Consider the following 72,089-nt stretch of genomic DNA (forward strand, 5'->3'; position numbering starts at 1 on the left):
AAGCTTCTGACGATCCAGGACACACTATTGAACCTGGAAGCTGGGTACTGGTGAAGAATTTCCAGCGAGCCAAGAACGAGCAGCCTCGCTGGACGGGACCCTACCAAGTCTTGTTAGCAACCCGCTCCACAGTCCGAGTGCACGGCAAGAAAAACTGGGTTCACGGCGCCCATTGTAAACGGGCTCCGTTGCCCTTGCCGTACGACCGGTGGGTCCAGGAGGGACTTGCTGATTCTGAGACTGAGATCGTGCCTCGTTTTTTGCCATTCGGCGATGCTCGTTTGACTGGCACGAACACTGAGAAGGAAAGTGACAATATTTTGCAAGAAGCTGTGCCGCCGTCAAATCGATTGAACACTACTGAGCCTGAACTTTTATTCAAAGATCAAGAATTGCCTGGAAGAAACCGCTATAATCTGAGACCGAGACCTATGGACAAATAAAAATTCTTTTTATTTTTGAATGTGCAGCTCTCTCATCTGAGAAACTTGCTTATTTTTGTTTTTGAACTGCCATCTGGTTCAGCTGCTAGGATCTCGGTTGCTTAAGACTTTGGAGTGCAGCTGAAAACGTTAGGTTGACAGTTCTGGTTGGTCTAAGGGAGTTGCCCTGGACTAACAGAAGCATTCCTTAGTAGAATCAACCTACCGCCGCGGGCAGCTACTTAGAGAGGATGGAGTTTTTCAAGATGGAGAGACCTGCAGAAATTGTGAACTTTAAAAGCCAGATACGAAAATTGATCATTTGGAAAAGATTTTTAATATTGTGTGTATTTATGCTACTGAGTTTAAAGATGTTTTTAATTGGTTATGTGACCTTCCCTTTTCAAGTAACGTTCATGCCTACTGTGCAACCTACACCTCCTCCTACTGTTTCTTCACATTCTTTTCACCCTCTGCCTGAACATGAGTCCATTAGGAGAATGGAATTCACTAATAATTCATTTGTTCAGCTTCTGTACCAACACCAGCTAGTAGTGAACACAACTAATTGTTGGGTGTGTGGTCTTATGCCACATACAACAGATAAGGGTATCCCATACTTGGTCTTGCCATTTAGTTACAATGGTTCTTTGTGGGCGTTTCAGACGATGTTCATATATGCCATTAAACCGTATCCCCCAAGTTCCACGAGAAGTAACTCGAGCAACAAAGCATTGGTAGTGGGGATCACAAACATGAGCAGAAACATTGATTTGTATAGAACGATTCCCAGAGGTGAGTTGCAAGCTTACGATAGATGGAACATAACAGGATATGGAGTCACTCTGAGTGAGAACCAGCGAGCAAAGAGATCCTCTCCGATTTGGATAGTACCCCATCAGGGTCACCTATGTCTGCAAGGTAATGGCAAGAATCCGAGAGCTCAGTTAGGAAAAAGTGTTTGCACTGAGACGTATGTCTTTGCATCTCGGACTTCCCCGTCGTTTCTAGCAGCTAAGGGTACATATTTCATCTGTTATGACAAGGCGTATACATGGTTGCCCCCTGACTTCTCGGGCACATGTTTTGTTTCTTTTCTGTTGCCTCCCACATTTACAGCGGCGGCAGATTACCATAAGATGAGAGTTGCTAGAGGTGTCTTCAGTAAGGAAGATACCGTAGGGCAAGAGTTTGGAGATTTCTTTAAGGTTTTTCTGCCGTTCTGGGGACCGATGGCAAACAGCAGGAACATTCGCCAATTGACAAGAGTGGTTGAGTCCACCATAGTCGAAACTGCCGGTGCCCTTAGTAACTTGACTGCTGAGCTCCAGTCGGATAGACTTATGACATTGCAGAATAGAATTGCTCTTGACGTCTTACTTGCAGACCGAGATGGGGTATGTAAAGTGATCCAATCGAGTTGTTGTATTTTCATCCCGGACAACGCTCCAACAGTTTTCCAGGCCATTTCCAAGTTACATAAGATCTCCGAGTCTGTACATATGGCTGAAGGAGATTGGTCGTTGATGGGATGGTTTTGGGAACTGTTATCCACGTGGGGATGGAAGATTCTGATGGTCATTGGGATGGTATTGGCTATCCTTTTCCAGTTCTGTCTCTGTGTACAGTGTGCTCCTGCGATATGTGGCCTTTGTGCTACTTCGTGTGCGAGGAGACCTGTCCAGAGAGAGTTACTAAGTACTAGGATGATGCTACAGCAACATCTCGATGATCTGATGAATATAGACCTGGATTCAGATTGAAGTGAGTTTAGGTTATTGCCTAATGTAAGGGCAAAAGGAGGGTCTGAAGTTCCGTGAATCCTGAACTCGTTTATAAAGGTTATCGTATCATGACGATTTTGGTATCAGCGAACCGCAAATGACGAGTACGGTATGCACGAGTGTTTTCGTCATGTTACACCAATGGATTCACTATGCATTTGACGATTTCGTTTCGAACCCTTGTGTAGGAAGGTAGATACCTGACTATGGTTACCCCCAACTTTTTTCCTGGTGTTTTGCTGGTTTTCTGACTTAGTTGACCTGGGGCCCTGCTATTCAGGACCCCAGGCCCACTGCTCTCTCTCTAAAAATGGATTCCATGTGCCTTAGGCATTATCCAATTGGAACTGGGCCACCTTATCAGACCCTGTAACTCAGGGCATAGGTGTACCCAGGGCCTACCAGGGGCTAAAGCATGTATTATGCCACCCCTGGATGGCCAGCTAAATCGGACACAACTGGCTGCACGACAGCTGGGGCAAGGTGGTGTAATCACCCTTTGCTTTAGATATAGTATACCTATAACTAACCCTAAAAATGGACACACAGATTCCTATCAGTCACTCCTATGGCAGGCCTTGACAATCCTGAAGGCAGAGTGCATGGAATCGTGTGAAATGGTGCTCTGGCATGAGCTGAGCCCGTTTGCAGCTTGCGGAACCAAGTCCTAATAGCTGTTCCATGATATCGCATACCATATACTCTTAAGTGCATTATAATCCTCGCGGTATTGCTTTATCAAAACATGTCGAGTAAGGTGTCATACGAATTGGAATACTAACCCCTCGCCAATTCTGGCGACGGGGTTAGCATTCTACCCTTCTAGAGGGACACGACATGTATGTAACTGTGAACCCCGGTTAAAGTTAACTGAAGCCTCAGCTCCACAAAATGGATGCTGCCACCACAGGCACGAGTCTGACCTCCTGGTGCTGGGAGTCCTTCCAGCGAGGAGAGCTTGGACAAAGGGTTTCCTGTCAGGGGCGGTGCTAGCACCATCCCAGACAGGGTTTTGTGTATCCTGGGTAGGCAGGGCTTTACAGGAAGGTGACTGCTGAGTGGCACCCCGGTGCTCACTACGCATCTGCCGGCTAGAACCAGTTCCAGGGGCACACCAGCCCGTGGCCTGGGGAAAGTCCGGCATGGGAGAGGGGTGTAACCACCCCCCTCCCTGGTCCCACCCCTAGGGCAGGACCTAGTCGCGTACCCACCCCTTTCTTTAGGATAAAGGCAGGAGCGGGGACCCTTCCAAATTAGATCATCTTTGGAATCAAGACACGACTTTCTACGAAAGGACTTCAAGATTTCTTCTTCAAGATTCTCCCTTGTGACTAAGGAGTAGTCACCCTGCATCCGCAGGCACCATCTTAAGAACACTGCGGTCTGCTGCAAGTCCTTCCTCCGGAATCCGACTGCCCAGCTTGACGAGAACCGGTTTCCCTGGCACCTCTGACCTCTACCCACCTCTACAGCTAAGCTGAGAACCGTGGGTGCGACGAGACCTCGAGGGACCGGCCATCTTCAAGACTGCACGACTTCTTTCCAGCACGACCGCCGAGGGATCCTCTGGTGAGTGCTTTGGGGTCCGAGAAGCCCCGACCCTGAGCAGCTCCAGCACCGAAGTTCAGCCTCCCAGCATCTCCACGATCTGCGTGGGGCCTTTCTGCTTTTTGCTGCTCACCGCGTTGTTTGGCTACTAGCCCGCTGGCTTGTGGCCTTCTTAACGATGCCCGACAACATCACTGCTGCTGGTCTGGTTGCTCCAGACTGGCCCTTGCTCCCTTCCAAAAGAGGAGCACCCCGGACCCTCCTGGTCCACTCCAGACGCCATTTTGAGTCCACCGCATGGGCTTGAATTTGCCAAGGCTTTGTTGCCCAATCCTGGGTCCAGCGACGTCGACAGCATCATCCATCGTGGGACAGCTCGCACCTCCATCCTGGTCGCCGACAACGCCTCCTGGTCCGTGAGATCTGCAAAGCACAGCGTCGCCCACTCACCTAGTCGAGGTGACTACCATCCGGTGCCCTCCTGGTGCCACCTGACTACTGGCTAGTAGTCACAAACTTGGTCCCCTCTGCTTTCAGGTGTCATCCATCTTCGATCCAGGCTTGGATCAACTCGAACTATCTTCACTGGTCGCCTGCCAGCAACTTCCTTTCTTCAGGCTCCTGGTCCGTCTACGAGGATTCCCGACGTCTTTTGAGACATATGTAGCTGCAGCCCCTGGGCTAGGTAACTTCGGCATTTCGGTGCCCCAGCATAGCCTCACTATCCAAGGGTCAGAATCCACTTTTGTTTTCCTCCTACCAGGTCGGGTTCGCCCGAGAACACTAACTTTGTCTTTACTAGCTACCATAGACTTTGTCCCGCATCACGCGTGAGAGTGCACACTCTGCACCCGAGTCCCCTAGGCCTCCTATTTGTAATCTGAAGGTTCTGTAGTCAAGTCCTAGCGATTCCAAAGCCTATTAGTACAGTACTTACTTGCTAGTAATTTCGCATTCCACTTTTAGAGTATAAGGTTTTTCGTGCCCCTCGGGCATTTGTGTAAATTGTGCAACTTATAGTATTTTCCTAAGAGTTTTGTTGTGTGCTTAGTACCCTGTCCTCATAAAGAGTACAGGGCTGTTGTGATCTAAATAAATACACTGTTTACTTAGAGAACTTAGAGTTCACTTCATCGGAGCCGCGTTGAGGGAAGGCAGGCGAATGGCACATGCAGTAACCGTCTTTCTGAGCAGGAAGGAGGGATCCCCAATATACGCTTAGGCTCATGAGGTTTTACATATTAGAACTCTAAGTTCTCTCGCCAACTGGGCGCAACGACATTCACTAACACTAAATAACATTGTTAGGAACATTACACATTGTGGTAATTTTTAATGAAACACTTTTACACTTTACATGTGAGTAAGGTGAGGGAAAGTGCATAACCCTCGTCCTGAAGAAGGAGGCTGTGCCCTCCGAAACATGTTGACACTTTCACAGTGGTTTCAGATACCTTAACTCGTATCTACCCAACCACGCTCTGCACTTTTTTTAACAATACCAGCCGGGGACTAATAAAATTCTGTTTTTCTCCCACGTGCCAGGTATCTTTTAACTTTTTCACTTTTTTCACCTCACCTCACTCACACTTTGGTTATATATACACACACACCCCCACACATAGTTCACTTCCAAGTGCTCCTGCGCACTCGCTAGTCGTAGCACGCCGCATCCCGTAGAGGGGTGCGAAGGCCCCGATGATGAAGCATGACACCAAGGGGCCTGTTGGTGTGTGAGGGGCATTTAAACAACACTGTGTGTCTCCCCATCACTTTTGGGATCACCACCTTGAGTGGATTCCACTTTGTTTATTTATCCGTATAGGGAGACCGAATCCACTGACTCTCTCTCTCCCCCTTTTGTTACATTTTGTCACTAGAATAGTGAACATTATATATCAGGCCAACTTCTCACACCTTGGGTTCCATTTTGTGTACGGCAGCCATTTTGTGGGTTTCCCTCACATTAGACTGATGATTGCAGGATGACTGTGGCCATGCAAGTCTCTAAGGACACGTACACCTTTGCTGACTCCCCTGTGACCTGAGCAAGCTGACTCCACTGCCTGAAGCCAAACCTGTTCGGCCTGGTCCTTTTCCAGTGGCCGAATGAGATTAGTATCAAGGCACAACATATCGTAAACCTTTCATCGCACACAAACTATGCCTAATCTTACACACACCTGTCTCTGTTTCTTTCTTTATGACTAGCTTTACGAGGAGGAGGTGCCCGTTTTTATTGGGGGTCTGTCGATATCTGATGGAAATACTGTACCTTGCCGGGTAATTGATTATGGGCTGGACAAACTGAAATATGGGCTTGTCATCATGACTCTGCTTTTTCTTTGTAGTGAAAATATGTGAATGGTCAACTGTAAAATAAGGAATGTTTGCCTGAAGCATAATATTGCTAAAGACTCGAGAGGGCGCGTTAAGCCAGCTGTTTACCACACATGTACCCCTTGAACACCCAGTGAAAGGACACCACACAAGTGTTATGAAAATAAACAGGATATTTATTAAGATTCACAACAGCCCTGGACTCTTTATGAGGACAGGGTACTAAGCACAAACCAAATCTCTTAGGAAAATACTTCAAGTGCACAATTAAAACAAGTGTCCGAGGACACGGAAAGTTTAAGGTCTCGGGCGGACCCGATAAGGCAAGTCGGAAGCGAGCGACTCGGGACCCTAGAGTAAAGAGGCTATGCAGGCACTGAAATGCCGAGTTACCTAGCCACGAGGGCTGCGGCTGCACAAGTCTTACAGGCGTCGGGGTCTTCGCTGACGAGCCAGGAGCCGGAAGAAAAGGAGTTGCTGGCCGGCGACCAGTGATGAATAGTTCGTAGAGATCCAAGCCTGGATCAGAGATTGTGGATACCTGAAAGCAGAGGGGACCAAGTTCGTACTACTAGCCAGTAGTCAGAGGGTACCAGGATGGCACCGGTTGGCCGTCACCTCGACCAGGTGAGTGGGCGACGCTAGGCTCTGCAGTCTCACGGACCAGGAGGCGTTGTCGGCGACCACGGCGGAGGTGCGAGCTGTCCCACGAAGGATGATGCTGTCGGCGTCGCTGGGCCCAGGATGGGGCAACAAGCCTTGGCAGATCTCAGGGCCACGTGGTGGGCCTAAGATGGCGTCTTGAGTGGACCAGGAGGGTCCGGGGTGCTTCTCGCAGAGATGGAAGCAAGGGCCAGTCTGGAGCAACCAGACCAGCAGTGTTGATTGTCGGATGTCATCACAGAAGGGCACAAGCCAGCGGCTAGTGACCAGACAACAGGCTGAGCAGCGAGCAGAGGGCCCCACGCAGATCGTGGAGATGCTGGGAGACTGCACTTCGGTGCTAGAGCGGCTCAGGGTCGGGGCTTCTTGGACCCCAGAGCACTCACCAGGGAATCGCTTCGATGGTCGTGCTGGTTTAAGAGCGTGCAGGTTCTGATGATGGCCGGTCCCTCGAGGTCTCGTCGCACCCACAGATCACAGCTGAGCTGATGACGCGGGTAGAGGTCAGAGGTGCCAGGGAAGCCGGTTCTCGTCGAGCTGGGCCGTCGGATCCTTGAGGAAGGACTTGCAGCAAACCGCAGAGTTCTTAGATGGTGCCCGCTGATGCAGGGTGACTACTCCTTAGTCACAAGGGAGAAATCTTGAGAAGAGTCTTGAGTGTCCTTTCGTAGAAAGTAGTTCTTGATTCAAAGATGATCTAATTTGGAAGGGTCCCCGCTCCGGCCTTTATCCTAAAGAAAGGGGTGGGTACATGACTAGGTCCTGCCCTAAGGGTGGGACCAGGAAGGGGGGTAGTTACACCCCTCTCCCCTGCCGGACTTTCCCCAGGCCAGGGCTGGCGCCCCTGGAACTGGTTCTGACCGGCAGATGCGTAGTGAGCACCGGGGTGCCACTCCGCAGTCACCTTCTCGCAAAAGCCCTACCTACCCAGAATACACAAACCCTGTCTGGGACGGTGCGAACACCGCTCTCGACAGGAAACCCTTTGTCCAAGCTCTCCCCGCTGGAAGGACTCCCAGCAGCAGGAGGTCAGACTCGTGTCTGTGGTGGCAGCATCCATTTTGTGGAGCTGAGGCTTTCGTTAACTTTAACCGGGGTTCACAGTTACGTACATGTCGTGTCCCTCTAGAAGGGCGGAATGCTAACCTCGTCGCCAAGGTTGGTGAGAGGGCAGCATCCCGATTCGTATGACACCTTACTCGACATGTCTTGATAACGCGACACCGAAGTTACCGATATGGTACGCGTTATCCTGGAACAGCCGTTGGGTCTTGATTCCGCAAGCTGCAACCGGGCTCGGCTCGGGCCAGAGCACCGTTCACACGGGCCCACGCACTCTGCCTTCAGGATTGTCAAGGCCTGCCATAGGAGTGACTGATAGGAACTCGAGTGTCCATTGTATGGTTAGATATAGGGCTACTATATCTAAAGCAAAGCGTGATTACACGACTTCGCCCCAGCTGTCATGCAGCCAGTTGTGTCAAATTTAGGCGGCCAGCCAGGGGTGGCATAATACATGCTGCAGCTCCTGGCGGCCCTGGGTACACCTATGCCCTGATTTACAGGGTCTGATAAGTTGGCCCAGTACCAATTGGTAAATGCACCTAGGGTACATGTCGTAATTTAGAAAGAGAACAGCCAGGCTGTGGGTCTGATTAGCAGGCCCACAGCCAGAGAAAGTCGTAAACCAGTGAAACAAAAGCAAAAAAATCTGGGTGATCATAGGATTGCAGACCCTACTCTCCTACATGACCCCCCCCCAAACGCCGGAACAATAAGCTAACCTTGACCAGGTGAGTCTTCTTGTTCTAAGTGGAAATATCTGGAGAGCCCATCGGCATTGCCATGATCAGTACCAGGTCTATGTTCCACTGTAAAGTCCATCCCCTGTAGGGAAATGGACCACCTTAGCAGTTTGGGGTTTTCACCCTTCATCTGATTTAGCCACAAGAGGGGCTTATGGTCGGTCTGAATCTTGAAGTGAGTGCCAAACAAGTATGGCCTCAGCTTCTTCAGGGCCCAAACCACAGCAAAGGCCTCCCTCTCAATAGCTGACCAATTCTTCTCTCTAGGGGTCAGCCTTCTGCTTATAAAAGCAATGGGCTGGTCTTGACCATCAAAATTCAGTTGAGAAAGAACAGCTCCCACACCCAACTCAGAAGCATCTGTTTGGACAATGAATGGTTTGGAGTAGTCCGGACTCTTGAGGATAGGCGCCGTGCACATGGCCTGCTTTAGGTCATCGAATGCTTTTTGACAGCTCGCTGTCCACTGAACCTTTTTTGGCATTTTCTTGCTTGTCAGTTCGTTTAATGGTGTCACGATGGAACCATAGTTCCTGACAAACTTCCGGTAGTATCCAGTCAGGCCCAAGAAAGCTCGAACCTGAGTCTGGGTGGTTGGAGGAGCCCAGTCCCTGATTGACTGTATCTTGCTCTCCAGTGGCTGAACCTGGCCTCCACCTACAAGGTGGCCCAGGTATACAACCTGTGTCTGCCCTATCTGGCACTTGGTGGCCTTGATAGTGAGGCCTGCTGCTTGCAGAGCCTCTAACGCTTTCCGCAGGTGGACCAGGTGATCCTCCCAGGTGGAGCTAAAGACAGCGATATCGTCAAGATACGCCGCACAGAAGTCATCCAGCCCAGTAAGGACTTGATTCACCAACCTTTGGAAGGTGGCAGGTGCATTTTTCAGACCACAGGGCATTACCACGAACTGATAATGTCCACCAGGGGTTGAAAATGCGGTTTTAGGCTTGGCGTCCTCAGCTAACCTGATTTGCCAATGCCCAGCTGTCAGGTCAAACGTACTTAAGTAGTTGGCCGAAGCCAATCTATCGATAAGCTCGTCTGCCCTTGGTATTGGGTGGGCGTCAGTCTTAGTGACTGCATTGAGACCCCTGTAGTCTACGCAAAACCTCATCTCTCTCTTACCACCCTGGGTGTGAGGTTTCGGCACTAGAACTACGGGACTAGCCCAAGGGCTATCCGAGGGTTCAATGACTCCCAGCTCCAACATTTTCTGCACTTCACTCTTGATGCAGTCTCTAACGTGATCAGGCTGCCGGTAGATTTTACTCTTAACGGGCAAGCTGTCGCCAGTGTCAACCTCATGGGTACACCAATCGGTCTGGCTGGGTGTTAGAGAAAACATATGTCTGAAAGACTGAAGAACCTGTTTACAGTCTCTCTGTTGATGTTCGGAGAGGCTGCCACAAAAGACAACACCGCCTACCGATCCATCGTCAGGATTCTGAGTGAGCAGGTCGGGGAGAGGGTCACTCTCCTCCTCCTGTCCCTCATCTAGGGCCATGAGCAAACTCATGTCCTTCCTGTCGACATATGCCTTGAGCCTGTTGACATGAAGCACCCTGTGGGGGCTCCGGGGAGTTCTCAGGTCGACCAAGTAGGTGACCTCTCCCTTTTTCTCCAGGATGGTGTAGGGCCCGGACCATTTGTCCTTGAGTGCTGCTGGGGCCACTGGCTCCAACACCCACACCTTCTGTCCGGGCTGGTAAACAGTCAAGACAGCCTTTTGGTCATGCCAAGCTTTCTGGAGTTCTTGGCTGGCCTTAAGGTTTTCAGATGCCTTCTCCATGTATTCAGCCATCCGCGAGCGGAGGCCAAGCACATAGTCCACTATGTTGGCTGCAGGCTTTTTGAGAGGTCTCTCCCATCCTTCCTTCACCAAACACAGGGGTCCTCTTACAGGATGCCCGTACAAAAGTTCAAAAGGGCTGTAGCCAACCCCCTTCTGTGGGACTTCTCTGTAGGCGAACAAGAGGCAGGGGATCAGGACGTCCCATCTACGCCGAAGCTTTTCAGGTAGTCCATGAATCATCCCTTTAAGGGTCCTGTTGAATCTCTCAACAAGCCCATTGCATTGTGGATGATAGGGTGTAGTGAACTTGTAGTTGACACCACATTCCTTCCACATAGCAGTTAAGTAGCTCGACATAAAGTTTGCACCTCTGTCGGAGACGACCTCCTTAGGGAAGCCCACTCTGGAGAATACTCCAACTAGGGCTCTTGCCACAACAGGTGCTGTAGTGGTCCTAAGGGGAATAGCTTCAGGATACCTGGCGGCATGATCCACTACCACCAGTATAAACTTGTGCCCTGATGCTGTCGGTGGTTCCATGGAACCGACGATGTCGATCCCCACCCGTTCAAAGGGGACCCCCACCACAGGCATTGGTATAAGGGGGGCCTTTGTCGTGCCACCTGACTTACCACTGGCTTGGCAAGTGACACAGGAGCGGCAAAACTCCTTGGTATCTTCGTTCATATGAGGCCAGTGAAAGTGTGAGACAAGCCTGTCCCACGTTTTCGTCTGGCCTAAGTGACCTGCTAAGGGAATCTCGTGGGCCAAGGTAAGTAGGAAACCACGCTGAGACAAGGGTACAACCAGCCTCCTGGTCATGCCAGGCTTGGGGTCTCTTGACTCAGTGTACAGGAGTCCATCTTCCCAGTATACCTTGTGGGTACCTGTGGCGTTCCCAGCAGCCTCAGCAGCCGCCTGCTGTCTGAGGGGTTCAAGAGAAGGGCAGTCTAACTGATCCTTCCCCAGGTCTTCCCTTGAGGGTCCCCCTGAACCCAAGAATTCAACTTGATCAAGTTCGAACTCCCTAGGCTCAGTTTCCCTCAATTCTTGTAGGTCAGCCTCCTCTGAGACTTGATCCACGACCTGGGGCAAGGGGGAAGGCGCAGCCTTAACCCTACTGCTCCTTTTCTTGGGAGGTGTCTGGTCCGTTGTTCCAGGATCCAGCACCTGTTCAGTGGGGCATTTCCTGACCTGTGACCTGGTCACAGCGAACACATGTGCTGGCAAACCTAACATTTCCATGTGAGTCCGGTGCTCCACTTCTGACCATTGTGATGACTCCAAATCATTGCCCAACAAACAATCCACTGGGAGGTCTGGACTAACTACAACCTTCTTGTGGCCAGTTACCCCTCCCCAGGAGAAAGCTACAATTGCCATACTGTGATTGGTAGTGACATTGCTGGCATTGGTCACCAGGAATTCTGTACCTGGCATGATCTGTCCAGGGTCCACAAAGTTAGGCGTCACCATGGTGACGCTGGCACAAGTGTCCCTATAGGCCTGAGCCATCTTTCCATTTATGAAAGGCGTCTGTCGGTATTTGCCCAAAGTATTGGGACTTATGTCAGGGGACACGTCCGTGTCCCCTGTACTGACAAGGACAGCCTGAGTGAGTGTGCCAACTGAGGTGTCACGCCCCTCAGAACCCAGGGTTAACCCTACTAAACCCTTGGGAGGCGCACTACCACTGCTGACTGTACTAGGGGGCACAGGTGCCTTAGGGGCTGCAGTGGCAGGAGTCTGCCCTCCTCCTTTCTTGGTGCACTCACTAAACCAGTGAGATTTACTTTTACAGTACTGGCACCATCTTTTGGATTGGCCTTCTTTCTTCTTTTGGGGAGCCTGACCCCCACCCTCTTTGGGTTGTTGGGGACCTGTCGAAGACTTCTGGTCATTTTGTTCCCCCTTAGAATCTTTACCCTTTTGGTCTGTTTTCTTCTGACCACCTTGATTCTGGCCCTGGTTCTGTTTGACTCTCGTCCGAACCCATCTGTCTGCCTTCTTTCCCAATTCTTGGGGAGAGGTCAGATCCGAGTCGACAAGATGCTGATGCAACAACTGGTTCTGACAATTGTTTAAAATTTGTTCTCTCATCATCAAATTATACAATCCTTTGTAATCAGTAACCTTACTGCCCAGCAACCAGCCCTCAAAAGCCTTAGTGGCACAATCGACAAAGTCAGACCAGTCTTGAGACTGCGTTTTCTGGGTATCCCTGAACAGCACCCTGTACTGCTCAGTGGTTAGGCCGAACCCTTCAACGAGTGTATTTTTCAAGACTTGGTAATCGTTCGCATCCTCCACCCTTGTGGTGAGGAGCTTGTCTCTTCCTTTACCTTCAAAGGAGAGCCACAAGATAGCTGCCCACTGACTCTGGGGAACACCTTGCACAGTGCAGGCCCTCTCCAAAGCAGTAATCCATTTGTGGATGTCGTCCCCTTGCTTAAAGGGGGGCACTATCTTACCAAGGTGTTTCGTATCGAAACTCTTTTCCCTATTGCTAGGTACATTGCTGCCACCAGTGGGGACTACCCCACTTAACTGTTGCTCTCTCGCAAAGGCAAGCCTTTCTTTGGCCAGGGCAAGTTCTTCCCTTTCGATCCTCAGATTAGCTGCCCTTTCCTTAGCTTCGTACACTCTCCGCTGAGGGGACGTCATCCCTCTCTGAGAAGAGTTGCGAGAGCCATTGGTTTGAAGGGATCTGCCAGAGTCTCTTGACAGAGATCGGGCTCGTCCATTCCCAATGTTAAGCTGACCTGATAGTGGCCCCAGGGGTCCCCCAGTACCGCTATCATGTTTGCTTAAGTTGGACCTGCTTAGTCTGCCGACTTCTACCTGTCCCTTATCTACCTCATCCCCAGAGGGATCCTCATCCTCATCCTCCTCCTCATTCTCATTCTCGGTTGAGAGGAGGATTAGGTCAGGGTCACCTCTGGTTCCCTCGAGGGGAGGCATGTCTCCTTCTGGATTAGAATGGCTAAGAAGCTTCTCAGCCTTTCTGGCATCATAAGTCTCAAGGAGACCAATCAGAAAGGAGGTGGTGGGGTTAGCCCCTTGCTTAATCTTCCTAGAGGTACATACTTGTCGTAACTCATGGAAGTTAAGCGCAGTATATCTTGAAGGGATGACCTGTGGAGGGTCAACTGACACAAGGGGAGACTCAGAGTTTCCTCCTTTGTCCGACATACTGCTTCTAGTGTGGTGTAAGTGATGCACCTACCTACACTATGTGTTTACCTACTGTTCCCTTGCTAAGAGTTGCAGCCAAGGTGTGCTAGGCCTTGAGGAGCTGCAACAGCTGGTTCAGTAGAACTCAGAGTATTCTAAGCTTTAGTTATATGTACTAACAGTACTTATGCGATCTTTCAACAAGATATTCTTAGGATACGTGTGGTAAAACAACAGCAAGCTCAAATCCCAAACCGCTGCTCACCAATGTGAGAAGTTGGCCCGATATGCAACGTTCGCTATTCTAGCGACCGCTATGTATCGTTCCAACGACCCTTATGGTGTTTGGTTGTAAGTCAACCTATAGACCAGCTATCCTAGTAGCGTGGATACGAGCAGTCTAAGGCTAAAGACTCGAGAGGGCGCATTAAGCCAGCTGTTTACCACACATGTACCCCTTGAACACCCAGTGAAAGGACACCACACAAGTGTTATGAAAATAAACAGGATATTTATTAAGATTCACAACAGCCCTGGACTCTTTATGAGGACAGGGTACTAAGCACAAACCAAATCTCTTAGGAAAATACTTCAAGTGCACAATTAAAACAAGTGTCCGAGACACGGAAAGTTTAAGGTCTCGGGCGGACCCGATAAGGCAAGTCGGAAGCGAGGGACTCGGGACCCTAGAGTAAAGAGGCTATGCAGGCACCGAAATGCCGAGTTACCTAGCCACGAGGGCTGCGGCTGCACAAGTCTTACAGGCGTCGGGGTCTTCGCTGACGAGCCAGGAGCCGGAAGAAAAGGAGTTGCTGGCCGGCGACCAGTGATGAATAGTTCGTAGAGATCCAAGCCTGGATCAGAGATTGTGGATACCTGAAAGCAGAGGGGACCAAGTTCGTACTACTAGCCAGTAGTCAGAGGGTACCAGGATGGCACCGGTTGGCCGTCACCTCGACCAGGTGAGTGGGCGACGCTAGGCTCTGCAGTCTCACGGACCAGGAGGCGTTGTCGGCGACCACGGCGGAGGTGCGAGCTGTCCCACGAAGGATGATGCTGTCGGCGTCGCTGGGCCCAGGATGGGGCAACAAGCCTTGGCAGATCTCAGGGCCACGTGGTGGGCCTAAGATGGCGTCTTGAGTGGACCAGGAGGGTCCGGGGTGCTTCTCGCAGAGATGGAAGCAAGGGCCAGTCTGGAGCAACCAGACCAGCAGTGTTGATTGTCGGATGTCGTCACAGAAGGGCACAAGCCAGCGGCTAGTGACCAGACAACGGGCTGAGCAGCGAGCAGAAGGGCCCCACGCAGATCGTGGAGATGCTGGGAGACTGCACTTCGGTGCTAGAGCGGCTCAGGGTCGGGGCTTCTCGGACCCCAGAGCACTCACCAGGGAATCGCTTCGATGGTCGTGCTGGTTTAAGAGCGTGCAGGTTCTGATGATGGCCGGTCCCTCGAGGTCTCGTCGCACCCACAGATCACAGCTGAGCTGATGACGCGGGTAGAGGTCAGAGGTGCCAGGGAAGCCGGTTCTCGTCGAGCTGGGCCGTCGGATCCTTGAGGAAGGACTTGCAGCAAACCGCAGAGTTCTTAGATGGTGCCCGCTGATGCAGGGTGACTACTCCTTAGTCACAAGGGAGAAATCTTGAGAAGAGTCTTGAGTGTCCTTTCGTAGAAAGTAGTTCTTGATTCAAAGATGATCTAATTTGGAAGGGTCCCCGCTCCGGCCTTTATCCTAAAGAAAGGGGTGGGTACATGACTAGGTCCTGCCCTAAGGGTGGGACCAGGAAGGGGGGTAGTTACACCCCTCTCCCCTGCCGGACTTTCCCCAGGCCAGGGCTGGCGCCCCTGGAACTGGTTCTGACCGGCAGATGCGTAGTGAGCACCGGGGTGCCACTCCGCAGTCACCTTCTCGCAAAAGCCCTACCTACCCAGAATACACAAACCCTGTCTGGGACGGTGCGAACACCGCTCTCGACAGGAAACCCTTTGTCCAAGCTCTCCCCGCTGGAAGGACTCCCAGCAGCAGGAGGTCAGACTCGTGTCTGTGGTGGCAGCATCCATTTTGTGGAGCTGAGGCTTTCGTTAACTTTAACCGGGGTTCACAGTTACGTACATGTCGTGTCCCTCTAGAAGGGCGGAATGCTAACCTCGTCGCCAAGGTTGGTGAGAGGGCAGCATCCCGATTCGTATGACACCTTACTCGACATGTCTTGATAACGCGACACCGAAGTTACCGATATGGTACGCGTTATCCTGGAACAGCCGTTGGGTCTTGATTCCGCAAGCTGCAACCGGGCTCGGCTCGGGCCAGAGCACCGTTCACACGGGCCCACGCACTCTGCCTTCAGGATTGTCAAGGCCTTCCATAGGAGTGACTGATAGGAACTCGAGTGTCCATTGTATGGTTAGATATAGGGCTACTATATCTAAAGCAAAGCGTGATTACACGACTTCGCCCCAGCTGTCATGCAGCCAGTTGTGTCAAATTTAGGCGGCCAGCCAGGGGTGGCATAATACATGCTGCAGCTCCTGGCGGCCCTGGGTACACCTATGCCCTGATTTACAGGGTCTGATAAGGTGGCCCAGTACCAATTGGTAAATGCACCTAGGGTACATGTCGTAATTTAGAAAGAGAACAGCCAGGCTGTGGGTCTGATTAGCAGGCCCACAGCCAGAGAAAGTCATAAACCAGTGAAACAAAAGCAAAAAAATCTGGGTGATCATAGGATTGCAGACCCTACTCTCCTACAGTCATCATGACTCTGCTTTTTCTTTGTAGTGAAAATATGTGAATGGTCAACTGTAAAATAAGGAATGTTTGCCTGAAGCATAATATTTTGTATAAAAAGGGAAGGCTGGCTTTGTAAGATTGAGCAGTCTCCTGAGAACCTACATGCTGTTGTACTTCTAGGACCTCTGTTACTGGCTGCAGCCAATACATTTGATCTTTGAAGTCACCAAGAAGTACCCCGTGTCTCTGTACTCTAAGACAGGTGAATCCGGAGACTAAGGTCGTTTCCCCTGGCGCCGCTGGGTTTAAATACCCGGTTCTTCATTGCACAATATTGACAACAGATGGTACAATATTATCTAATGCGTAAATGAGTGTTAATGCTATTATCTACTACTGCAAGCACCTTTTCTAGATTAGCTTGATCTATAGCTCTCAACCGGGAAGCAGCCTCAATCTGAGACAGTTTCTAGACTTCGTTGTAAATAGCATATATCCATCTTTTGGATCTGCTGGATCAGGGCCTTTAATAAAGTCATTGTGACTGAATGGTCACTCTCAAATCGGGGATCCACCGTAACCTGTGTGTAGCCAGAGGTCAGACCCAGAAAACGATGTTGGCAGGAATCAGCACTTTTGTGCCACAACAACCAACGCTTAGGATCCAGACTGGAAATATTAAAGGAAGTATTTAGCAACAGGGTCTGTAATTCCCTAATGGAAATACTGGTGTTGTTATCCCACCCAGGATACGCTTCCAACTCTGGAAAAGAAGGAACATTTAATGTTTTAGTGGTAGCCAATCCAAAGCAGGTGGTTTGTGAAATAGTCGAATTCAGAAACAACATATGGTTTGGGAGGAGACATGCACGATGCAAAGCCTCAGTGCCTTGCACTTGCCAACTTTTAGAACCCCAAACAGATTTAAGATCAATAGTTTCTTTCCACAGCTCATAGCCCCAAATAGCCAGTTGGTCAATAAAGGACTTTAATATAACAATTTAGTGTGGGTCAGTCTAACTTTGGAAGAGGACTTTTCGGTCATCTTAAAATAAAATGCATTAGGATTTAATTGATTAAAATCAGTAAAATAAGTGAATCTCTTTAAAAGAGAACTCGAGCTGCCTTCAATAGGAGCGGGGCAATGTTCCCATTGAGTATAATTAACTATATTCCTCCGTGTGTTAGCCTTATGCAGTCAATGATTATCACCGTAGTTAGCAGAATCTAAATATAAATCTTCAGCATCAAAGGCAGCATAATATTTCAAATCAGAAAACAAAGCCTCTACGGCTTGAACGTCCCAATCATCAGAGCGTATATTTTTCTTAATCACATCCCCCATGGAAACTCTTAGTACATTTGGGACATTAATAACCTCTGTGGGACCGTGGATCTGGAATTTAACAGCGTCCCATGCAATCCCATCTAAGACGGGCCAAGCAGTAATATTAACTAATGCCAGGTCCCTCTTCATTCGGTGTGATGAGGAGTGGGGAGCCAATGTTCCATTAAATCGAAAAAAGCACCAACCAAATGTCCAAGGAGGAATCAAAAAATGTTTTTTAAACCAAGTTGAAAAATCTGAAATTTTTGAAGGGGACTTCAATGTGGTAGAGTTAGTGTCAAATGAGAATCTGGACTTAGTTACCAAACAGGTCTATGAATCGGGCATCGATAAGTCTGTGGGGTAAGTATACTCAGTTTCATTAAGAGGATCATCAAGTGGGGTATTCAATAGAGGACTTGATACAGCAGGCATCTCCAAAGTAACCTCAGGCCTGGTGTTAACACCCGGAGCCAAAACGGAGTTCCTCAGCATCGCTGGACAGGAGACCGCAGGACTCATACTAAGAAGAATCGGACACTCTGTGCAATTTGACATTGTCAATGGAGATGTACCTTTTTTCCTTACGACCTGGAAGTGGAGGTAAAATGACTGTTCTTGTGCCCTGCACTCCAAGTACTGGAACTGGAGCTCGAAATGAGGGGCCAAATTCTTTCTTGTTCTTGATCTTCTCTCAGACCAGTTCTCCGACTCGGGATAGCCAGCCAACTAACGGAATCTGCAAAGCAGCATCAGATGTGGAGGGCAAGTGTTCCTTTGCAAGACTCTCTCTTGTCTCTTGTAGAATCTGTAAAACATGATAATGTTCATCTACGTCAAATGGGGCAGCTGCCGCCGCCAGATCTAGACCTTCAAGGTCTGAGACGAACATTTTGATACCAAAGAGCATTTCGTATGGGGTCCACCCACCGAGAGACCTTCTAGGGAGATTATTTATTGCAGGTTGACCGCTATTGAGATGGGCTAGCCAGTTCCGTCCTGTACCTATAACCGTAGCTGTCAAAGATGATTCAACTGCAACTAAGATGTACTTATACGCAGTATCAGATGAAAAAGGACCGCAGTGATCTAAATAAACACAGCCAAATGGTTTATTAGAAATGTACAACTGTGTCTGGGGCGGACGCGCAGCAGTTGAAGACTTAATCTGCTGACATATGTCACATTGAAGGACAAGAGCACGCGTCTGTACAGTCCCCGCCACCAGAAATGCTGTTGAAGCTGAGATACAGTAGCCGAAACGCCTGCATGCCCGGACGCAACACATTCGTAGGCAGCTGTAATAAGTGTAAGCCTGCGGTCCGTGTTGGGAATCAATCTGTCACCAACGTCGGTTACTTTCAAATAAGGAACTTTATCAGGACTTAAGTGATAAGAGTACTTTGAAAGACATCCAGCAGGATATTTACTTCCCTTCTCAGTAGCTACAATTGCTGCCAAGATGTCATCATCAATCTTACTTTTGGAACGTGTAACTGCTGCAGCCAAATATGTCGCTACTGCTGTTTTCGCGGCCTCATCGGCAAACTATTGCCAACACCGTGAACTCCCACACGCTGATGGCCAAGAGTATGAATCACATACACGAGTGGCAGTCGCTCTTTAAGTTTAGCCACTCTGACCCATTTTATGTTTTATTGTGCTACCTTTGGAGTCACGATAATCATTTTGAGTACAAAAGAACAGATTGTCATTGTAAGACTGGACACAGTAGTAAGAATCACTTACAGTAAGAGTCGTCACATCAGGATCTGCGTACTCCAATGCAAGCATCAGAACACGGAGCTCGGCCAACTGGGCGGTACAGTCCCCTAAAGTCTGTGTATACACGACATCGGACTTGAACTCACCATTCACCATATTTCCAACCCCAATTGCGCAGTGTAAATGATACAATGGAAATCCTCCAAAGGGCGCATAGACAAAGGGGCAGGATGAACAAATTCATACTGCAAAAACGCGTAAGGAGTTGTCAAAAATGAACGTGACATCCGGAGACGTCAATGATATGGCCCATTGTATCCACCGTGGGTGCATAGCTTTAGAATTAGGTACACTGGCTTTCGTCACTGCCTCTAGGGTAGGATACAGGGGTAACAACCAACATGCGTCTTTTCCTGCGACGGTGCTCGTTCCTTCAGAATCGCCATTTGTACTGCTGTCAAAACTTTTTCCACAGTGGAAAAACGCATTTCAGCCGAAGTGTACAAGTGTGACTTGTAAGCGATTGGTACTGTGTCCCCTTGGTTAAAAGTAAGTTAAGTGAAACCCACCGCCCCAGGGACAATTTTAATCACCAGGTTGGTGTGGTTATCACGGGTCAGTAAGAATTTAAATTCTAGAAGATCAGCCTGTAAGGATTGCAAAATGACTGAATGTTCAGGCAGCCAGCACGATTTGGTAAAAGTTGGTTGTATCAAAGCATACAGAGGCTTGATATGCTGGGCATAGTTGGGAAGTAAGTACGCCCGAAAGTAAAAATCCCAGTAAAGATTGCAATTTTTTCAGAGATGTCGGAGCGCGCAGTTGTGCGCATTTCTCCAAGAAGTGAGGGTCCAAATCTCTCGCTTCATTGTTGAACTCATAGCCCAGGAACAACACTGTGTACTCTGCAATGTGAGACTTTGCAAAGTTGAATTTGTAACTGAGGTCCGTGAAATACAAATTATGCAGTCAACGTGACACAGATGCGGCGAAATTTCGTCGGTCGTGAGATAAATGTCATCCATGTACGAACACGCATCCTGGTCAACTCTCTCTAACAGAGAGACAATACGGGCAGCAAACACGACTGGACTATTCTTGGAGCCCATAACCAGGCGTTTGAATTGGTGTTGTTTGCCACCGCTGGTAAAACTGGTCCATTGACTACTTAAACCAGACAAGTTGTGGGCAAAAAAACCATTGGATATGTCAAGTGTGGTTTTAAACCATTTACGCACAAGACCATCCACTAAGGCAGAGCCGTGTGTATTCTGTAATGCACAGGTAAGGCAATGTGAGTTTAAATGCCGGTGATCAAATACCAAACGGTAATAATCGTCAGGTTTGGTCACTGTAAAAAGTGGGTTATTCATCAGAGACACACAAGTTTCAATTACACCTTGATATTCCAATTGTTCAAGGATATCTGCCACAGCAGCTTTCGCTTCACGTCGCATTGGCATATTGAGGTTGAGGCTGTGGCATCGACCGTAAAGGAATCTCATGTTGGGGGGAGAATTTATCCCAACCACAGTGAGTACCGTACAAAGCCGATGCAAGGGTCTTAGCCCACTCTTCTGCAAAATTCAGCACGTGCTCTTTCGAACTGTGTGCGCGAAACTAGGGAGGATTACCTCCTCCCCTCTCGGAGGAGTGAGAACCAAAGGTGGGGGCCAGTCAGCCTCCGCCAACAAAATGTCAAACGTTGTAGTTACATTTTCCCGAAATTCCCCTTTTTATAGTATGTTGTATGTCACCTTTGATGTAAAGGTCAATTTCAAAAAGCTTGTCAGGGGGAGCTACTCTAGTATCGGCTGTCTCAACAACAACAAATTTGAAAGTCGCTGTCACCTTCAGTAGTGGATGGAGTCCCTCTTGAACTATGGTAATCTCCGCTGCGCTGTCCAACAACGTAAGCGCCCACGTCTGATTCCGAAGCTGCGTTCTCACTATCTGTGGCATATATTGCTGTTAAAGCTGCAACTTTCTTTTTCTGCAACTGGGGTTGTTTCTATGAAGAATCGTCCTGCTTGCCTTTCCGAGTTCGCTTGCGCACTGCTGGGCTTTGTGTTACTTCACTGATTATTGACTGCTGAGTGCATTTTACGCTTTGCATTTCGAGTTCGCTTGCGCACTGCTGGGATTTGTATTGCTTTGCTGGTTGCTGATTGTTGAGTGATTTTTGCCTCGCCTGCCTGTCTGTACAATTTCATTGCTGTGTGCATTTTATTTAAACTGCTGCCAAATTTCATAGCGCTTTTGACGCTACCATTGCGCTTTGAACCGCTAGCATTTGCTGCACTAATTCTCCCCCATAGAGCTCCTTTTTGCCCAATCTCGCCCTGCCTCGCAGCATTTGTTGTTATTGTTGCTGCCATTTTGTTTTGTTGTGCCTTCCCACACCGTCACTCCACCTCACTCCCGCCTCCCAGCTGCCCCTCCCACCCACTGAACTCACACGCCGTCCGAGTCCACACGGAGAGCTATGACCGTCCTGTCCTCGGCAGAAGCTGTCGCTCCCCTCAACTCCTCCTCATTTGGTATCGTGGCGTAGCGCTTCTGATTCTGCCAATTATCTTTCCAAGGGCTAGCCTCTGTCTATTCATTTGCACACTGCTAGGCTCGATATTGCTTTACTGATTAGCGATTGCTGAGAGCATTTTTCGATTTGCATTTCGAGTTCGCTTGCGCACTGCTGGGCTTTGTATTGCTTTGCTGGTTGCTGATTGTTGAGTGAATTTTGCCTCGCCTGCCTGTCTTTTGTTTTGTTGTGCCTTCCCACACCGTCACTCCACCTCGCTCCCGCCTCCCAGCTGACCCTCCCACGCTCCGCCCCCTCCACTACCCATTAAAGACAGATGGACCTACGTGCTGCGGCCGCGCCGAAGGTGCGCCAAAGGTAAGCCCGTCTACGCCCGTCCGCGCCTGGACCGCGCCTAGCGCCAGACCCCCTGGTTCCCGCAACCCCCCCTCCTCCCACATCACGTACGACGCCGTTACCCTCTCAGTCCTTAACCCCGGCCGACCACCAATCTGTTACCAAGCTGCACCCGGCCTCACCCATGGACCTTTCACCTGCAATTCCTGCAAGTTTGCCTGCATTAGGACCCTCACCAAACCCACCAACATCAAACAGAATGCCGACACCAACCATCTGAAATGCATCCTACTCAACACCCGCTCAGTCCACAGTCACGCCGTCCAACTTTGGGATCTACTCGACTCTACATCACCGGACGTCGCTTTCCTCACAGAAACCTGGATGAACTCCTCTTCAACACCCGACATCGCCATAGCCATCCCTGACGGCTACAAGATTATCCGTAAGGACTGAACCAACCAAATAGGAGCAGGCATTGCCATTGTTCATAAAAACACCCTTCGCATCTCGACCAGTTCCGATGACATCCTCACAACCGCCGAATACCTCCACTTCCAGATCCACATCAACCCCAAGACCACACTCAGAGGTACCCTCATCTACAGACCACCGGGACCCTGCACACAATTCAGCGAAGACATCACTGACTTCAACAGCCCACACGCCCTCCCCTCCGAGGACTACATCCTACTAGGCGACCTCAACTTCCACCTAGATAAGAACGACAGAAACACCATCACCCTATTAGAAAACCTCGCTAATCTTGGACTCAAACAACTTGATAACACCCCCACCCACTGTGCCGGACACACACTCGATCCAATCTTTACATCCAGCAAATACGTCTCCTTCAACCACACCACAGCTCTCCATTGGACAGACCACAGCTGCGTGCACTTCAACTACAAAAAGACTACGTCCCCAAACCAGCTTCAACAAATTCCCCGCAGGAACTGGAACAAAATCACCACTGAGCAACTTTTCACATCGCTCCACCAATACCCTCCTACCTATTCATCAGACCCAAACCAAGCAGCTACCAACCTTGCACAATGGATCACCCGCAGCGCTGACGAGTTAGCACCTCTGAAAAACAACCCTACCAAGTTAAACCTCAAGAAAGCCCCCTGGTTCAATGATGAGCTTAAGAAATCCAAGAAGACATGCCGCATCCTCGAGAAAGCCTGGAAAAGAAACCCATCCACCGAAAATCTAGCCACTTTCAAGAACGCCACCCGTAAACACCATCAACTAATACGCTCCACTAAGAAATCAGCATTCAAAGATCGACTCGACAACAACGCCCACAGCAGTAAGGAACTGTTCAACATAGTAAAAGAATTCACCAACCCATCAGCCGGCACCAATGACATCACTCCCTCCCAGCACCTCTGCGACTCCCTAGCTTCATTCTTCCACAACAAAATCGCCGACATACACAACAGCTTCACAAAACAACCGGGTGACCAGTCCACCCCACTCACCTCAGAACCTAATCTCCCCCCTAGCAACCTTTGTACCTGGAAACCAGTCACCACTGAAGACACCATCCGCCTGATGAACTCCATCCACTCAGGATCGCCAACCGACCCTTGTCCCCACCACATCTTCAACAAAGCAGACTCCATCAACGCTCCCCACCTTCGCGACATCATCAATAGTTCCTTCAACTCCGCCACTTTCTCGGAAAGCTGGAAAAACGCCGAACTCAGCGCCCTCCTGAAGAAACCCACAGCAGACCCCAATGAACTTAAAAACTACCGCCCTATCTCGCTCCTCCCATTCCCTGCCAAAGTCATCGAGAAAGCTGTCAACAGTCAACTCGCCGCCTTCCTCGAATCCAACAAATCCCTTGACATATCACAATCCGGATTCCGAGCCAAACACAGCACCGAGACCGCCCTCATCGCAGCAACAGATGACATCCGTAAACTATTGGACAATGGTGAAACAGCTGCCCTCATCCTACTTGACCTCTCCGCAGCCTTCGACACAGTCTGTCATAACACCCTCATACACCGCCTCAGAAACATCGGAATTCAAGGAAAAGCACTGGACTGGATCATCTCATTCCTCTCAGGAAGAACCCAGAGAGTCCGCCTCCCCCTTTTAGATCAGAAACCACCGAAGTCATCTGCGGCGTACCATAAGGATCTTCACTCAGTCCCACACTCTTCAACATATATATGAGCCCCCTCGCATCCATCATTCGCAAACATAACCTCAACATCATCTCCTACGCAGACGACACCCAGCTGATCCTCTCCCTCACCAAAGACTCAAACACCGCCAAAATCAATCTACACGAAGGGATGAAAGAAGTGGTTGAATGGATGGAGACCAGTCGCCTTAAACTGAACTCGGACAAAACGGAAGTCCTCATATTAGGATCATCCCCCATGGGACTCATGGTGGGCACCGGCTCTGGGAAACGCCCCCAAACCTACGGACCACGCACGTAATCTGGGCTTCATCCTAGACTCCTCCCTATCGATGACCAGACAAGTCAACGCAGTCTCCTCCTTATGCTTCAACATCCTACGCATGCTCAGAAAAATCTTCCGATGGATCCCCATCGAAACAAGAAAAACAGTAACCCACGCACTCGTCACTAGCAGACTAGACTACGGAAACACCCTTTATGCCGGAACCACAGCCAAACTACAGAAAAAACTCCAAAGTATCCAAAATGCATCTGCCAGACTCATTCTAGACGTCCCCCGCAGAGCTCACATCTCCAGTCATCTGAAAGACCTCCACTGGCTCCCCGTCAACAAAAGAATAACGTTCCGTCTCCTCACCCACGCACACAAAGCATTATACGATCTAGGACCCGAATCCCTCAATACACGCCTTTCCTTCTACACCCCCACCCGCAAACTCCGTTCTTCCAACCAAGCCCTCGCCGTTATACCACGCATCCACAGGTCCACCATGGGGGGAAGATCTTTCTCCTACCTTGCGGCCAAAACCTGGAACTCCCTCCCCACCCATCTCCGCCTTACTCAAAACCACCTCTCATTCAGAAAACAACTCAAAACCTGGATATTTGAAACATAACCCCCCACCTCCCTCAAGCGCCTTGAGACCCTCTGGGTGAGTAGTGCGCTATATAAATGCCAAACTTGAACTTGAACTTGTAAAGAACGAGGAGAACGTTGATCAGGAACCTGAAAACGATCAGGCGATTTGATCGTTTGCGCAAGTCATAAGTGTGGTCTGTAGATGCAGGCAGAGGTGTTGTTGTTTACCCTGTTATTTGTTCTTATTCCAATTTTGCTTTTGAGATTTGGGCTGATTGTCTTAATCAGACTTCGAACCCTGAGTTTGTTTCTTCTCTTTTGTAGAAAAAGGCTTGACCCCCAAACTATTACGGCCTATGGTCTTAGAAAGCTGCCGTAATAATTATCGGCAACTGACGGGGTTTGTCGGCATCGGGAACGTCGCAAAAAGCAATACACACCTGGAAGTTTACCGCATCTCCCTTAATATTAGAAAGGACGTGATCGGAAACTACGTCAAATGTGCCGACGAGTCTCATTCCCAATTCAACCGCAGCCTCAGGTCCGTGTTCGTCCTTAACACGCTTAATGACCAAGGGAAGGACAGCCATTGACGGTATGCTGAAGCACCTTGTGTACACTGCCGCAAAGATCTTACCCCATGATTCGCATTCACCGGCTTCCGGCACCAAGTCCTTGGGCAAACTAATTGTAAGAATCTTGTGTTTTTCCACAGGACTCGAATTTGGAAAAACTGCTTCCAGTTGGTTAAATTTCTCGCAAGCCAGAAAAGCATATCCTCCTTATCTTGGGGACGTTTGCCCATAACCGCATTAACCTGCCATAATGGGAGGGGGGCGTGGCCAAACAGCATGGCGGACAGGACCTGAGCTACTTCGGCTCAAGACCGGCCAGCCGTAATAATCCTGAAAAAATCCTGATTGCGGAGATCGGACCAGACCCGTGAGTCTGTCCGGGACCCCATTGACAGGGGGGAACGCCCAATGGAGAAATCAGACGGCTCCGCGAGCCGGGACCGGCGCTGGGCCTGCAAGACTGCCGGCTGGAATAACGCGAGGCCGGGGATGAGGCCTATCCCGGCGTGAGGTCGACTTGGTGCTGGCGATCACCTCAGGCCCGCCGGACTGCATCTGGCACCTCACTGCTGCAGGGGAGGCACCCACTGCCATCGGGGGCCTCCCGAGCGGGACTAACACACCATCTCACTCCTGACCCGCGGGCGGAGGTGGAACCGCGGGGAGCCTGGGGATAGCGGCGGGGCACCTACTACCTGGCGCATGTCTTTGCTCCTCGCCTGTCCCGGTGCTCCCTCCGGAGGTGCGGCGCAGAGGTGACAGCGCCCTGTTGGGCTGACAAATGATTGGCGGCTAGGATCACGGGACTACACTCGCGCGGGGCCGGGGATATGGCCTACTGCGATGTGGGTGAGGTCCGCTCCTTGAAACACCCACGGATGTCTGGGGCTTGCCGCAAGGGGCTGTTTTTCTGTGTGTCCTCCGGCCCCCACGTGTGGGCTGAGGATCCTGTGGGCCGGTGTGGTGGTCCTCCGTCGGCTGCCTCCATGGTCCATCTGGGGTGCTGCGAGGGGTGCGTGAGAGCGGTGCCCCATCCGGGCGCCGTCGACATGTGGGGCCGGGGAGGCGGCCTGCATGGCTGAAGGTGAGCCGCGAGATCTGGGGCCCGGTGGCGACACCTGTGGACTAGGTGGGAGCGGAGCTGGTGCCCACTGCTGACTCCTACTTCCCTGAGGAACCAGAGGCTGTGACATAAGCCTGGAGATGCTTTGGAGGAGCGCTTGAGGACTGGGGCCTGAAATACCGCAGCCTCTATGTTGCTTGAAGTTACCCATCAGGCGCCATTCCTTTCTGATCACTCCCCTGTGACGCGTGTGGTACACAGTGTGTCACACCCAGACCTGGAGGTTTCCAGCGGAGATCCCAGAGGACCAGATGGGGAAGCACCACAGCACCACATAGAAACTGCCATCACTGATTATGTAGACCTTAACTGGGGGGGGGGGGGGGGGGGACATCTCAATGGCCACAAAATGGGATGCCTTAAAGGCAGTGGTGAGGCGAGCGTGCATGAGCCTCATCTATGGGGTGCGGAAATAGCTCCAACGAGAGCTGCAGGAGGCGGAGAGCCACCTCGTGGAATTACAAACCTCTGAGGTACACGACACGGTCGCAGGAGAGAGAGAGAGCATGATACTCAGACTTGCATCAACAACATTCTAGGTAGGCTTGATAAATATACTCTCAGACAATATAGGCAGCGTCTACATAGGGAGGGCGACAAATTGGGCGACTGATAGCTTGGATTCTTCGGCGGGAGAGGATTGTGGCCCTACGGGGGCCCACAGGGGGCTTGGTTCACTCTGAGCTGTGTTTGCTGCGGGTCCTTCGGTCCCATCTCCAGCAGGTGTACACCGTGGACCCCACCGTTGTGAAGTCCGCTTATCTCCCTTAACTGGAATTGTCCCTGCAGTCTCTCCCTAATTCAGCGCAGGAAGACCTGGATGTGGTTCTGTCTCTGAGTGAGGTGCGCACCGATCTGCAGCGCCTGCTGAGGGCCAAGGCACCGGGGAGTGATGTTTCCCTCCTGAGTTTTACCAGGCGTTTGGGGACGTGCTCCCCCAACTCCTATTGCAGATTTATCTTGAGGCATTTGAGAGCGGGACTCTCCCGCCGAGCAAGACACAGGGGAAAATATGCATGATCCTGAAACCAGGGGGGACACTCAGGAGCCTTCCTCCTATCGTCCGATCACGATGATCAATACGGGTGTTAAGATCATGTGCAAGCTCCTGGCCATGCGCTTAGCGCCGTACATGTCTCACTTGGTTCACGAGGATCAGTGCGGCTTCATACAGGGACGTAATACGGCCATGAACTTGTGACGGTTGACCACGTTTTACACGAGATGCGTGGGCGGGAAGGACAGATGGTGTTGGTATCTATTGACCTTCCCAAAGCATTCGATACAGTCGATTGGGGTTATCTTCTCGAGGTCCTCCGTGCCGTGGGGCTAGGCCCCAACTTCTGTCGCTGGATTTGCATCTCGTATATGGACCCGCGGGCCAGGGTGAAGCTTGGGGGCGCAAGGTCCGAGGAGTGAAAGGTTAAAGAATGGATGCGGGAAAGGAAGGATGCATGAATGGATAAAAGAAGGGATGGATAAGTGAAATAATGGATGACTGGGTGAATTGGTGGATGGATAGGTTTGAAGATGGAGAGATAGGCTTGGATATGGATTGGGAAGATGGATGGACAGACAGAATGGAGACAACTGACTGATGGATGAAAGATTGAATGGATGATATTAAAAAGTGAAATGGTGGATAGCAGCAAGTAGATGGAAGGATGAAAGGTTGAATGAATTGATATTTGGAGTGAAGAGACAAGCAGGCTCTTCTGTGGGGTGGATTTTGAGGACTTTCTTAGCTTACTTGGTACCATACCAGCTTGGGTTCAAAGTGGGGGTTATTTAAATTTTCCAGGTACTTCTTTGACTCAGCAATGCAAGAATCCCAACAAACCCCACCTACACGTGGTGGTGAGTACAGATCAAGGGCATACGCATGGCAGATACAAACTAGTCAAATACATTGTTACCTCACAAGTCTCATAAAAAAACACACATATATATATATATATATATATATATATATATATATATATATATATATATATATATACATATATACATATATACAGCAAATCAATTGAACACATCATCTTCACAATATTGCACAAAAGTAAACAAATAAACAATCACGTTACTGCTGTTTGAGAGCGGGACTCTCCCGCCGAGCCAGACACTGGGGAAAATATGCATAATCCGGAAACCAGGGGGGGACGCTCAAGAGCCTTCCTCGTATCGTCCGATTACGATGATCAATACGGACGTTAAGATCTTGTGCAAGCTCCTGGCCATGCGCTTAGCGCCGTACATGTCTCACTTGGTTCACGAGGATCGGTGTGGCTTCATACCGGGACGTAATACGGCCATGAACCTGTGACGGTTGAACCACGTTTTACACAAGGTGCGTGGGCGGGAAGGACAGATGGTGTTGGTATCTATTGACCTTGCCAAAGCGATCGATACAGTCGATTGTGGTTATCTTCTTGAGGTCCTCCGTGCCGTGGGGCTAGGCCCCAACTTCTGTCGCTGGATTCGCATCTTGTATATGGACCCACGGGCCAGGGTGAAGCTTGGGGGCGCAAGGTCCGAGGAGTGAAAGGTTAAAGAATGGATGCGGGAAAGGAAGGATGCATGAATGGATAAAAGAGGGGATGGATAAGTGAAATAATGGATGACTGGGTGAATTGGTGGATGGATAGGTTTGAAGATGGAGAGATAGGCTTGGATATGGATTGGGAGGATGGATGAACAGACAGAATGGAGACAACTGACTGGTGTATGAAAGATTGAATGGATGATAGAAAAAAGTGAAATTGTAGTGTAGTTCCTATTTTCCCTATAGGCCCTGCGCATTGGATTAACATAAACAGCAGTATAGACGTAGAAGTGCGGTCTTCCAGGTCTCTACTGACTATGCTAAACTTAATTGGGTTTGTTACCAACTAGATCAGAGGTCACTGGAAACCTTCTTGACTGAATAGGAAGTGATCAGCGTCCCTGGTACAGACAAGAAGGGATTCAGTTTTCCAACAACCGCATAAACATGACAACTTTGCTCCTTAGAATAAGAGTCAATCTCTAGAGTCGTGTGAAACAATAGACAGTTATTTTACTCAGTCAGTTGTGCAGATTACTTTCACCAAGATGCAGAGAATAGAGAGACGGGCGTTTTCAATAAAAGGTATTATTTATTGAACAGTCTTTCTTCTCGTGCAAGAGAAATGAATTGCCACAATTGCAAGACTTGTTATTATAAAAAGTGCGTACAGTAAAATGAGGATTGCGAAATAATACTGTAAAAGCATTGATATGGTTTCTTAGCCATACAATGGTTAAAATGAATAAAATATATACATTCATATATACATTCAGCTAACGTACTCAACTGGTGCTTCTAACTACGCCTACCCCAGTGTACCTGACCTAAGCCTAATACTTGGGAGGGAGTAAGTAAGTAGCAGTTTTAGTTAAGTTGGTTTTGCCAAGGTTTGCTTCAAGAATTCTCTCTAAGGGTTTAGTCAACACCATACCTGTGAAATAGAATGTTGGAGGTCTTGTATCTCCTTCCAGGACTCGATATCCCAGTTACTCGCAAGAGTAGGCTGGAAACGCCGGAGCTGGATTTTCTCGGCAGGAGAAAAGACAGCGTCTCTCTCAGCGCATCAAGGAGGAGGAGGGGCAGCGTCCGTGGGCAGCTTGCATCTGCTGGGCTCTGCAAGGGACAGCTGATCTGCTCCTGTGTTCACCACACCATCGCTATCATCGATGTCGTTGAGGCAGCATTTGCTTAAGGCAGCGTTGGTAATATTTATACCTGAAAGGTGCCTTGTTTGACGTAAGTTTTTGGACATAAGACGTCAATAAAGATGTCACTAGGAAGTGATCGTCTCTCAGTGCTCATTAGAGTTCTATTACTAATCAAAACGTAGCAAGCGGGGCTTTCCCAGGTTGCTGAGTTTTATCTTGTTGAAGAACTCGGAGTGTAATCTAGGAATCTTAGATAGTGGCTTCTGCTGTGTGATTTGCTCTAATGAGCTGCAGAGGAAGAGATTCTGAAATGTGGCTCTGATCGTGTTAGGCCAGAGACGAGTTTCTGAAATATCGCTCTTGATCGTTTACGCCATTATAGGGGTATAAATGGATTATAGCTGTATAGGGGTATATGATCACAGTATTGATCTGGGTCCTAGATTAGAACACGACACCCACTCCACAAATTTATGTCCATCAAATTACTAAAAACTATAGCAATAAGATGCATGTGTAACATTACCCACCCCAAAATACATATTTGCATTTGAAATGGCGTATTTGAAATACATGGAAATATTTGTACTGTACGTCTTTAAGCATAGAAATCATTCAAAATTATAGCATATGTAATCACTGAACGATTTTGCGAAAAAATTACACATAAAATATCTCTTTATACAGAAAAGAAGGGCGAGATAATTTCATCACATAGAAATGCATTTGCTGTAACATGAGCTAGAGGCTGGTGTAAAGTTATTATGTCTCTAGATCTACCTAAAAATAGAAGTTCTGTTCTTTATGAATAGGTCTACTTTAAGCAAAGAATGTTTGTGCCAGAAAAAGGTAAATATTTTGAAAAAATTGTTCAATTAAAAAAAAAACTTTTTCTTGGTAACGGGGGAATAGAGTTCCAACGCTTTTCAGTAGATTTTGTTGATCAAAACTGAAGGCCGAATTCAGAGTTCATGGGAACGCTGTGTGTCGGAATGCTTTTCAAAAAATTATTGTTTCTGTTCGCGGGAGAACATCATATCAGACAGGCTCTCAAAGAATTGGCCAACAAAATCAGGTGACAGTTCGACCAAGTTCGATAATGCTGAAAGTTGGCAGGTGTGAGAATGATTGCTATCATCAAAGTCTGGATCAGCAATGCTCACAGAAGGTCGTACCTGGGTGATGTCGCTTTTATTTATCGCTCCACTGTTACCACCTAGTCGTAGCACAGGAGTCTCAACGAATGCCGTCATCAGGATTGGTAGCCGCTGGGGACAACACAATGCGTGAGCCGTTACTGGACTTAGCAAAGTATCGATTTCCATTGGTACTGCTGATGGAAGTGCAAGACAGGTGTCCAACACGCTTTCATCTCCGCATAGCATACATCGAAGCACAGGTAAGATGCAGGTCTGCCATATAGGCCTGAATGAAAGAAACCAGGTCATGTTCAGATCTCTCAGCCTGGCCAATCCAAGGACTCTAGTTATTCGGTCCCGGTAGCGTATTGCTAGGATCGTTTCTTCCAACCCTGTCGGAGTCATGTCTGAGTTTTGGCTTGCCATATCGGAGCAGGAGGGTCAAAAATAAAATGCCTGCTACAAGTCCCAAAATCAGGGGTAGGCCGCCAAAGACTGAATGGACAAAATTAGGAATGATTCCTAGAATTGCTTTGAATGGTGTTAACAGTCCCGTAAAAATGGTCTTAAATACGCCTGGGATGCCTATGGCACTCGACATGTTAAGAATTTGGCTAAGCATTTCTGTGAAATGCACGGGGCAATTTGTTGATAAAAGGTCATGAATCTCTGATGTTGTCCTTGCAACTAGGAGATCATACGTCTCTTTTGATGACGTGATGGGCACTGTTGTCTGCAAAAGCACAGACTTCATTCTGCTTAAAGTATCAATTCGTATAGAAGAGAGATTCAAACTAGGCCATACGGGAGTCTCTGTGTCTCCAGGGCCGTTTGGAAACAATGCTTGCATACAGCATTTGACCATGGAAGTTACGCTTACGAGATATGCTTTCCCTGGCAAAAGGCCACAACAGCTGTGATCCGTTATTAGAATGTAATTCCCATTTGAGAGCTGCTTAAAGAAAGGCTCTATCTGCGTTGCAGGTGTGACATGTTGGTGGCATTAAAGGTTGTTTGAATTTCCTTCACAGGCTCCGTGTAAATTAATACCTTGGCACAAAAGTATACCGCTTAGTGAATGTTTACAGTTTTCACCACTAAGAAATACATTTTTGTTGCTGTCACTATAGCATGTGTGTGTATATGGTAATTTCCATGCTGACTTAATGTACCCTTTACCCAAACGTTCATACTGGCCAGTCGGTATGTATTCAAGGCAATTTTTAAATCGGAAAGTTGTTATCGGAATTGTGATAATCCCGTGTATTATCCATTCAATGACAGGACTTTCTGACATTGTCAAAGGTAATCTCTCAAGTTTTTCGATGCTAAGGATTGTATAGTCTGCTCCTTTCTGTGCCAAGCTGATTTGTTTATCAATAAGGTTAAAGATGGAAAACAATGACGTTGTGTTGATTAAACGCCATGGCACGTAGCCTGAACGAAGATTTTGCAGCGTCCAACCTAACTGTACAATAGAACGCAATTGCGACTGGCCATGCTGTAACATTAGCAAGTCTTTGTCTATTATATCTATGGCAGATGATACAATACTGTCCAGTGAATATATTCTGGAGGACAGAGTCATTAACCCATTGTCCACAACAGAAAGTGATTTTTCCACATTAATACGATCAATTTCTCGTATTTTTCAGCTGTTTCAATTTGTGTTACTTTCCAAGCCTCGTTGTAAGCCGCATATATACTGGTCGCTATGAAACGCTTTTGACGCTGTTTGCGTGGTCCCAGAATGAAATCGCGCAAATCAGCACCATCCTTAAGTAAAGATAAGTGTTGCTTAATTTCTGCCAGTGTGGATGATTCTAGCCATTCAAGGCACAGCTTCCCTACACTGTATGTTGTTACTATCCCTGGATGTTGTCTCTGGGAGTATCTAGGGTCTGGTCTGGTCATTGTTAACCCCTGTGTTTTGTTCAGGAATCTATCTTGACAGTTGTTTGTGTCAGTAGGCCAGATTAACCACTTTTTCCAATCAGGATGTGTTCTGTTTAGATGTAAAATTTTAGATACGTCTATTTCAATATCTGTAGTTGCATTATCTGGTATTGGCTTTGGAATAGACGGTTTATTAAGGTCTTTAATCTTAGCTAGGCCAAGACAGGTTGTTTGGTGAATTGTGTCATTTAAAAACATTATTTGTTCTGGGATCATGCAGGCTCGAAATAATGCTTCTAGGCCTTGTACCTGCCAATCTTTTGTACCCCAGATGGTTTTTGTTTCAATATTATTTCTCCAATAATCAAAACCAAATGTCATAATTTTTTCATAAAATGCTTCTGAATATATCAATTTAGTATTTGTCAGCATTGTTTTCAATCCCGTTTTATCTAACAGCTTATAATAAAACGTTTCTGCATCACTGCTGCCTCCAGTTGTGGAGGCTGAGAAATTTTCGACCTGTTTGGTGGCACTTGATGGGTGGATGAAGCAGAATTACCTCCGCCTTAATGGTAATAAGACAGAGGTCCTTATTGTTGGTTCCTACCCATCTATCTGGACTTCCGCCTGGTGGCCGGCTGAATTGGGCACTGTCCCCGCCCCGGTAGACTCAGTCAAAAACTTGGGGATTCACCTGGACTCTAACCTTGACTACACTAAACATGTTAACAATATTGTTGGCAAATGTTATGGCATTCTGAAAGTCTTGAGGAAGATCCTCGACTTATTGCCTCCCAACTCCAGGAAAACAATGGTCCACGCATTAGTTACCTCCCATTTAGATTATGGGAATTCCCTCCTTTGTGGACTCAGTCAAAAAGGCCTTATACAGCTGCAACGCGTTCAGAACGCTGCTGCTAGGCTGGTTCTGAATCTCCCTAGGAGGGCGTCTGGGAAGAATGCCCTGCGCAGCCTACATTGGCTCCCTGTTAGGGAGCGCATCAAATTTAAAACTATGTGTATCACTCATCGCATAGCTCATAAAAAAGCACCTTTGTATCTTCAGGATTTGCTCCCCATCTATCGTCCCTCACGCCATCTCAGGTCAATGGGTTGTATGCTACTAGTGGTCCCTCGAATCCACAGAGCCAGGATGGGGGGTCGGTCGTTTAGATATCTGGCCAGTAAGGACTGGAATGACCTGCCCATCGAATGGAGGATGGAACCATCTGAAGCAAGGTTCAGACAGAAGCTGAAAACCTTTCTTTTCCCCAAAGCTTATTAGTGTAGTTTTTCTTTCGGCAGTGCCTGGGCTGTCCCTCTGCTAGCCGGCTGTGGGAGGATTACTGGGAGTCTCAGCGCGGGGACGCACTGTTCTTTGTGCAACCATGCGCTTAATAAATGTTATTAATAATAATAATAATAATAACTGGTGTTAAACCCTGAGAAGTACTGAAATTTCTCATAGAATGTTTTCGAACTGCTTTTAAGTGGAGTAGCACAATGTTCCCATTGGTTTTATTTAAAAACATTTCTAGGTTGTGCAGATTTATGTAAGTAATGATCTCCATAATGTAAGAAGCAGTACATCTGTTCGTAACTAGACGAACCTTGCAAATAATCATGTTCTGTAAATCTTGCTGACAACACTAAATCAGACATCATATTATTAATACTTTCAAAATCCCAATCATCAGAAAATTTACTTGGTTTTACAAAGTCACTTAAGGAAACCTTGAACTGGTGAGGATATTTCAGGATTTCGACCGGACCATATATTTCATAGTCAGTTTTGTCTCATACTACCCCCCCGGGTATTGGAATGGCTGTGACATTTACTGTTGACAGTTCTCTTTTCTTCACTTGGGATGATCTGTGTGGTTTGAGGACTAAGTTGATATTCTGACTTGCTGTGTCCATTAAACTGTATTTTCCCTCAATGAATTTTCCCAAACAAAGTACCATGATGAGCCAAAGCAGGAGGAAAAATACACCTAGTCCAAACCAGAAATCTAACCATGGAGAGATAAGGTAAATTTCCTTGAGTTGATGAAAGAGTTCTGTTGCTTTTTCTTTAAAGGTTTTTCTTTCTGGCATCACTTCGGGGTCGGTTTGATCTTCAGAAAAGTTGTCGAAATTGATGAAGTAGCCAGAGGCAGTTCTGTCAAATGTTGGAATTGCTCTTTCAACTTGTCTTTCGGTAGCACAATCTGATGCCACGTCATTGTAGACTGGTGTTTCTTGACGAACTGTTTCAATCTGTGTTCCAAGTGGCACGAGTTCCATGGCATTATTGCATAGTCCCTCTCTGTGTACTGCAGGCTTATCGAATGTGATTAGTCTTTCAGTTTAAACCTCTTGGATTGTTGCAAGTTTGGGTATTCTGTTGTTTCTCGGGAGTCCACTGGCCTACTGTTGATTATCGGCCACATGCTTGTGGTTTTACCAGGTCGATTGATACAACTCTGTTCTCCTTTTACCAGCAAGGGGCGGTAGTACTACTGATCTTGTTCCGTTGATTGCTAAGACAGGTACTGCTTTTCTGTAAGAAGGCCCAAATTCCTTCTTCACTGCTATTTTTTCTCTGACTAGATCCACAATCTTTTGGAATCCAGACAGGCCTTGCTGGGGCTGGTGGTGCCTCGTCAGTGGTAGCTGGCTGTTGCTTTAACTTTATGTTGCTTAAGGATTTTCTTGTTTCATTCAAGTCCTGTAAAACAGCCAAACGGTCTTTGATGTCAAAGTCTTTATTCTTATCTTTTACCACTGATACCTGACTATCTAAGTCCTGAATGTACATTCTAGTTCCGAACAATAGTTCATATGGGCTGAAACCTTTTAGAGAATTTCTTGGCAAATTGTTAAGACTGATCTGGACACTTATTAAATGTTTGACCCACCCATCACCCGAACCTAATACCTTCGCTGTTATAGATTGCTTTATGTCCCGTTTTTTTCTTTCCACTACACTGTTCCCTTCGGGGTGTGATGGACAAGAGTATCGCAAGCCAACGCCCATGCTGGCCATGGCCTCCTTAAAAGCTCGAGAGCTGAAAGCAGGACCCTGGTCAGAATGGAACATGGCAATTGCGTATGTGCCGATAAAGACTCACAGATCTTTTATAACCGTTCTGGCGTCAGCCGAGCGCTGGGGCCACATTTTGTAAGTGAGTTTAGTCTTAAATAACATATATTGGGACGCATTTCTCTTTTTTGATTATGCGTATAGAGCGCCTTATGCTTTCTATTAGGGTTCCTGACACTACGCTGGCCGGTTCTCCACTGCGATCTCTGTTGCAGTCTACATAATTTTTTGCAAAATCATGAATATCTACGCTCATTCCCGGCCATCAGTACTCTGATTGTAATTCTTTCAGAGAGTCCCTGATTGTTTGGTGTCTCAGACCCAACCCCATATGTGCTTCCTGTGTGAGGAAACTTCTCAGTTTCGTGTTTGGAATTACCCTATCCCCCAATCCAGGGATTCGAGCAAAAGGAACGGAGTTTGCATCAATTACGTATGCATAATTGAGTGGATAGTTCACGGGTAGCCCTGCACAGTCGCCTTTTAAGGACGTTATTACTGCCAGCATGGTTTCCCCGTCTATGTATTTTTCTGAACGCTTTTTTGTGGCTACGGGAGCCTGTTTAGTTGCTACCGCTGTGGCTGTATTAGCCAATGATTTCCCTGCAACGTGAACGCCATCAGAGTGTGTATCACGTGAGTCTTCTGTAGTTCTTTCTGTAAAAGAAATACCTGTTTCCAAAGCATTTTATGCTTTATTGTGGCACCTGTGTCATCTTTGTAATCGTTTTGAATCCAGCTCTGCAACTTATTATTGTAAGAGTTGACGCAGAAATGCGAATCGCACACGATAAGTGTCGGGAATTCACGTTCTGCATTTTCAAGCGCCATCTTTAAAGATCTGATTTCAGCTCTTTGAGCCGAACAGTTTCTAACTGATTCAGTTTTTGTTATTTTCGGTCTGAATTTACTGCACAGCCAGCGACCTTTAACTATCGCGCAGGCTGCATCGTAGGTTTTGTTCTCTATGTTGAAATGCTGTACGTATCTGTCTGTATAGATTATACAGGCGTACTGTGGGAGAGGCAGAAGTTCGATTGGCAGAGGATATTCTTCTTCATAAATCAAATGATTCAGTTTTTCGAATTGCGGAGCAAAATAGTATTTCACATCTTCCGCTCCAAGAGAATTTACATACTGTATCCATTTCGGATCCAGTGACACTGTAGGCAGGTTTACTGGGCTGAATAGCGCCTCGAAGGCGGATTCCGCTGTGAGAACATTAATCCTTTTGCCATGTGCTAGTTCTCGTTCGTTCGCTAATGCAGTTTCTACTGCTTTCACAGTATTTTCTGTAGGACTGAATGTTTTTTCTGCTTGTGTGTACAAGTGTGATTTGTAAGCTACAGGTATTGTTTCTCCCTCATTAGAGGTCAGGTACGTGAATCCGCATCTTCCTTGGATGACTCGGATTACAAGATTACGCGTATTGTCACGTTTATCTAATTTTGTTTTTGCTAACATGTCTGTTTGCAGTGATCTCAAAATTTCTGTGTGTTTTTGAGTCCAAGTGATTGGTTTAAAATCAGGTTTAATTAGTTCATAGAGAGGTTTAACCCTCTCCGCATAATTTAGAATGTAAGTTCTTCCGAAATTCAGGAAACCTAGAATCGATTGTAAGTTCTTCAGCGTTTTTGGTGCTTGGAGTACAGCGCACTTCTCTAAGAAGTTGTCCGCTAGGCTTTTTTCTTCACTTGATAATTCATATCCTAAAAATAGTACTGTCAGATGGGCAATTCAAGACTTTTTAAAGTTGAATTTGTAACCCTCTGCTGCGAACCCAAGTATTATGGTGTTCACTCTTTTCAAGTGAGTCTCCAAATCGTCGTCTGTGAGATAGATGTCATCTACATAAGATAATGCCTCATCATCATATATTTGTAGTAACTCTGTTACTCTGGCTGAGAACAGTCCTGGGCTATTCTTGAATCCCTGTGGGAGTCTACAGAAATTTTTCTGAGACCCCATTACTGAGAAAGCGGTCAAGTATCTGCTTTCTGGTGCAATATTCTGACGAAAGAAACCATTTGATATGTCTAATGTCGTTTTATATTTTTTCCTAACTATGTTATTCATTAGTGCAGCACTATGCAAATTTTGTACTGCAAATGTTTTGCAACATGCGTTAAGGTGTCTGTAATCCAATACTAGACAATATGAATCGTCAGGTTTGGAGACAGGAAACAAAGGATTGTTCATTTGAGAGGTGCATGTTCAATCACCCCCTGGTATTCAAGTTGATCTAAAATCTCCCTGACTTGTTTTTTAGCTTCTTGCTTAATTGGATACTGCCTTTTGGCACTCGGTTGACTTTTTAACTGGATTTTGTGAGGAGGAGTGTCCTCATCTCATCCTACATGATTTTTATATAGTGCTGGTGCCTGGGCTACTGCCCATTTCCTCGCATATATATATTTAGTATGAATCGGAATTTGATTTGAGAAGGCAGGCATAATCATTTCTTCGCCACGAGAGCACTCCCTGACAAACTCCGGGGGCCAATCCTTTTCAGCTAACAGAATGTCCTAGCCTTTTGAGAGTTTATCCCAAAAAAGACCCTTTATTTTCCTAGTCTTATCACCCTCTATACGCAGTGTTATTTCGGATATCTTATGGGGCTCGCTAACTCTGGTGTCGGCAGTTTCTACTTGAATGTACTCATTTGTGTCCACTGTCTCCAGATGACTCATCAGGATCTTGCGAGCTATGGTGATTTCTGCTGCACTGTCTAGCATTGTCTGTGCCCACTCCCCGTTTTTCAACTGAGTCCTCAGTATTCTCGGCATGTTCGATTACTCTAATACTGGCTACCTTCTTTCTTGGAAATTGAGATTTTTTACTTTGAGCAGGTTCCTTGTCTTTGGACTTGGTGTGCTCTCATGGGTCTGACCGTCCTCTTTCCGATTTCTGCGAAAAAGATCGAGAGGGACGTGTATCAATACTTTGATATCTATCAGGCTTCTTCAAATTATCCCTATTTCTAAGGTTATATCTTTTCTCAGAGGGCTCCCTCTGGGGAGACTGGTGTTCTCGAGTCGGAGTTCTTTCTCTCCGTCGAGGAGACCTTCCGCTTGACTGGAAAACTTTTTCTTTGGGAGTGGACTGTTTATTTCCATCCCAGCTCTTTTTACGAGTATTAGAATTATTTTTAATAAATAATTTTTCAGGATTTTCGAGCAGTTGGGGCTTTACTGGTTTTCCACCCAAGCTGTCTCTACCTAGTTCTTCATAACATTTTTCTACAATTCTGACAAGCTCAATTGGTTGATCTGTTATATCTGTTTCCTTCAACTTCTGGCGGATCGGCACAGATGCTGCTTCCCCTTTTATATTGGCTAGTAATATAGCCGAGACCTGCTTGAAGTCTTTCAGTAATTTCATACCAAGAGTTAAAGCAGGTTCTGGACCGTATTCATTCTGAATCTGTTTTAGCACTTCTGGTATAACCGCCATTGACGGAACACCATGTGTTTTTGTGTAAATGGAAGCAAAAACTGTACCCCAAGTGTCATAGTCCTCCACGTGTGGTGCGACCCCCATTGGAAGGCAGATGGTCAGGATTCTGTGTTTCTCAATCGGGGTAGTGTTCGGAAATACTGCCTCTATTTGAGTAATTTTCTGCGCTAACCAGAAAGGAATTTGTTCCCGTTTTATGGGTGTTTTACCAAGACATGATTGTATGTTCTGTAATTTTATTGGTGTTCCCCTGATGAGGGGTCAGCTGTGGTACATTAACAGCTGTTTGGACTGTTGCAGTTCGCATTACATATTGGACTAATTGTCTGTGTATTTTAATTAATGTTTTTAGCTGTACTAACAGCTCTTCTTTTGACATTTTTGCAATGTCCGGATGTGGTGTGTAGCTGGCTAAAACCGGCCACGTTGCTCCTGGTCTACCTAGTGGACCGAGCCTAGTAATATGATCATTGTGTTTTAGGGCGACTTTAAACCAGAGCAAATGCTCTTGGAATTTTAATGGGATTTCAATCTCCCCGAAAGGAGCGTACTCTTCCGGTGGATCCCCTATTTTGTAATAGTGGAACTCGTGTGTTGCAGCGTTTGCTGCTGGAAATTTTATCCAAGAATAGAATACCTCTGTCTGCCGATATTCGTGTGCCTCTATCATGAAGACGACTGTGCCACCTTGCGTGGTCAGTCCATTTTCTATAAGTTTTGACGTTATAGATTTTCTTATGTTGACCGGGATGATTATCGCACCCGGTTCATTAACACCGTCGGGACCCTGCTCAGTCGCATTTACTGCGGCTGCAGCGGTTCCGTTCCCTAAGTCTGACATTTTATGAAATGCAGGTTTTTGCAGAGCAGGTCTCCAAGGAGACAGAGATTAGGTGCACAATATTTTGGAACACTGTATCCTTCAACGTTGAATAAACCAGACGTCTATTGGAGTATTTACGGTAGAAAGGGGTCTGTGTGAAAAATGCAGGACTGAGTTACTCTAACGTCTTGCGTTAGTTTTATCGCCTTACCAAACGTTGGGCGCCATGTAGTGTAGTTCCTATTTTCCCTATAGACCCTGCGCATTGGAATAACATAAACAGCAGTATAGACGTAGAAGTGCGGTCTTCCAGGTCTCTACTCACTATGCTAAACTTAATTGGGTTTGTTACCAACTAGCTCAGAGGTCACTAGAAACTTTCTTGACTGAATAGAAAGTGATCAGCTTCCCTGGTACAGACAAGAAGGGATTCAGTTTTCCAACAACCGCATAAACATAACATCTTTGCTCCTTAGAATAAGAGTCAATCTCTAGAGTCGTGTGAAACAATAGACAGTTATTTTACTCAGTCAGTTGTGCAGATTACTTTCACCAAGATGCAGAGAATAGAGAGACGGGCGTTTTCAATAAAAGGCATTATTTATTGAACAGTCTTTCTTCTCGTGCAAGAGAAATGAATTGCCACAATTGCAAGACTTGTTATTATAAAAAGTGCGTACAGTAAAATGAGGATTGCGAAATAATACTGTAAAAGCATTGATATGGTTTCTTAGTCATACAATGGTTAAAATGAATAAAATATATACATTCATATATACATTCAGCTAACGTACTCAACTGGTGCTTCTAACTACGCCTACCCCAGTGTACCTGACCTAAGCCTAATACTTGGGAGGGAGTAAGTAAGTAGCAGTTTTAGTTAAGTTGGTTTTGCCAAGGTTTGCTTCAAGAATTCTCTCTAAGGGTTTAGTCAATACCATACCTCTGAAATAGAATGTTGGCGGTCTTGTATCTCCTTCCAGGACTCGATATCCCAGTTACTCGCAAGAGTAGGCTGGAAACGCCGGAGCTGGATTTTCTCGGCAGGAGAAAAGACAGCGTCTCTCTCAGCGCGTCAAGGAGGAGGAGGGGCAGCGTCCGTGGGCAGCTTGCATCTGCTAGGCTCTGCAAGGGACAGCTGATCTGCTCCTGTGTTCACCACACCATCGCTATCATCGATGTCGTTGAGGCAGCGTTTGCTTAAGGCAACGTTGGTAATATTTATACCTGAAAGGTGCCTTGTTTGACATACGTTTTTGGACATAAGACGTCAATAAAGATGTCACTAGGAAGTGATCGTCTCTCAGTGCTCATTAGAGTTCTATTACTGACCAAAACATAGCAAGCGGGGCTTTCCCAGGTTGCTGAGTTTTATCTTATTGAAGAACTCGGAGTGTAATCTAGGAATCTTAGATAGTGGCTTCTGCTGTGTCATTTGCTCTAATGAGCTGCAGAGGAAGAGATTCTGAAATGTGGCTCTGATCGTGTTAGGCCAGAGACGAGTTTCTGAAATATCGCTCTTGATCGTTTATGTCATTATAGGGGTATAAATGGATTATAGCCGTATAGAGGCATAAGGTCACAGTATTGTTTGGAGTCCTAGATTAGAACACGACAAAATGGTGGATAGCAGCAGGTGGGTGGATGGAAGGATGAAAGGTTGAATGGATTGATATTTGGATTGAAGAGACAAGCAGGCTCTTCTGTGGGGTGGATTTTGAGGACTTTCTTAGCTTACTTGGTACCATACCAGCTTGGGTTCAAAGTGGGGGTTATTTACATTTTCCAGGTACTTCTTTGACTCAGCAATGCAAGAATCCCAACAAATCCCACCTACACATGGTGGTGAGTACAGAACAATGGCATAGGCATGGCAGATACAAACTAGTCAAATACATTGTTACCTACAAGTGTCATAAAAAACACATATATATATATATATATATATATATATATATATACATACATATATATATTTTTTCTCTATGGGATTTTTGAAAATTCTATGTCTAATAACTTTGGCGTTTGTGGACGGAATTGGCTGAAATTTTCAGGAAAATTGAACATTTTGTTTCTGAGCAGCCCCTGACAATTTGGGGGGGTTTCATCAAGGGGGGGCCGAGAAAAAAGGGGGGTCCCAAAACGCGTTTTTCCCATGTTAATTTCCAAAAGGCGGTTGGCCTCACTTTTAGCTCGAACGGCTGAATGGATTTGCACGAAACTTGGCAAAATTGTAGGGACTGTTAGCCCGATGTGCCTTTGCTAGGTCTCAATATATGTGCTCCAGTGGATTATGAGTAATTTAGGTTCAAAAAAAGATATATATCTGGGCGGAGCCTAACCACACATCTGATCTGATTGGCTGTCAGCACTTCATCCAAGAAGTGTTGGCAGCCATCTTGGGACCAATATACATGATAGCACCTCATTAAAAAGCATTGTAGTTAATAGAGGGTTTTAGGACTTTAGTTACATTATAAATCATTTGTTGATGGTACCATACTCGTTTTAGGAATTGTGGTGGGTTCTAAGGTGATTTTACCATGTGAAAAAACCTTCTGCTGTGATATCATGAATATTGTTTGAAAGAAAACTAATATCTCATGATTTTCCCACAGTGGTTTGGAAGGGGATCTATAAGCTAAACTGAAAGCATATTTTCTGTAAATTCACATTATCTTTCTCAGTCATGTGAAAATGAAGTCTGACATTCTCAGTAAAACATGTACATCCAACAAGGACAGAGACTGTCAGTTGATTCCTTTGTGTTCTACTGCAGCCTCCTAGAGTGTTCTAAAGAACGACTAGAGCGCTAACAGTCCTACTTATTACAAAGGTATGGCACACCTGAAGCCATCTTGATTGGAATAAAGTGGTAACTCTTAAAACATTTAATTTAAAAAGAAACAACATGAGGGGGTATATTGTGCCATAGAAAGTATGATTAGTGCTGCAGAATGAAAAATGAGGGCACATTTTGAGTGACTTCTCAAATCCTTTTCTATTTCATTAAAACATTCTGACATGCAGTCTCCCAAAATGGCCACCAGAGACAAAAGAGCCCAAATGTAGCCCAAATATCACCCAGATGTAGCCCAAGTATAGCCTAATGACAGAATGTCCCAGAGTGTTCTAAAGAACAACTAGAGCCCTAACAGTCCTACTTATTACAAAGGTATGGCACACCTGAAGCCATCTTGATTGGAATAAAGTGGTAACTCTTAAAACATTTAATTTAAAAAGAAACAACATGAGGGGGTATATTGTGCCATAGAAAGTATGATTAGTGCTGCAGAATGAAAAATGAGGGCACATTTTGAGTGACTTCTCAAATCCTTTTCTATTTCATTAAAACATTCTGACATGCAGTCTCCCAAAATGGCCACCAGAGACAAAAGAGCCCAAATGTAGCCCAAATATCACCCAGATGTAGCCCAAGTATAGCCTAATGACAGAATGTCCCAGAGTGTTATAAAGAACAACTAGAGCCCTAACAGTCCTACTTATTACAAAGGTATGGCACACCTGAAGCCATCTTGATTGGAATAAAGTGGTAACTCTTAAAACATTTAATTTAAAAAGAAACAACATGAGGGGGTATATTGTGCCATAGAAAGTATGATTAGTGCTGCAGAATGAAAAATGAGGGCACATTTTGAGTGACTTCTCAAATCCTTTTCTATTTCATTAAAACATTCTGACATGCAGTCTCCCAAAATGGCCACCAAAGACAAAAGAGCCCAAATGTAGCCCAAATATCACCCAGATGTAGCCCAAGTATAGCCTAATGACAGAATGTCCCAGAGTGTTCTAAAGAACAACTAGAGCCCTAACAGTCCTACTTATTACAAAGGTATGGCACACCTGAAGCCATCTTGATTGGAATAAAGTGGTAACTCTTAAAACATTTAATTTAAAAAGAAACAACATGAGGGGGTATATTTTGCCATAGAAAGTATGATTAGTGCTGCAGAATGAAAAATTAGGGCACATTTTGAGTGACTTCTCAAATCCTTTTCTATTTCATTAAAACATTCTGACATGCAGTCTCCCAAAATGGCTACCAGAGACAAAAGAGCCCAAATGTAGCCCAAATATCACCCAGATGTAGCCCAAGTATAGCCCAATGACAGAATGTCCCAGAGTGTTCTAAAGAACAACTAGAGCGCTAACAGTCCTACTTATTACAAAGGTATAGCACACCTGGAGCCATTGTGATGGGAATAAAGTGGTAACTCTTAAAACATTTAATTTAAAAAGGAACAAAATGAGGGGGTATATTATGCAAAAAGAAGGTATTATTAGTGCTGCAGAAAGAAAAATTAGGGCACATTTTGAGTGACTTTTCAAATCCTCTTCTATTTCATTAAAAAATTCTGACATGCAGTCTCCCAAAACGGCCACCAGAGACAAAAGAGCCCAAATGTAGCCCAACTATCACCCAGATGTAGCCCAAGTATAGCCCAATGACAGAATGTCCCAGAGTGTTCTAAAGAACAACTAGAGCGCTAACAGTCCTACTTATTACAAAGGTATGGCACACCTGAAGCCATCTTGATTGGAATAAAGTGGTAACTCTTAAAACATTTAATTTAAAAAGAAACAAAATGAGGGGGTATATTTTGCCATATGAATTATGATTAGTGCTGCAGAAAGAACAATTAGGGCACATTTTGAGTGACTTCTCAAACCCTCTTCAATTTCATTAAAAAATTCTGACATACAGTCTCCCAAGATGGCCACCAGAGACAAAAGAGCCTAAATGTAGCCCAAATATCACCCAGATGTACCCCAAGTAAAGCCCAATGACAGAATGTCCCAGAGTGTTCTAAAGAACAACTAGAGCGCTAACAGTCTTACTTATGACAAAAGTATGGCACACCAGAAGCCATCTTGATTGGAATGAAGTGGTAAGTCTGAAAACACTCAATTTAAAAAGGAACAACATGAGGGGGTTAATTTTGCCATAGAAAGTATGATTAGTGCTTCAGAAAGAAAAATTAGGGATCATTTTGAGTGACTTCTCAAATCCTCTTCTATTTCATTAAAAAAATTCTGACATGCAGACTGAAACATGCACTTTGAATACCAGCAGCAGACGTCCCTGGTGAGCAGTAGCTTTACTACAGTGATCTAATGTGCAACTAGAGTGCTAACATTCAGAATTTATGGCAAATGTGTGACACATCTGAATGCCTTCTTGATGGAACCAAAGTAAACAAGCATTGAAAATGCAATAGATCTCGCCCTCGTTTAAGTTAAAGCCATTCTGTTTGTAATGAGGTGGCTTTTTAGCGTTGCTTTTATTAGTGTTTTTTCAACTTTCATGTAAATAACATGCATCTGTATGCATATAAGTATATGTATGCATGCATTTATGTTTGTATTTATATAGATATACAGATGATATATGTTTATATATGTATGTATATATATATATATTCACTGAAAAAACCATAGGCTATAGACCATATATAGTTAAGAATTAGCATTTACAAAACCTTGAAAATTCACTGAAAAAACCATAGGTTATAGACCATATATAGTTAGGAATTAGCATTTACAAAACCTTGAAAATTCACTGAAAAAACCATAGGTTATAGACCATATATAGTTAGGAATTCGCATTTACAAAACCTTATTTTACTCACACAAAACCATTGAAATTCCATATATAGTTAGTTGCACTAACTATACATCGCGCACCCGCAATCCACTGCTGATGATGTCACATATTACATCATTCATGACATGGTCAGTGACATCACTGATGACATCACTGATGACAACATCCAGTGACTGTATGTTTCTGTAAAGTTAAAATATGTCTTACATATTGAAGAATGAGTGGATGTATAAGTGTCTGGATGAAGGATTTAATAGGTGCATGACTGACTGTATGAGTGAGTGATTAAATGTGTCTCACTGAGTGCATGGGTTAGTGACTAAACTGTCTTAATTTGTGCATCAATATGTCTGTTGTTCTGTAAACTGTTGCATGTGTTGATAAGTAGCTATGAGAGTAACTATATGGGTTATTGATTGGTTGCCCAAGTATTTGTATGGGAGACCGAGTGTGTGTGTGGGTGGCTGGGAGGTATATGACTCTGTGCATAGATGTGTGAGCAGTTGATTCACTAGATGTATGGTTTCAAAAGTGCATGTGGAAACAGCTGTATGGGTGGTTGACTGTGTGCATGAGTGTATTGGTGAGTGAATGGATATCTCAGTGCTACATGTCAAAGTAAGTACATATGTAAAACACAGTACATGTGAGAGTTGACATATATAAATAACTGTGCATAAGAGCCAGTGAATGTGTGAGTGGCTGTATGGATCATTGTGAACTTGTATCAGGGATTGTATAAGAGAGTAAATATGTGTTAGTATATGTTTGAATAAGTAAAGTTTGTATAACTGTATAGTTGAGGAAATGGAGGTGTGATTGATTCTTTGCATGACTGACTAGGTGTGTGAGTAACTCCATGGATGAGTGACAGTCTGTGAGTGTCTGTTTACACTGATTGTATCTAAGGTTATATTAGAGTCTGAAGAGGTTCATCGTATTATCACATGAATGATATCATCAGTGATGTGATCAGTAATGTCAAATGAGATGTCATCAGTGATGTCATCAGTGATGTCATTTGAGATGTCATCAGTGATGTCATTTGAGATGTCATCAGTGATGTCATCAGTGATGTCACTGACCATGTCATGAATGATGTAATATGTGACATCATCAGCAGTGGATTGCGGGTGCGCGATATATAGTTAGTGCAACTAACTATATATGGAATTTCAATGGTTTTGTGTGAGTAAAATAAGGTTTTGTAAATGCGAATTCCTAACTATATATGGTCTATAACCTATGGTTTTTTCAGTGAATATATATATACACACACACACATATATACAGCAAATCAATTGAACACATCATCTTCACAATATTGCACAAAAGTAAACAAATAAACAATCACGTTACTGCTGTTTTCACTGCATTCAAGTGTAGGAAGTTACAGAAAACTGTACTTTTAAGTAATAGTGCTCTCTAGAACAATAACTTGGTAAATATGTGGTAACTGAATTACAACACTTTCATCACAGCAGAACAACTTCAGTGGGGTATCTCTCTGCAGTAAAATCTAGGTATTTGAGACAGTGTATAAAATTATCCAAGAAATTCAAACGCAAACCAGATAAAGGTGCCTGAAAATGTTCTTCCCTTCCTGTGTACAGGAGAGAGGGGGGGGGGGAATTGTGGGGGGAGAGGTAACACGTCACTGAAGGAGGCTACAGACTTGTGGTTTACTAGAAAGTAGGTGAAAGTTCAGTCAGGAGGCTGTAGGCAGCTAAATAAAACCACGACACGTGAGAAGGGGAAAGGGTGGCGGGGAGGGATACGGAGGGGGTACGCTCCTCAAGCGTTGTGCTAATCTGATGGGCGTAGCGCTGGTATCAGCCTTCACCAGCAATAAACATTCTATTGTTTGATCGTGGCAATGTGCTTACAAACGTGAAGAACGCAGGTAAAAATAAACTCAAACACAGACAGCAACCGTAGACATTTTAGATGGTATTTTCGTCAACATAGCTGATCATTTCATACTTTTAGCCATTTGCTGCAGCGTTAGGCTCCTTCACCAGAGACCTGAGGAAACAAAGTCTCAAACATGGGATGATGTACAAAGTGTGGGGTGGAAATATGTATTTGGGACTTTAATAGACAACGCAATATAAAACTCACATTTGTGGATTAAACAATATTACATTAACAAATGGTGTACCTAAATTTAAATCGCACGTACATTAAAGAGTTTACCCACAATATTGTTTTTATTTTGGTTAAATTTGCATGGAGATGTCCCAATTTTCTTTCTCTGCAGTAACAACATTTGCAAAAAGCATTTTCGCTACAGCGAAAGTGAAAGTAATCGCGATCGTGGGCTGTAAGTGTGCCGCGAGCGATGCACTTAATGATTCATGACAGAGGAAAGCAAATGGTGGCTGCGCGTGTGCCTGTAAGCTTGAGGCCAGCAAAAGCCTCTGGTAGCACTTTGAAAACCCGCTTACTAAAGGTCTCGCAAGACCTAAAACAATTATGGGACAAACTGTGGACAGCAACCATATTGGAACAGGCGAAGTGGTGGGAAGCAACAGCTTTACAAAAGTATGTGGACCCTGGGAGAGTCCCAAGGGGTTTAAGGATCTTCATCACCCAAACCTTTAATAATCCTGATTTAATTGATGAACGGGCTACCAATAAACACAACTGTTTCACTGTTATGTTGAAATTATTGACAAAATATGCACTAACGGACACACAGAAACTATCATTGGAGAATGAAAAAATAAAGAATATATTGAAAGAAAAATGCACGTATAATGAATTAGACTTGGAGATGAATACATTAAATGGAAGATTAGACAAAGCAGATGATGAAATTAAAATGGAAACAACAAAAATGTCATAGAGATTAAATTGACTATGAAAGGGAACAGAGTTTCACGTTTGGAAGAAAATTCGATCATTTAAGTAAAGCAACCCAGGACAAATATGGAGGAAATGAACAGGTGGAGAAAAACAAGGAGACCACTGATGGGTCTGATGCTGGAAATGAGGAAACAAAGATCAAAGAGAAAGCATGGAAAGCGAAGCAAGTGAAAGTGACACCTTGTGTGCAATCAAAACAATCGGGAGTAAAATCCAACATTTTAAAATAATTTGCCTAATGGCAAAGGGAAGGCAAGGTGGAGTGGGAATCAGGTTCCACAGGAACACAAAGGTTGAGGACGAAGTGCCAGAGGAGGCATCAAGCGAAGTGCAAAAAAGCAATGAAATTTAGATGGCTACATGGGAATGACCACAAGAGGCCAATTCGCAACATATGAAGGATACACTCACTGTGGTAAATGTATCTGATATTACACTTTCAGATTCTCAGATTGATGTTCTATCTTTGGGTTTATCGTTTTGTCCAACAAGTAGATTCCACTACACTGATAGTAGGATTATTTCAATTCACTAGAAAATTAAAATTGAAAAAAATGTATGTAAATTGAAAAGAGGGTGCACCATCAATAAGCAGTGATGCATTTAATCTTACAATAGGTGATATAGAAATTTGCCATACAATGAGAGAATTGGAAGGCAGTGAGGGATTGGATGATAACCCTATCTTAAACACATGCAGGGTTGTACCTTGGCTGGTGGGAGGAGCAGGTGGCCAATAACATCAAGACCCTTGACCAACATGTCATCCTCTGGGTAAGGTATATCGATGATATATTTTGTATTTGGAGGGGAACAGAAATGGATGCCAATGATTTTGTGGAAACCCTGAATAGGAATGAATTTAATCTTTGATTTTCTAGTGAAGTACATGCAAATGAAATTGAATTTCTAGTAGTAAAAATAAGGGTTGTTAACAACAAATTGTAAAGCTCATTATTTCGCAAAAAAACAGCTGGTAATAGTTTCCTGCATGCTGATAGCTGTCACCCCAAGAATTTAATTAGCGGCATACCATACGGAGAACCTTTTATGGCAAGAAGGAACTGTAGCTCTGAGGAAGCCTTCTATGATGAAATGAATAAGATGAAAGTGGTATTCAGAGAAAGAGGCTACTTTAAGAAAGTGATAGAACAGGCCAGTAATAAAAGTAAGAACTGTGAAAAGGGATGACTTACTGTGGTTTTGATAAAACAAACTGACACATGGTTTGCTAATAAGGCTTGATTCAGATGCCAACTATTGGCTTGTATACAAGATATAAATATTCTTACTTTTGAAAATAGTACCACAGTACCATTAATGCCACTAATTTAGTATTTAAACAAATGTATGTAACTTCATTTGTTGTCCATCTTTAGTGTTGATATGACCTGTGGGGTTTAAAAACAGATCAACTGACCACATCACATGATGCATATGAAACGCGTTATGCTGAACCTTCCAACAAATTAATAAAGGATTTTAAACAACTACACCTGCTGGTGGGCTCTATTTGCCTCTGGGAGCAGAGGCTGTCGCTTTTGGAATATATGATACGGACGACGCCCGCGCAAAGAGCCCTGGTCCGCCAGGCAGGACATCCTCAGAGCGTCACATGCATTTGGAAATATATATAAGTATCATGTTTCATGAGAGGGGCAAGTCAGTAGAGAGGCACATTTTAAAAAGAAGACACGCGGGCTCCATTAGCATTGTGCCGCGCTGGGAGAAAAAATGAGTTTCAAAAATAAACACGCACGACAAAAGAAAAGTTGAGAGGCTGCCATTAATAAAGTCCAAACAGGGCATGCTGCATTGCATAAAAAAGTATTACGGTGTGGGTGAGCGTGTCGTACCTAAAACACCAGGTTGGGGAAAGACTTTTAAGAAAATAGTGTTCCAGATTGTAAATAAAACATACAGCGCAGCAACACATGTAAGGGGGCAGTCACAATGGGAGGTTACAACATGAGAAAAGGTGGCTCTAAGGGAGAACTAAGCCTATTTATTTATACATTTTATATAGCATAAGCTAGACGCAAAGGTATCAGAGCGCTTTACATAAAAAGAAATAGCCTAGCTTTACATAGGATGCATAAAATGAGAAATAGAATAACGTAGTTCTGTGTAGGATGCTATACACTTAGATTAACGAGCAAGCATAAATAGAGAATAGGGAATCAGGCAAAAAAAAGGTGCGTTTGCAGTGTGCAGACTAATTAGAAGATCATAAATTATAAAAGTGAATGGCATACTAGACAGCTGAAACAATAAAATAACTAACTATCCCAAACGGTCGAGTCATGGAGAGAGTGAGCTATTGGAGCCTAGTTCAGTTGCCGTGTGTGGTAAGGTATTTGTTGAGGAGGAGTTTCAGGTTCCCTTTGAAGAAGGAAAAGGAGCAGTGGCATCGGAGGTCTCTACGACCCTTGACCTTACTGTGTAGGTTGCTCCCCCACCACACAGCTCCGCCTGTATGTCCTGAACCTGCCTTCTGTTCCCTGATTGTGCTAGTTTTTTCTTGCCTCTGCCCCCCATGGTTGGGCTTGTTTTCTTGCCTCTGCCCCCCTGATTGTGATAGTTTTTCCTGCCTCTGCCCCCTGATTTTGCTAGTTTTTTCCTGCCTCTGTTCCCTGGTTGTGCTCGTTTTTTCTTGCCTCTGTTCCCTGATTGTGCTAGTTTTTTCTTGCCTCTGCTCCCTGATTGTGATCGTTTTCCTGCCTCTGCCCCCTGATTGTGCTTGTTTTTCTTGCCTCTGCCCCCCTGATTGTGCACTTTTTTCTTGACTCTGCCCCGATTGTGCTCACGTTTTTCTTGCCTCTGTTCCCTGAATGTGCTTGTTTTTCTTGTCTTCTGCCCCCTGATTGTGCTCGTTTTCTTGCCTTCTGTCCCCCTCGCAGCCCATGATTTTTCCCTCAACCCCCCGTGCCTACTGCTTACCTCCCGCTGCTGCTGCCCCTGCGGCCCCGCGCCCATTCGCCATCCCCTGCCTCCCGCCTCCCAGCTGCTTCTACCTCCCAGCTCCCCTCCAAATGGCGGCAGCTGCGCGGCTGTGCCGCTGGCACGCCAAAGTCGCGCCTAAGGCAAGCCCGTCCGCACCCGTCCACGCCTGGACCGCACCCAGCGCCAGAACCCTTGGATCCCGCAAACGCCACAACACCGACTCCACTACGACGCCAGCAGCCTCCACGCATTCAACGCCGGCCAAAACCACACCTGCTTCCAGGCCACCCCAAAACGGACCCACGGATCTTTCTCCTGCCGCACCTGCAGCCTCACCTGCGACAGAACCACCAAACCTCCAAGCACTGGACCCAACCACCTCCGCTGCATACTCCTCAACACCCGCTCCACACGCAAACACGCCTTCGAGCTTTGGGATCTGCTCGACACCTCCGACCCAGACGTGGCCTTCCTGACCGAGACCTGGTGGAACGACTCCTCGGCACCCGACATCGCCATAGCCATCCTGGACGGCTATAAGATCGCCCGCAGGGATCGCGCCAACGGAACCGGAGGAGGAATAGCCATCGTCCACAAGTCCACCCTCAAGGTTGCCACCCACGCAGACGACACCCTCCACACCGCCGAACACCTGCACTTCCGGATCCAGACCGACCCCAACACCACCCTCAGAGGAATACTCATCTACAGACCCCCCCGGACCCCGGGCTCAGTTTAGCGACTCCATCGCCGACCTCGCCAGCACCCACGCAATCGCCTCCATGGACTACATCCTCCTCGGGGACCTGAACTTTCACCTCGAGAACAACAACAACGCCAACTTCGCCACCGTGATCGACAACCTCGGCCTCAAACAACTCATCACCACACCCACCCACGCCGCCGGCCACACGCTGGACCCCGTCTTCTCCACAGGCACCCGTGTCGCCTTCGACCACACCACCAAACTCCACTGGGCTGACCACCACTGCATTCATTTCACCTTCAAGAAACCAACCACGCACCACCGCACCCAACAGCTGCCTCACCGCTGCTGGAGCAAAGTCACCACCCTCGACCAGAACCTACCCATCGACCCCACCAACCCAGACGCCGCAGCCCGTAACCAGAGACAGTGGATGGATGACTGTGCCAACACCCTCGTCCGGCTCAAGAAACCCTCCAACAGCCACGCCAGCAAGAGAGCCATCTGGTTCACCAACGAGCTCAAGACCTCCAAACGTGCATGCCAGAAACTGGAGAAAATATGGCTCCACAAACGCACACCGGACAACCTCACAGCCCACAAGGACGCCACCACAGACATCACCACCTCATCAGATTAGCCAAGAGATCCTCCTTCAATGACCGCTTGGGTAACAACGCAAACAACAGCAGAGCTCTTCAGCATCGTAAAGGAACTCTCCAAACCCAGCGCCAACGCCGACATCCCGCCCTCACAAGAACTGTGCGACTCGCTGGCCATCTTCTTCCACCGCAAGATTGCTGACATCCACGACAGCTTCAACACTACAACCGCCCCGACTACGCCAGACTCCACCTCCCCTGCGAACACCACCAGCACCACCATTGCCTGGTCCAACGACGACGATACACACAAGGTCATGAACTCCATCTACTCAGGATCTCCTTCAGACCCGTGCCCACACAACGTATTCAACAAAGCAGACGCAGCCATCGTATCCCAACTACAAAAGGTCATTAACATCTCCTTTGAAACAGCGACATTCCCGGAAAGCTGGAAGCACGTCAAAATCAACGACCTCCTCAAGAAGCCCAAGGCGGACACCGAGGACCTCAAGAACTTCCGGCCCATCTCCCTACTCCCGTTCCCGGCAAAGGTCATTGAGAAAATCGTCAACAGGCAATTGGCCCGCCACCTAGAAGACAACAACATCTTGGACCTGTCCCAGTCCGGATTCAGACGAAACCACAGTACCGAGACGGCCCTCATCGCCACCACAGGCGACATTAGGCGCCAACTAGACAATGGCGAAACATCAGCCCTCATCCTCCTGGACCTATCAGCCACCTTCGACACGGTCTGCCATTGCACTCAAAAGACACGCCTCCTAGAAGCCGGTATCCAAGAGAAGGCCCTTGACTAGACCACGTCCTTTCTCTCTGGCAGAACCCAGAGCGTCCGCCTCCTACCCTTCCGATCCGAAGCCACCAACATCATCTGCAGCGTCCCCCAGGGCTCATCCCTCAGCCCGATGCCGTTCAACATCTACATGGCCCCCCTCACACAAGTGGCCTGCCAGCACGACCTCAACATCATCTCCTACGCCGACGACACCCAGCTCATCCTCTCCCTCACCAAGGACCCACACACCGCCAAAACCAATCTCCACGAGGGGATGAAGGCCGTCGCTGACTGGATGAGGAACAGCCGTCTGAAGCTGAACTTGGACAAGACGGAGGTACTCATCCTCTGACCCACCCCCTCAGCCTGGTACGACTCCTGGTGGCCGACCAGACTGGGAACAGCACCGACACCCACCGACCATGCATGCAACCTACGATTCACCCTCAACTCCTCCCTCTCCATGGCCAAGCAGGTCAACGCTGTCTCGTCCTCCTGCTACAACACCCTCGGCATGCTCCGCAGGATCTACAAGTGGATCCCGACCGAAACAAGAACGGTACCACAGGCCTTCGTCAGCAGCAGACTGGACGACGGCAATGTACTCTACGCAGGAATCCCAGCCAAACGACAACGCATCCAAAACGCCTCTGCCCGACTAATCGTCAACATCCCCCGCCGCAGCCACATCACCCCCACCTGAGAGATCTACACTGCCTCCCAGTCGACAAGAGGATCACCTTCAAGCTCCTCACCCACGCACACAAAGCACTCCACAACGCTGGACCAGCCTACCTTAACAGCAGACTCAGCTTCTACACCCCCCCTGCTAGCTCCGCTCCTCCAGCCTCGCCCTTGCCACTGTCCCCCGCACCCAATGAACAACCTGCGGCGGCATATCCTTCTCCTACCTCGCCGCCAAGACTTGGAACACCCTCCCTACCCACATACGGCAGACCCAAGACCTACTCACCTTCAGAAGACTCCTCAAGACCTGGCTCTTTGAGCAATAGCAGCACCCCCTCCCCTCAGCGCCTTGAGACCCTCACGGGTAAGTAGCGCGCTCTACAAGTACTCTGATTGACTGATTAAGGAGTGCATTCCATATACTGGGTGCATTCTATTGACCAATGAAAAGGCCCCATTTACAAATGACAGTAACAGGAGACAATTAAAAGATGGGCAGAAAGTGGGTGGAGCTTCACTCCCATATCCTGAATACAGCATATCTCAAAAGGACATATTTACAACAAGGGGTGGTGAGGGACAGAGTCTCTGAATTAAGCAGAAAGCGCTCACCCAGTCAAGAGATCAGGGCTAGATCCAACACCGTTTTTTAGCTCACTGCACCATCCCAGTTTCAGAACCTGGCTGTATGCAAATTAGTCTGTTCCTGTCCCAGTGCATGATGGGAACAGGGCAAACCAAACTACAAAAGCCAATTCTTACACTGGGAAGGAAACAAGCTCCCGGGGACCGGTTTCTGGCATTACAGCCGTCTTCGGCCCGGTTTGCTTGAATCCTGATGGTGCAATGAGCAAGGGTCTCACATCTGAGAATACCCTTCCACGCTTAGGGTGGACAAAAATATTTACAACAAGGGGTGGTGAGGGACAGAGTCTCTGAATTAAGCAGAAAGCTCTCACCCAGTCAAGAGATCAGGGCTAGATCCAACACCGTTTTTTAGCTCACTGCACCATCCCAGTTTCAGAACCTGGCTGTATGCAAATTAGTCTGTTCCTGTCCCAGTGCATGATGGGAACAGGGCAAACCAAACTACAAAAGCCAATTCTTACACTGGGAAGGAAACAAGCTCCCGGGGACCGGTTTCTGGCATTACAGCCGTCTTCGGCCCGGTTTGCTTGAATCCTGATGGTGCAATGAGCAAGGGTCTCACATCTGAGAATACCCTTCCACGCTTAGGGTGGACAAAAATATTTACAACAAGGGGTGGTGAGGGACAGAGTCTCTGAATTAAGCAGAAAGCTCTCACCCAGTCAAGAGATCAGGGCTAGATCCAACACCGTTTTTTAGCTCACTGCACCATCCCAGTTTCAGAACCTGGCTGTATGCAAATTAGTCTGTTCCTGTCCCAGTGCATGATGGGAACAGGGCAAACCAAACTACAAAAGCCAATTCTTACACTGGGAGATCAATAACGGTGATGGATCAAGCCCTGATCTTTGGACTGGGTAAGAGTGGTCTGCTCAATTCAGACACTCTGTTCATCACCACCCCCTTTTCTGAATCGTTTTTGGCCACTATAGGTGTGGCAGGGTATACTCAGACATGAGTCCCTTTCTCACTGCTCCATCAGGATTCAAGCAAGCCGGGCCGAAGACGGCTGAAATGCCAGAAACCGGTCCCCGGTAGCTTGTCTCCTTTCTGGTGAAGAATTGGCTTGGTAGTTTAGTCTGCCCTGTTCCCATGATGCACTGGGCCAGGGACAGACTGATTTGCATATAGCCATGTTCTGAGCTGGGATGGGGCAGTGAGATAAATAACGGTGATGGATCAAGCCCTGATCTTTGGACTGGGTAAGAGTGATCTGCTCAATTCAGACACTCTGTTCATCACCACCCCCCCCCCTTTTCTGAATCGTTATCTCAAAAGGACAGCGCAAGTGCTACCTGGGCGAGACCTAAAAAGGCCCCTGAATGGGAATAAAAGCCCTTGTTAGCCTAATGTTATTTAAATCTGGATGCTAGTCAAATGTAGAAAGCATGTTAGGACTCACTTCCCAGCTGGGATGAGATGAAAACTGTGGATCAATGTTTTGTTCACGGGTCAAGGTAACCGAATTAGGAAAATGAATTAAATTAGGATCGCTATACAAGATATGGTGCCAAAGTTCATAATGCCATCTTTGATGCAATCTTTCCTAGTTTTTCAGTGCAGGGCAGTAGAAAAACAGATTTGCCGGAAGTTGCGCTGAGTGTGGCACTTCTTTACTATCCCAAAAGGATTCCATAAGGATCGTATCCATTTGTCCTTGCTAAAATTTATTTTTTTTACAATCAGTCAGGGAACTTAGAGTCTAATAATTTAAAGTATAAGTAAAAGATTCATATATTCATTAGAAGTTTCAAAACTCCATGTTCGATTTCTGAAGAGCGAATAAATCATTGTGGCTTCTCTCCGCACTTCTGGTTAACGAAACACAGCAGAGAAGACCTACAACATAAGCGGGATGCAGCTGGCAGCTGCAGAGTGTACATGCACGTTTGTACAGTGTTCAAAGGCCTCGTGTAAGATGGCCAATCAGTTGAGTGGCGGTTTAACCTCCGCTTGCTGTATGGTACAAGTGGAATGATACGAAGTATACATCTCAGACTATCCAGTGTTACAGTCCTGTTTTTCTATCACAAACTTACTTCAAATGTTTAGTTTGATTTAAGTTATTTCTGTAACTGTTGAAAACAAAGAGATAGATCTTGAGAACACAATTTGTCAGGGGGGAAGCTGAAAAACAAAGCTCCTGGTTTTATAGATTCCATCTTGTTTGTTACACAACGTGGGTGTCACTGTCTGTGATGGTGAGACCGGGACTGTTCTTATCAAGGAAATACCACTGAGTGCGAGCTGCCCAGACCTTTAATAGAGAGCTCCCAACCAGAATATTTTGGCAAAGAGGTCAAGCCAGGAATAAATGGGTGAGGTTTGTGGCTGCCCAACTCTGTGAACAAACACCTTGTTGGGGGGTTCACAAGGATTTGCTAAAGCACTCGGTACTTTAACAGAGCCCGTTACCAAGCACTCAAACTGTTTACAGATAATAGACTAAAGGAATAAGGAGATAGTGATGCCTAAGATTGTATTTCATACCAATCAAGTTACTGCCTGTGCAAACTTGGCTCACCAAATGCAGCAATAGCAGGCAGAAAAGGCTTACTTTAAGGTCCAGTACTGTCTAATCTATGTTTCTTCTAAACATTAGGGGATTCAACAAATTGTATCCGGTTTTAGAAAAGAAAAAACATAAGAGTCATAGATAGGACGCTTTTTTGCAGCATGCTGCTGGGGTTCTGGACAAGGAGATTGAATTAGCTATTAGACGATTATCTCGCTCACCTTCCCACCCTTCCCTAGTGGTTTCTTCTGTTGCTCCATATGCCGGTTCCCATTCTCAGCCTCAGTCCCCTCAAGTAGGGTTGGTGGATATACCTCAAAATATGCCTCAAGACCAGGCTGGGGTTATCGTCCTCCTTAGACCAGTTGTTGTCACATGGGTCGGTGCCCAGTCGCCAATTTTTAGGTCAGCCTCTGACATGACCCCTGGCAATTGGTTGGGCCCAGGAGGCGTTAAGAGGAAGCGCCATTTGGTTGGGGGCCCTTGTAAACGCTAAAAGAAATTGGCTCATAGTCATCTTCAGCAGTCCACCCAGTAGTGCCTAACCTATTGTGTTTTTATCTAGGAACTGAATCAATATTACTATTTTATGACCTTGTACGGCTATAATCAATAATATCCCTATAATGGCATAAGAATCAGGTCCATATGTAGGCAAATAGCCCCTGCAGTCCAAAACACGGCAGAAGCTACTTCCTTGGATTCCTAGAAAGCACAACAAGTTCTTTTGACACACCAAACCTCCAGCAACCTGGGAAATCCCCATTTGCTTTTGTTTTGATTTGTCATTGAACTCCTGCGAACACTAAAGGAACAGTCAGTTCTTAGTGACATCTTTATTGACGTCTTATGTCCAAACCTTACGTCAAACTCGGCACCTTTCAGGTATAAATATACCAACGTTGCCTTTAGCAAACACACGGTGGTGGTTTTGGAGCCGAGCAGCTATCTACTTGCCCGAGAGCCCAGCTGATGCGAGAGCCCACGGATGCTGCCCCTCCTCTTTGACGCACTGAGAGAGACGCTGTCTTTTCTCCTGCCGAGAAATCCAGCTCCGGTGTTCTTTCACGGGCTGCTGGGATATCGAGTCCTGAAAGAGAGATACCAGACCTTCTGCATTCTATTACCCAGGTACAGAGCTGACTAAATCCTTGAAGAGAATTCTTGAGTCAGATTCTTGGCAAAACCAACTTAACTTAAACTGCTACTTACTTACTCCTTCCCACGTATTAGGCTTAGGTCAGGTACACCGGGGTAGGTGTATTTTAGAAGCACCAGTTAAGTACGTTAGTCAATGTATATAGGTAAGTATATATTTTATCCATTTTAAAGTATCTTATGGCTAAGAAACCAAATCCATGCGTTTACAGTATTATTTCATAATACTCTTTTAACTGTACGCACTTTACTTTACATTAAGTATTGCAATTATGGCAATTCATTTCTCTTGCATGAGAAAGAAGACTGCTCAATAAATTACACCTTTTATTGAAAACACCCGTCTCTCTTTTCTCTGCACTCTGGTGAAACTAAGAACGCACATTTGACTGAGTGAAATAGCTGTCTATTGTTTTCACACGACTCTAGAGATATACTCTTATTCTGAGGGAGCAAAGTTGTCATGTTATATGGTTGTCGGAAGCTAATCCCTTCTTGTCTATCCAGGGAGGTTAAACTCCTCCTCATTTCTTCGAGAAAGTTTCTAGTGACCTCTGAGCTAGCTGGCAAACCTTAAGTCTAATATAGTCAGTAGAGACCTAGTTGACCTCAGTCCTACGTCTACACTGCTGAATATATTATTCCAATGCGCAGAGCCTATTGGGAATATAGGAACTACACTACATGGCGCCCAACGTTTGGTAAGGCGATAAAACGAACGCAAGGCGTTAGAGTAACTCACTCGTGCTTTTTCACACAGACCCTTTTTCCCGTAAATACTCCAGAAGACGTCTGGAGTGGGTAAAAGGTTAAAATCCGCCGGAGCTTAGTAGGAAGAGATTCCTATGTATAGTTTTTGGTTTAGTCAACGTTGAAGGATACAGTGTTCCAAAATATTGTGCACCTAATCTTTGTTTCCTTGAAACTTGATCTGCAACAAAAAACCTTTCTGTCAGTAAAATGGTGGAAAGTGAAGACAAGAGGGAGGCAGCTACAATAGCAGCTCGTCTCCTAGAGGATGACACGAGTCTCCTACAGACTGACCCGAATGCTATACTCATTCCGGTCAACATAAGAAAAACTATAACTATTAAACTTATAGAAAACGGACTGACATCATGAGGTGGTACAGTCATATTCGTGGTAGAGGCCCATGAATATCGGCAGACAGAGGTATTCAATTCATGGATAAACTTTCCAGCAGCAAACGCTGTAACACACGAATTCCACTATTACAAAATAGAGGAACCTCCGGATGAATACACACCTTTCGAGGACGTTGAAATCCCACTAAATTACCAAGAGCACCTGCTCTGGTTTAAAGGCGCCCTAAAACATAATAATCACATCACCAGGCTCGGTCCACTAGGTAGACCAGGAGCAACGTGGCCGGTTCTAGCCAGCTACACACCACATCCAGACATTGATAAGATGTCAAGCGAAGAACTCTTAGTTAAAATAAAAGAATTAACAAAGGCATATAGAGAGTTAGTTCAATTGGCAATGGAGGATATAACTTACCTCCGGAAATTGAAAGAAACAGATATAGCATACCAACCAATTGAACTTGCCAGAATCATAGAAAAATCCTATGAAGAACTAGGTAGAGATAGTTTGGGTGGGAAACCGGTAAAACCCCAACTAACTGAAAATCCTGAAAAGATATTTATTAAAAATAATCTAAACACTCCGAAGAAGAGCTGGGATGGAAATAAACAATCCACTCCCAAAGAAAAAAGATTCCAGTCCATACGAAGGTCTCCTCGGCGGAGAGAAAGATCTCCGGACCAAAGACACAAGTCTCCCCAGATGGAGCCCTCTGAGAAAAGATACAACCTTAGAAATAGGGATAATTTGAAAAAGCCTGATAGATATCAAGATATTGATACACGTCCCTCTTGATCTTTTCAGACTTCCTCGCAGAAATCGGAAAGAAGAGGACGGTCAGAACACAGGGAAGAGCACGTCAAGTCCAAAGACAAGGAACCTGCTCAAAGTAAAAAATTACAATTTCCAAGAAAGAAGGTAGCCAGTATTAAAATAATCAAACATGCCGAGGATACTGAGGACACAGCTGAAAAACAGAGAGTCGGCCCAGACAATGCTAGACAGCGCAGCAGAAGTGACAATAGCTCGCAAGATCCTGATGAATCATCTGGAGACAGTGGACACGAATGAATACATTCAGGTAGAAACTGCAGATACCAGAGTAAGCGAATACGAAATAACATTGCGTATAGAGGGAGATAAGACTAGGAAAGTAAGGGGTTTTATAAAGCTTATATGCATAATCTTGCCCTGATATTGCAACAAGTATATTACGCAGCACTGGAGGAGGGTATCCTGCCGACCACCATGCGGGAAGCTCTCATAACCTCGCTGCTGAAGCCGGGTAAGCCGCCGGAGTCCTGTGACTCGTACAGACCTCTATCCCTACTAAATTCGGACATAAAGATACTGGCGAAGGTCCTTGCATCGTGCCTTAATCTGCTGATGGAGCGGCTGGTGCTACCAGACCAAGCGGGCTTTGTCCCGAACCACGCTACTTCCCATAACCTGCGCACACTCCAGGCAGTCATTCAAGACACTACTCCCAAGTGTGAAGCGGCCGCCGTTTTTCTAGACGCTACTAAGGCGTTCGATTCGTTAGAATGGGATTACCTACTAGCGCTGCTGGAACGGATGGGGTTTCCTTTTAGCTTCCTAGATTGGATTTGACTGCTTTATCGTCAGCCGATTGCTTCAGTGCTACTGAATGGTTCCCGTTCTCTCCCCTTCAAGATTCACCGTGGAACGAGGCAGGGATGCCCCCTGTCCCCGGTCCTATTCGCGATCGCAATCGAACCCTTGGCGGCCAAATCAAGACAACACCATAACCATCGATCCCTCATATACCCGGATAGACAATTGCTCATTGCACTTTACGCCGATGACATGACTCTCTATGTCCATAAACCTAAGGAGAATCTTAACCTCTTGCTGCGAGAGATCACCAAATTCGGTGGTTTCGTAGGAATATAAATAAACTGGTCGAAGTCAGCCCTGTTTCCGCTGACTGACATCACCACGCAGTTCCCCCTAGACTACCCTCTGATCTGGGAGGCAGAAGAGATCAAGTACCTGGGCATATATGTGACGAGACGCCGTGACACTCTTATTAGAGCAAATTACGGTACGGTCCTGGATAAATTGACCGATAAATTCACCAGATGGATTCACCTCCCATTGTCGATGGCAGGGCGCATTTCACTGATCAAAATGGTAGTGCTACCTAAACTGATGTACCTTTTCACCAATATTCCGTATAACCCGGGTTCCCATTTTTTCCGCGCACTTACCTCCCAGATGTCGAGACTGATATGGGGTGGCAAGCAACCACGGATTGGCATGAACACACTTATGCTCCCCTACCATCAGGGAGAATTTGACGTTCCTAATTTCCGGAGATTTTATGATTGTGCACAAGCCCACTTTGCTGCGTACTGGCTTCATCCCCCTCCATTCATGGCCCACCTGGCAGTCGAAGACGGCTACATGAGGCCGACGCCGCCCTCTACACTGATTCCAAGATTGTGGACCGGGATCCCAGTACGGTGGACTGTACAGTACTCGCCCGGCGACGCCTGGCGGACGCTTTAAGGTGTGCCGTTCTTATACTCACCGCTAATGATGCTGGCCCATGACCCTAGACTCCGCATTGCATGTGAGGAAATAGGCTGTAAAATGCTTGCGAGGTTGGCACTGCACACGTGGGGCAATCTGTACCTTTAAGGCACTTTCCGAACGTCTGCAAAATTTTTTGCCGATGACTCCCCATCCATTATGGATACCTTTCTGTATGTCTGTCTGAGGCAGAATGTAAAGGCAATCACCCCCGCCTTCCCAGACGAACCAGAGACGGTCCAGCCCCTACACTCTCTACTCCAAACCGACGCTCCGAAACATGTTGTCTCATTGCTATATAAACACACGCAGACAGCTCTGTCCCCACCTGCTCTGCGAGCGAGACGTGACTGGGACAGTGACCTACAGGCCCAAATGACGGACGAACAATGGGAGGAAAGCTGCACTCACACCACGGCAGTGACAGGCAACGCGCGTCTTAGGCTCATACGCTACAAGTTTTTGCATAGACTTTACTACACGCCTGCCAAACTGCACCGCTTCCGTCTCCGGGAGGATGACAGGTGTGCTCGGTGCGGGACCGAGGGTGTGGATTTTTTCCACCTGGCGTGGACATGCCATAGTGTAGCTGCTTACTGGGAGGAAGCATTCGCTGCTATCTCGGATATGATCGGGGTAGCTGTGTTACCTTGCCCTAAAATCTCATTGCTTGGACAGTCGTGCCCTGTGCTACAAACCCACCGGAAATGTTTTGCTTTAAGCATCTTTCTCGCGAAGCGTCATGTGGCGTGCCGCTGGGGACGTGGACGAGGGCCCAAATTTAAAGATTGGCTCGCGACAATGTCTACCTGGCAGGACCATCTGCATAATTATGCGGAACTCCTTCCTCATAAAATCGAGACCTAAAGACGTATGGGGTCTGCTTACTGCATACCTTCTGCGTCTCCAAGACTCCACACAGCCAGACACTGATACACCGGACAGGGGGGACGCTCCTGAGACATCATGCCCTGCACTCCATCCCTAATGCACAACACTGGAGTACCGAACTCTAAGCCTAGGATCATTCACGTAGCATGCCTACTGCCCGCGCCTCTTGCCTGCTGCCTCACCTGTGCTGTACTCAATAGCTTACAGCAGACCCATATGATAAGGCATACTTGCATCTCAGTCCCACTTTCTAGGCTAGCTGCAATGCGCGCCATGTTACTTCGCAACATATAGTTATTTCACATGCCTCTTCTGCGCCGCCTCCCGAGTGCAGACCTAGTGACAGACTGCTGACCACGCTTCATCTTCTAGTTCCCTTGCTTTTTGATTCCACCCCCCATCCCTTCTACTCCCTGTATTACGCACTTACCCGCAAGACATAGGGGTGATTTCGTAAGGCCCTTACGGCCCAACGGGCGACCCTGGAAGGCTTGATCTCATGCTTAATGACTCCTTTCATTCCTCAGGATGCGTAGGAGCGGGTGATGGGAGGGCGGACCAGACACACTAGACACACCAGATTGTCGGACCACATACTTAAGTTGTTGTTGAATGTTGTTCATGGGAGTGGGAGGGGGAGAAAAGCAAATAAAAACAGGAAAACCTCCGGCATTCTCTGCTCTATGCATGTCGATGTTTCTGTCATTATTGAATGCTGCCGCACACTACTCCCTATAGTTTTTTTTTGTTAAACGCGGCTGGCCCTGAGGGGTTGTAGGCGGCTTGCTGTGTCAGATGTTATCCTCTTCATTAGTACTCTACATTGTGGACTATGAGATTGCTGCAGGCCTGCACCCTGCAGGATGTAGGCGATCACAGCTGTGTATTTAAAAACTGCCTCAATAAAGGTTTTCACAAAAAAAAACTTTCAAAAGGCTATGACATCCTATTAGCTGAGAAATACTGCCCACCAGAGTTTGTCAGGGAGTGCCCTCGTGGCGAAGAAATGATTATGCCTGCCTTCTCAAATCATATTCCAATACATAGAAAATACACATATGCAAGAAAATGGGCAGTAGCTCAAGCACCTGCATTATATAAAAATCATGTAGGATGGGATGAGGACTCACAAAATCCAGTTAAAATGTCAACCAACTGCACAAAGACAGTACCCAATTAAGCAAGAAGCTAAAAAACAAGTCAGGGAGATCTTAGATCAACTTGAATACCAAGGGGTAATCGAAACTCGCACCTCTCAAATGAAAAATCCTTTGTTTCCTGTCTCCAAACCAGAAGATTCATATCGTCTAGTCTTGGACTACAGACACCTTAACTCATGTTGCAAGACATTTGCTGTACAAAACTCACACAGTGCAGCACTAATGAATAGCATCGTTCGCAAAAAATACAAAACAACATTGGACATCTCTAATGGATTCTTTTGTCAAAACATTGCACCTGAAAGCAGGTATTTAACCGCTTTCTCAATAATGGGGGTCACAGAAACATTTCTGTCGACTCCCACAGGGATTCAAGAATAGCCCAGGATTATTCTCAGCAAGGGTAACAGAGTTACTACAAATATATGATGATGAGGCATTATCTTATGTCGATGACATCTATCTCACAGATGATGACCTGGATACGCACTTGGAAAGAGTGAACACTATAATACTTGGGTTCGCAGCAGAGGGTTACAAATTCAAGTTTAAAAAGTCACGAATTGCCCATCTTACTCTCCTGTTTTTAGGATATTGTTCTGACCGACTTTTTCGGCCCTTCCTTGAGGGAAGGTGATTGGAGGTGACTTCAGTCTACTATCATTCTAGTGGAAGGATTAGAACCGTAAATAGAGTCTATTCACAAGGCGTGTTGATATAATTCCGTACCCTTTTCCTTAGATCAGGGCTTATAAACTTATGTTAGGGGATAGATTCATTAGTATGAGTGATAATCCGTCCTTTTGTAAGAGTATTAGTATACCTTCTATGGAGTTATGCTTATTTCGGGCCTTGTAGGCATCAAACGGGAGAGACTCCATCTTTCTTTCTGCCCCGGCAGCTTGAGATGCTTCTAGGTCAAATGTAATGTTTTAGTTACGAGGTGTTGTTCGCTTGGAGAGAACCGACTCAGGCTGGCCCTTATCGAAAGACTGTATTTTTCTCCATTCCGAAGACACAACATCAGGCCGGCCGGCTGGGAACGTGTCCTTGGTACGGGGAGGTACAAGAATTTGGTGGGCGGCAGGTTACTGGCCGTAACTTTCCATGAAGGAACAAGCTTCCATATTAGTGAAAGCATGAGGCAGTGAGTCAGTCAGTCTGTAGGTGGCAGCTAGTCGTTAGCATCAATGCCATTAATTATTTCAGGGCAGACAGTCGCCATTTTAAAGTCCGAGACAGATCGAGAGGCTGTTACTCTCTTAGAAAGATTGAAGTTATTTTAGCTGGAGCAGCTGGCGAGCTTGGACCTTTTAGGTCAGAGCATACAGAGTGAAGCAGTTAGCTAAGGGAACGAATACCAGAGTGGCTGAAACTAAGTTATAAGATCGAAGCTGAGAAGTGAAGATGGTCAGCGATTGAAAGGAGAGAGGAGTAGTGCAGAACAGCCAGAGAGAAAGCAGCTGATGAGAGGAAGGTTCCAGTGACTTGGAGGTAGGCGAGGGAGACAGAGCATAGCGGTGCAGACGTGTATCCGTGACTGCAGAGGTGTGACCTTAAAGACGAGCCAAGGCACAGACGAGAAGGGAACCCAGATGACTGCTGAGTCCAGACTTCATATTAATAAGGTGACGTCGACCCTTTCTTATTAGCGTGCACATTCTAACCTTTCATTTCTTTTTGCAGGCTATATGTTATAGTATAGTGTTATATTGATATTGTTGTTCTGATAAATAAAGTACCCCAGTTCTTAGTGAACCAGCATGTGCCTCTTATTCTTATATGAAAAGGTAACCTTGTCTTCTAGTCAGGTACCAATGTTTGAACAGATGCTACCCCTGATCAGGTAAGTAGTAACTGAATAATTAGGGAGAGAGGAGCCCTTGAAGTAGAGGATAAGTTGTACATCAACTAATTCGGTTATCATTGTGTGACCCATAATATCGTAGTATTATACCTTTAGTAAATAGCGAGAGATTCCCCAATATGGAGAGCTAACGGTATTCATAGGAGAGTGATCGTCGTTGGGAGACGGTGTTAAAGAGAGCACCAGGGGGGATACTGGTGTCTATACCCACAAGATTGTGGCTTGTATGTAGATAAAAGTGAGTACCAGGGAGGATACTGGTATGTATACCCACAAGATTGTGGCTTGAGCGAGCACTGGTTGTGGCTAGTGTGTAATGGAATATGATCAGAACTGCCCCAGGGTAGAACAGTCTGGGCCTGAGTTGCCGCAAGACTAGCTGGTATGAGTGTGATATTGTAGAAAACGTAGGCATGTACATTGCTAATTCCCCATCCTTGGGTAGGAGACATAGATACCTGTTGTAAATAGGTCCTAAGGAGGGAGGTGATTACGTTCCGGCTGGGTTGGTTGTGCTCTGATGAGCTGATTATATCTGGTCCGAGAATCCGGTCGTTACATCTGGCGTCACAAACTGTTCACGAAGCCTGTGTGCACTGTATTGTTTTTATCTTGTTGGTTTGCGCTCGGCTCGTAGGTGGTTTATTTTGTATATTATTTGTTAATAAGTCGTATATATCTTTTTGATTTCTCAAAATGTTTTTGCGAAGGTCGAAATCTACTTTCAAATACTTTCAAATTGCCTGTTGAAATTCCCGGCTAGGAATCAACGCCTTACGAGGCCTTGGCCCGTGAGTGGGCCGATTCTACTGGTTTGAGTGAGAATTGGAGTTCTTGTTTGGAGCTGACGGAGCCGGCTACTGTAATTGCTTGCTTACAGAAAGCGCCAGTAGTGAAGGGTGAGGAGCTTCCTATTTTAGGACGCAGAGGTTGGATTGTTTTAACTGCGTACAGGATTGTACATGAGAAGCTTTTGAAATTGCAGCAGCAATATGTAGATATGGAGGAAAAGTTTGTTGAAGTGCAGAATGCTCATACTTTTGCGATGTCAAAATAAATTGCTTGCCGACAAACTTGAAACTTATCAGACTATAGCCGAAAGGGCTGCTGTTCAGATTGCGAAATACAAATATAAGAATCGTCGTGGTCGTGTTTCCAAACGGAAGGTGCGTCTAGTCGTGGCGAAAGCCGGGCTGGACTGGAATCCTGATGAATGGGATGGTAATATCTGGGACTCGAATGATTCTGGTTCCTCGGCTGAGGAATCTGACAGGCGCGAGTTTTCTCGCTCCGGATGTGACTGTAAATCTGTTTCCTGTGATACACATGAGGATTCCGGCGACCGTGGTCGCTCTTCCCGTCCTAATTACATTTCTCATTCTGATTGTTCTTCTAAATCTTATTCGGATGCTCGTCCGGAGGTTTCTGCGCATCCGGTCTTTCGACGTAAATTACAATAAACTCCTGCTAATCCAAATGGTATTGCTATGGATAGTTTGGAAGATTTTACGCAACTGGAAGTTAGTGACATTTTGCAACAATTTCGACAACGGCCAGGTGAGGCCTTGCTTACGTGGATGGTGCGCCTTTATGAGTTAGGCGCTGCAGGTATCATGTTAGATGCAGGAGATGCCTTGAAATTTTGCTCTTTGAGTTCCGATTCTACTGTACAAGATCATTTCCGTAATTATAATGCTGCTGGACAAATTAGTCTGCTCCAGTTAGCGACTGATGGTTGTAATCACAAATACCCTACTGAATCTGATTGGCCTGTGAATGACAAGCTGTGGTATACCTTGCGCGATGCGGCGCAACGGCTGAAAGAGGAGGCGATGAAAACTGCGATTTTTCTGAGTACCGCTGACAGATTGTTGGACGGTTTATTAACCTCTTCTGTGCGTAATCGCATCATCCGTTCTTCCCCTGTTGCTTATAAGCAGGTTATGATGACTTTGTTAATCAATCAAACTGGCAATGCTTTGTCTATGGTGCTTGAATCTGTTCGTCAGCTTGGTGAGTTGGGTGACTGGTTTAAACCTGAGAGGCAGTCCAGACCTGAGGTTCGCACTCCTGGTGAACATAAATTCTCTAGACGTGATATGTTTCTTGCACTGTTGGCTGATGGTGTGAAACAGGAAGACATTGATGGTGAACCTAATAATCGCTTGTGGGACATGTTTCGCAAGCGTGGTTTGGATCGCAAGAAGGGTGCCCGACGTGTGCGAAAAAATGATTGTGATCGTGGATATTCTGATGACAGTGGAGACGAAAGACGTCGTGATAATTCTGATCGTCGTGGTGAACGACGGCATGAGTGTGATGTGTCCCCTCGGCGTGAAAAAGAGAGAGGGCGAGAGGGGCAAAGAGAAAGGGGGAGAGATGACCGTGTTAACAGCAGATATAGAGAGGAAAGGGATCAGTCCCCTGAGTTGAGGAGAAGGGAGGATCGACACAGACTTTCCGATCGAAATTCACAGTACCATACAGATGACAGGAATACATTTCGTAATGGAGATGAATATGAACATGATGTTTTAACACCCAAGAAATATGAGAGCATTTATCCTGATTTGTCCTGGTTGACAGAACGCAGTAAAAATGACTAGGAAATAGGTCAAGCTCCAGTACGCAGGTGGGCTCATAAAGATAATAGACCCTATGTAGATATTGAAATTTTCTGGAAACATCGTAATATCCAAAGGGCCCGAGCATTGGTAGATACAGGAGCGGAGGCCACTCTTATTCATGGAAAATCAAAGAAATTTAAAGGCCAATTTACACAATTACTGGTTTAGGTGGAAAGGAAACCCCCGCAGTGCAAACTGCACTTGAAATGAGAATAGGCAGAATTCCCCGAAAAGAATATTCTGTATTAGTTGTACCACTTTTTGAATACATAATCGGAATTGATATTTTAAAAGGAATGACTTTGCATTTAGATGACGGCTGTTATCAATTTGGAACCAAACATTATACATTGTCCAGACCTGTACGGGTTGGTCGTTTAAGAATGCCCCCCATAAAAATTCCCCAGGCTACAAAAATTGTTTCTCAGAAACAGTACCGTATTCCAGGTGGCCATGAAGAAATTAGTGCTACTATTCAGGATTTGGTGGATGCAGGAGTTATAACTTCGGTTACTTCTGCTTGGAATAATCCCGTTTGGCCCGTGCGAAAGAGTGATAATTCTTGGCGCATGACTGTTGATTACCGCGAATTGAACAAACACACACCCCCTTTGACTGTTGCAGTACCAGATATCATTACTTTAATTGAGAGAATTCAAAAACATCCAGGTACATGGTATGCGTCCATTGATATTGCCAATGCTTTCTTTTCAATTCCGATTGCCCCCGAGTGTCAGGAACAATTCAGTTTTACATGGAATGGACGTCAAATGACGTTTAGAAGTCTTCCCCAAGGCTATGTACACAGTCCTACGATTTGTCACCGGCTGGTGGCGGAACATTTGTCCGAAGTACCTGTACACCCGCAAATCCAGATATGTCACTATATTGATGACATTTTAATTCAAGGTGAGACACAAGACCAAGTTCAGACCCAGTTAGATCAAATCATTGAGTGCTTACGTGAAAAAGGTTGGGAAATCAATCCCGATAAGTTGCAAGGTCCATCTCAAAATGTAAAATTTTTAGGCATCAATTGGCATGAGGGTCACAGAGAAGTGATTCCAGAAGTGAAACAGAAAATTCTTGATTTTGCAGTCCCAAGAAATAGGAAAGAAGCCCAAAGCTTCATTGGCTTATTTGGCTTTTGGCGCCAGCATATTCCACATTTGAGTCAGATTTTGGCTCCTTTATACTGAGTCACTTGCAAAAAGAATGTGTTTGAATGGGGTAAATTACAGCAGGATGCGTTTAATTTGGCAAAAGAAGCGATCCAGGATGCTTTGGATTTATGGCCTGTGTGCGATGGTGATGTGGATTTGAATGTGTCCGTGCAAGGTCTATATGCAAATTGGAGTTTGTGGCAAAAACAAGGTAGAAATAAAGTACCATTAGGTTTCTGGACTAAAAAGTTACCCGATGCTGGTGAGCGTTATACACCTTGTTAGAAACAGTTGCTTGCATATTATTGGGCTCTGGTGGATACCGAGCAATTGACTTTGGGACATGATGTGATTTTGAGACCTGAAATTCCTATTATGCAGTGGGTTTTGAGTTCGCCGAAAACTCATCGAATTGGACATGCTCTAGAGGCGAGTGTGATTAAGTGGAAGTGGTATATACAAGACAGGGCACGTGTGGGACCGAAAGGTGTAGCATCCTTACATGAGCAAGTGGCGCAGGCGCCATCGACTGAGATTGGGAGTGATTGCTCCGTACCTGTAGTACAGGAATCTCCTGTTAAGTGGGGTAAGCCATTTGATGATTTGTCCATGGAGGACAGAAACCATGTGTGGTTTACGGATGGTACAGCGAGGTACATAGGAGAGAAAAGGCATTGGAAGGCAGTGTCCTATAATCCCATCACACAAAAATTGCTGAGTACAACTGGTGAGGGAAAGAGTAGTCAATTTGCTGAATTATATGCTGTTTATCAAGTTTTGAAACAAGAGTTACCTGGCACATGTCATATTTTTACTGATTCCTGGTACACTGCTAATGGACTGGCGGTTTGGTTACCGACTTGGCATTCTCATAATTGGGAATTGCATTCAAAAGAACTGTGGTGAAAAGAATTATGCCAAGAAATTTGGGAAATGCTCCCACAAAGTACTGTTACAATCTTTCATGTGGATGCTCATACCCCAATAGACTCCCTTGACAAATTCTTTCATAACATTGCAGATGAGAAATCTAAAATTGCTGAGGCAGTGGTGGACTTGCAAGATTCTGATTTGGGGGGATTGGCGAAGTGGGCCCACCAGAAAGTAGGACATTTTGGAGAGAAAGCCACTAGCAGGTGGGCTGCCGATTGGGGAAT

The sequence above is a fragment of the Lissotriton vulgaris genome, chromosome 1_1, assembly GCF_964263255.1.
Source record: "Lissotriton vulgaris chromosome 1_1, aLisVul1.2, whole genome shotgun sequence".
Lineage (NCBI taxonomy): Eukaryota > Metazoa > Chordata > Amphibia > Caudata > Salamandridae > Lissotriton > Lissotriton vulgaris.